Source organism: Eubalaena glacialis, chromosome 4 (genome assembly GCF_028564815.1).
Source record: "Eubalaena glacialis isolate mEubGla1 chromosome 4, mEubGla1.1.hap2.+ XY, whole genome shotgun sequence".
NCBI lineage: Eukaryota > Metazoa > Chordata > Mammalia > Artiodactyla > Balaenidae > Eubalaena > Eubalaena glacialis.
The window spans coordinates 108,984,976-109,057,064 of record NC_083719.1 but is presented as its reverse complement, the minus strand read 5'-3'; positions in this window follow the sequence as shown (position 1 = coordinate 109,057,064).

The following is a 72,089-nucleotide window of genomic DNA, read 5'->3' as shown; positions in this document are numbered from 1 at the left end:
CAGATTCATTCTTTCATCCAATAAATATTTACAAAGCAATCAAAATACTTACAAAGCATCGCTTCACAGAACATTCTCAAGGATAGATCATATGTTGGGCCATGAAACAAGCCTTAACAAATTTAAGAAGATAGAAATCATTTCACGTTTCTTTTTCACAACCACGAAGGTATGAAATGAGAAATCAATAACAGGAAGAAAGCTGAAAAATTCACCAATATGTGGAAATTAAACAACACACTCCTAAGCAACTGACGGACCAAAGAAGAAACCAAAAAGGAAATCAGAGAGTATCTTGAGACAAATGAAAGTAAAAATACAACATACCAAAACTTACGAAATGCAGCAAAAACGGTTCTAAGAGGAAAGTTTATAGTGGCAGATGCCTACATTAAGGGAAAAAAACCTCAAATAAATAAACAACCTAACTTTACACCTCAAGGAATTAGAAAAAGAACAAACTAAACCCAGTTAGGACAAGGAAGGAAAAACAAAGATCAGAGCAGAAATAAATAGAGATGAGAGAAACAATAGAAAAATACTAATGAAACTAATAGTTCTTTGAAAAGGTAAACAAAATTGACAAGCTTTTAGCTAGACTAACCAAGAAAAAAAGAGAGAGGTTTTAAATAAACAAAATTATAAATGAACGAGAGGACGTCACAACTGACACCGCAAAATACTGGGTTGGCCAAAAAGTTCATTCGGTTTTAAGAAAAAATAAAAGACATTTTTTTATTTTCACCAAGAATTTTATTGAACAATGTGTTCACTAATTGAACAAACTTTTTGGCCAACCCAATACAAAGGACTGTAAGAGGCCACTGTGAAAAATTATACATCAACAAATTGGGTAACCTGGAAGAAAGGGATAAATTCCTGGAAACATATAACCTGCCAAGACTGAATCATGAAGAAGCAGAAAGTCTGAACAGACCTATGAGTAAGGAGACTGAAGCAGTAATCAAAAGCCTCCTAACAAAGAAAAACACTATACCAGATGGTTTCACTGGTGATTCTACCAAACATTTAAAGAATTAATGCCAATCCTCTCAAACTCTTCCAAAAAACTGAAGAGGAAGGAACACTTCCAAACTCATTTTATAAGGACAGCATTACCCTTGATACCAAAGCCAGATACGGACACTACAAAAAAAGGAAACTATAGGCCAATATCCCTGATGAACATAGATCTAAAAATTCTTAACAAAATTCTAGCAAACTGGAATTTAACAGCACATTAAATGATCATACACGATCAAGTGGGATTCATCCCTGGGATGCAAGGATTGTTCAACATACACAAATCAATACATGTGATATACCACATTAATAGAATGAAGGATAAAAAATATGTGATTTTCTCAATAAATATAGACAAATCAATTGACAAAATTCAACATTATTCAATGATAAAAACTCTCAAAACATGGGTATAGAGGGAACATACCTCAACATAATAAAAACCATACATGACAAACTCACAGCTAACATCATACTCCATGATGAAAACCTGAAAGCTTTCCCTTTAAGATTTTGAACAAGACAAGGATGCCCACTCTCACCACTCTTGTTCAATATAGTATTGGAAGTCCTAGCCACAGCAAGTAGGCAAGAAAAATAAATAAAAGTCATATAAATAAGAAAAGAAGTAAAGTTGTCTCTGTAGATAACATGATCTTATATATAGAAAACTGCAAAGACTACAACAAAAAACTGTTAGAAGAACTGTTAGAATTCAGTAAAGTTGCAAGATACAGAAGAGGCATGCAAAAATCACTTGCATTTCTATACGCTAACAACAAAAGATCTAAAAGAGAAATAAGGAAATCAATCACATTTACAATAGTATGAAAAAGAATAAAATACTTAGGAATAAATTTAACCAAGGAGGTGAAAGACCTGCACTCTGCAAACTATTAGACACTGAGGAAAGAAACTGAAGAGGACACAAATAATGATACATGTTCATGATCATGAATCAGAAGAATTAATATTGTTAAAATGTCCAAACTACCCAAAGCCACCCATACATTCAATACAATTACCATCAAAATTCCTATGGCATTTTTCACAAAAATAGAAAAAAAATCCTAAAATTTGTGTGGAACCACAAAAGACCCCTAGTAGCCAAAGCAATATTGATAAAGAACAACAAAGCTGAAAAGAATCACACTGCCTGATTTCAAACTATTTTACAAAGTCACAGTAATCAAAACAGTATGGTACTGGCTTAAAAATGGACACACAGACCAATGGAACAGGATTTGAGAGCCCAGAAATCAACCTGTGCATATACAACCAACTAACATTTGACAGAGGAAAAGGAGAGCCAAGAATACTCAATGTGTAAAACATAGTCTCTTCAATAACTGGTGCTTGGAAAACCGTACATTCACATGCAAAAGAATGAAATTAGACCCCTGTTTTAAAACACTCGCAAAAAATTAACTCAAATTGGATTCTAGACTTAAATATAGGACACATGAAACTATAAAACTGCTAGAAGAAAACATGGGGAAAATCTCCCCGACAATTAGAAACAATTTCTTGGATATGAGACCAAAAACATAGGCAACAAAAGCAAAAATAAACAGTTGGGACTATATCAAATTGAAAGCTCTACAAAGAAAAAGAAACAGTTAACTAAATGAAGAGGCAATGTATGGAACAGAAGAAAATATTTGCAAACCATATAACAGGGAAAGAGTTAATAACCAAAATATACAAAGAACTCATAGAACTCAAAAACAAAAACACAAATTATCTGATTGAAAAGTGAACCTAGGATCTACATAGACAATTTTCCAAAGAAGACATACAGATGGCCAACAGGCACACAAAAAGATGCACTACATCACTGATCATCAGGGAGATACAAATCAATTCAGAAATAGGTCTGCATGAATAAGGATACAATGGGCTTTTAACAAAGGTGCAAACAGAATTAAATGGAAAAACTACAGTGCTTTCAACAAATGGTGCTGGAACAACTGAATATCCATATAGAAAAAAATTAAACCTCAACTTATACCTCACATCTTATTCAACAATTAACCCAAAATGGATCATGACCCCAAGTGTAAAATGTAAAACTATAAAACATTAAAAAGAAAATATAGAAGAAAAATTTCTTGATCTTGTGTTAAACAGTTGTTAGGTTTGACACCAAAAGTATGATTCATCTTTTTAAAAAAGAAACAAATTGGGTTTTATTAAAATTTAAAACTTTTTTCTCTGCAAAAAGAATACTAAGAGAATGAAAGAACAACCTAAAGATTGGGAGAAAATGTTCACAAATCATACATCTGACAGAGACTTGTCTGTAAAGTATATTAAAGTCTCTCAAATCTCAACAGTAAGAAAACCAACAACATAACATAAAATGGACAAAAAATTTAAACAGATACCTAGCCAAAGAAAATAGAAAATATATGGATGGCAAATAAGCACACAGAAAGATGCTCAACATCATTAGTAATTAGCAAAATACCAATTAAAACTGCAATGAGATATCACTATATACCTATTATAATATATGAAATTAAAAAGGAGTAGGTCGAGGAGGAGGAAAAGAAGGAGAAAGAAAGAAAAAAGGAAAATAAACTGACAATACCAAATACTGGCAAGAAAGCAGAGCAACTGGAAATCTCATACTTTACTGGTGGGAATGCAAAATGATACCATAACTCTGGAAAACAGATCGACAGAGTGAATTTTATTATATATAAATTTTAAAAGTATTTTAAAAGATAGAAACAGGATTGTAACTAGAGGAGGATGTGGGGACAAGTGAGTTTTTTTAAAGATGGGAGATAAAATGAGGGAGAAAGAGCAAAGAATTCTAGAGCAATTTCTTCAAGTAGGCAAGAAAAAAAAAAGGATCTTCACAAGACAGAGATGCTGACATTTGCTAGCATACGTCAGCAAATGCTGACATTTATGCTAGCATAAATGGTTTACCAGAGTAAACAGAGAAGGCAGAATAGATGGGGAAAGACACAAGTAGGTGAGTAGATGTAGTGGCTGGCTTAAACTCTCTGCTGATTGCTTCTATTTTTCTCAGTGAAATAAGAGACTAAGAATGATGCTGGAGAAGGATGTGTTATATGAAATTATCATCTAAGAGTGTGGGAGAGTGAATAGACTAGTGTGGGCAGACTATAGGTAGATTCAAGAAATACTGACTCAATAATGGTGCAAACATCTGGAAACTACTGTCATCCAGCAAAAAGATGTGGTTTTAGTCTTAAAAAGAGAACTTCTAAAATACAGTAGTATTAAGTGGGACAAAAACCTGTATTCATGATAATTAGTTCTAAATAAAGACGAGTTTCTGGTATTGGAAACTAAAGAAATAATCTTCCAAGATACTAAACATCTAGATATAGTCTTATGTAAATATTTAAAAAAACAGAAGTCACATAAACAGAAATATCAGCGACCGAAAGGTACCCCAATTGATTATTTATAACTGAAATGGAAACCAGTCAATCATACAACATAAAACATAGCACAGGTTTGCAAATAAAAATATATTAAAGACAAAGCACTTATTTGGAGGGATTTATTTAAAACAAGCCACATTAGATTCAAACTTCACTATGCCTATAATTCGGCTTTTTTATTTTAATTTTATTTATTTACTTATTTTTTAAATTAATTTTTATTGGAGTATAGTTGCTTTACAATGTTGTGTTAGCTTCTTGCTGTACAGCAAAGTGAATCAGTCATACATGTACATATATTCACTCTTGATTTCCTTCCCATTTAGGTCACCACAGAGCATTGAGTAGAGTTCCCTGTGCTATACAGTAGGTTCTCATTAGTTATCTATTTTATACATAGTAGTGTATATATGTCAGTCCAAATCTCCCAATTCATCCCACCACCCCCGCCTTCTCCCCTTGGTAACCGTAAGTTTGTTCTCTACATCTGTGAATTTTAGAGGTGAGAAAAACTTAAGAAGGATATGCAGAGCAATTAATACAAGTATACCTGGTATATGCGTCTAGAAATAATGTAAATTAAAAATTAACAGGAATATCCTAGACGTGGTAGAAAAAAGAATCATGCGTCATTATTATTCCAAGGACATTCCACTTGGAGTCCACAGAGAAAGAAAGAGAATTAACTGCCAGGCAGCATCTAGTCCCAAACAACCACCTTCAGAAGCAAACTGTTCTTACTGTATCCAGAAACCATCCCCAAAGATTTAGAGGAGAGATTTGAAAGGTATGTGAAATGAGGCTTGTCATATGGTTAGAGGAAGATAGCCAAAGTGTCTTAGGGAAGCGTCCAAATTTATCACTGCCAAATTGTCCTTGTAAGTTATAAAATCACATAAGGAAATCTGGCTTATCCACTTCCATAAGCATTACTATTAAATGAATAAATGATCTATGGAAGACATGCTCTGAAAGTCACATTAGAATAATTTAGAAAAATGACAAAAGAATGATTAGCCTGCCCAAGTTAGTTGTCTTTTTCTATCTACAGAAAAGTCAACTGATAAATATAAGAAAGAAAAACATACAATTCTCTAAAACACCCCCTCCCCCTCCCTGCTACTGGCTACCAGCAAAAGCATTTGCCTTCACTTTTGGACACGTAGCTAAAGGAGAGAAAACTATTAACTTTTAATATGTTATCACTACAGAATATTTTAGGATTTTATTATATAAAAATGAAATCATCAATGGTATCAAATAATCTGCCACTCGATTCCTTCTCAGTATTACTTTTTATGTAGTTTATTGTTCATTTTGCTTCTCAAAGTAATGAATATGGCCTTATACAATATGAGTTCCACTATACTCAACTTGGTAGGCAGTGTTGACCAACTGTTTTAAGCAAGAGGTGACATTGCTGTAATGCTCTAAGTAATATAAACTCCCATGTGCTGACTTATTTGGCACTGCACTATGCAACTAAAAGCCAAACATTTAATGGAAACAAACAAGGAGGAATGTCAGACAAGGACATAAAGTGATAAAGGAATTCCATGCTAAATAATAGAGAACATCCTGCAATTGTTTCTTCGGTTTTGCTGATGAATAAAACCAATGGTAAAGTTCTTATACTGAAAGATATGCTATTGAGAGTCCTTTATCTATGGTTGGGGGGAAGGGGAAGCAGTGAATTACCTCATTCTTAGCCTATAATTAAGAAAAACAACAGCTCTCTTTAAAATTATTTTTCCGTGATTTAAAGCCTTCTGTTTTAATTGATGTTCACTGGATATTGCCTCAGCAATTAACAGACAGTGCTTATCTATTTTATTCCTTATCTGACTTAAAATGCTTTACTGACAACTCAAAGCTTACCCACCCACCCCCCGCCCCCTCCCTCTGAAACCCCCCCCACCTCTCTCTCTCTCTCTCTCATGAGCACATGCACTAATACTCAGCTACCTAAAAGCATGGCTGAACATTCAGAGACTATTTATTAATTGAGCCAATCTGATTTAAAGGCCAGATTTTCATCTTTTTTGTTTTCACTTTGCATTTTTAAAACTTTATGGCAAAGAGGATCTTTGGGTAAGAGGGTAGTAGATGCTGCAAAAGCCTTTTCTCCTTCAGCATCTTGCTATGTTTCTTCACATGACAAATTTTTAACTGATATTGACTTATTCCTCCCAAAGCTCTGACTGAAAATGTTAATAGATTCACTGGGATAGATTGATGGCCAAGGAAGAATTTTTAACAGTCAACAACAGCTAAGGATTGCCTCCTAGGATGAGAGCATGGGTCCTATCCCCCACTAAGGACATAAAGCAAGGTCGGGAAGCAGATATCAATATGTGCTTTTAAAAGTGTAATTGATAAAAACATGGATAATTGATAAAAACAGCAGTCCCAAATTTAGAATTTAGGTTTCAATTCCAAACAGTCATTTACATTATTTGGACACACATTTTCCCCATAGAAACAATGTTATAGGTGGTGTTTCAGCTCATAAAATTCTTTTCAACATACATTCAAATAGTTCATCATTTTATTTAAACATATGATATTAACTAGGACAATTCAGTTACCAATAGCTAAAATGAACTTTCACAGGCACAGAAGGAAAATTTATCATAAGGAGAGAGGGATGTTTTATGCAATCCTAAGACATGGGAGTATAGCTGAGTTTTAGGAAGAATTAGAGTCACTTTGGCTTTCTCTCCAACTCTAGTCCCTACTTATCTTCGTGAATCTGCTGTATTCTTTTCTTTTTCTTTGCAGACAGCTTTTCTAACACTAAAACTGCTGCATGGAGCACAGACAATAGTGGGGCAAAATGGAAATCAGGCAGATCAGAGCTCTGGTCTTTAATCCTCTTGTTTTCAGAGAGGACAAAATTCACAAATGATAACAGATTCAGAGAAGGCAGGACTGAGAGAGGGTATGGAAACAGTAGGTGGAAGTAAGAAAATTTGTAAGTACTATAAATAGACAAGGGGAAAGGAAACTGGAGATGACAGAAATAATGGAGGTGATATTAGGGAAGGAAAGTACGGTACATAAGACTCTCCAAATTCATTCATGAACTTACCTAAATTTAGGTAGGCTAGACATGATTTACTAGGCAGAAGTATGCAGTGAGAAAATTCCTGGTTAGGATCCAAGAGTCCAGGTTTTTTGGGTGACCTATACCCTAGACACTTCACCATCTTTTGGGATTTGTTCCCTCACATGGAACTGTGCGAGAGGACTTCTAAAAAGCCTTTTAGTTCCTATTCATTCTTATTCTAAATAAAAATGACAGAACTAAAGATCATACTTTTGTTCTAGAAGTCAATCCAGTTACCATTACAGATGCTCTGAAGACTCAACAGAAATGAAGTTCACAACAAAAAAAAGCTCTGAACCTCATCAGGAAGTATACTGAGCCAAACAGAAAAAATTCTATCCTGATTAAAAACTCATAAAGAATTCACACCAGAAGTGCCATATAACTTTCTGGTTAATGAACCTCAAAACAAACATAATGAAGCTGGAGAAGGTCCAAATACACAAAACTAAAATGATAAAAGATGTCAGTTTGAATACAGACAAAAATAATTAAGATTCTTCCTTATAAAAGGATTAAGATTAAGAATCCATGGAGATAAATATCCTGACAACTTGGATAAGGTAAGTATGAATTTCTTCAATTTATCCCAAAGTATTAGAACTAGGTCCTCTCTTGAAACTTAAAAAGGCAATTTTAGGACAAATCTTTTATATAATAATGGCCCAACACGAAGAGTGTCTCCACTTAATCAGAAAATATAAATTCAGAAGAGTGTGGAATAAAAAGTCAATAAAGCAAAGAAACTGTGCTGGAGTTTTAGGAAAATTCTCTTAGAAATCACTTTTTAAAAAACAAAATTCTACTAAAGTAAGAAGAAAACAGTAGAATGGTTTCTCAACACCATGAAAACAAAGTATACCTTTTATAGTCTGAGTAAATAACACCTTTAAGAAAAGCTCTCTAATTTTTGAACTGTCATTAATTTTTAAACAATTGTTATATGACGTGTGGATATGGCAATGACAGGGCACAAGATGCCCTCGATGCTGCCACAGGCACCTAAATTACCAATGGCCAACAGAGCCAGAAAATTGGTAGAAGGACTATATAATTTTATAGGCTCATCAGTTACTCTGTCACGTCCCTCAGTAAACAAGGGAGTAACTTTCTGACTTAGAAGCCTAGCACTAGAGCCCACAAAATGTGCTTGTTAGAAATCAATATGATTGTAAAAAAAAAAAAAAGATGAATTCTTGAACTTCAGTTAAACATGAAGGATTGAATACACCTTGTTTCCATTGCTCTCTTGTGAAATTCATTAAAATGGTAGTGAAAAGATTTAAAGAGGTCCATAAGAATAAAGTGAACAGAAGAAGGAATGACAGTGATCCAATTCTGGAAGCTAGATGGAATATTAGAGAGCAAGAAAACCCCTGAATGGAGGAAATGAGAAGCTGGCTGTTTTGGACCTCAGAACCCAAGAGATACTCAGAAATTGAGAGGCATCATGCAATTGGATTTGATATAGAAGGACTGCCAAAAAATTTTGTAAAGAAGCTGTAAAATACACAGATTCTGTCCTCCACCCCCACAGATGGCTTGGAGAGGTTAAATCTATAGGATCCCAGGCAAATTGAAAAAACAGAAGGATTTAGTGAATGTCTATATACTGAACAATGAGATGCATGGGTCCCTTTTCCCTTTTGTCTTCAAGAACACCAGCAGACACTTTATATCTCCCAGACAACAGATAAAAGTGGTCATTTCTGAAGTAAGTGATCAGCATAATTTGGGGGAAAGGGGTGACCTACAATAACTGTAAAAATTGCATGTAACAGTCAAGCCAAGGAAGCCTTCAGTGAAGACCATCAATCAGCAGCCTATGTCTCTGCTGCAAACAAACACAAACTGACACACACAAATCCCAGTCAGCTTTCCAGCACCTCGCTCTTAAATGTAAATAGGTAGACAAGGAACATCAGACATTTCAGAAATGTCTACATGAAACAAAGACCAAAATTACTGGGAAGGCAACAATTGATTTCATAAAGAGAGCCAGATATTTTAATTATTTTCTTTGCAAAGGGAAGAGAAAAATACTATATTTATGAAAAAAGAATGGCAAATTTTTAAGGAACACTCAAAGATCAAGAAAAAGCCCTTGAAAATTAAGAATCAGATAGAAGAGATGACAAACTTAAGAAGAGTTAGAGGATATGGTTAGGGCCCTTGCCCTCCAGAAAGCAGGGCAAAGACAGAAACAGAAAACAGAAAGGGAAAAAGGAAACTCCAAGAATCAGCCCAGAATGTCCACAAGCCAAGAAACGGGAGTGCCAGAAAGAGAAAGCAGAGGAAACAGAGTGAAGAAAATTATCAAATAAATAATTTAGAAAATGTTCCATAATGAAAAGGTTAAGTTTCCTTATTACTAGTGCTCAATACAATAGGTAGAAGAAGACTCACACTAAGGCACAAGCATATCATCAGGAAATTTCTCTACACTGGGGACAAAAAGAATATACTACAAGCTTTCTAAGAGAAAAATAAATAAATAAAATGGGGCAAAACAGGATCAGGCATCAGAATGCCATTAAACTTGTGACTGGAAGCAAGAATACAATACAGAAACACCTTCAAAATGCTGACAGAAAATTATTTCCATCCTCAATGAACCCTTAGGTAAAAATAAGGATATTTTTTGATATATAGGGCATCAAAAATGTATCTTCCACGCATTATTTTTCAAGATGTTAGAGGAGGTATTCTACCAAAATTAGAGAATAAGCCACCATATGAGTTTCCTATTGGTGCTGTAACAAATTGCCACAAACTTAGTCGTTTAAAACAACACAAATTTATTATCTTACAGTTCTAGAAGTTGGAAGCCTTAAATTGAAAGTGTAGGCAGACTTGTGTTCCTTCTGGAGGCTCTAAGGGAAAATCTGTTTCCTTGCCATGTCCAGCTTCTAGAAGCCATCTGCATACTGTGGCTCATGGTCCCTTCCTCTATCTTCAAAGCCAGCAGCATAACATCTCCCTCTGACTCTGATAGGACTCTGCTGCTTCCCTCTTACATAGACTAAGGTAATTACACTGGACCCATCGGGATAATCCAGAATAACCTCCTCATCTCAAAGTTCTTAATTATGTCTATAAAGTTTCTTTTGCCATATCAAGTAGCGTACACAGGTTCTAGCAGTTTAGGATGTGCACACCTTTGAGGGGTCATTATTCATCCTACCATAATACCCAAGAAAAAGGAAGACATTAAATCCAAGAAACAGCTCCAATTAAGAAAATAGTAAAATGGAATCTCAGAATGATGAAAAATCAACCAGTTCAGATTAGAGCAAGTGGATGGAAAGCTTACAGAGAAATGTTTCCAAGAAGTTGAAACTGATAAACTACTTAATGGATTTGAACGTTTGAAAGGAGATTTATAGTTCTGAGGAAGAGTTTGCATATGAATTAATGATAGGTTGGTACAAAAACAAATCAAATTTTAAAATGAGTCAATCGTTAACACTTGGGAAGAGAAAAGGATATACAACAAAGGAAATGTAATCATTGTAAACCACACGGCCCATATGTGAAAATATTTACATCATTCATCATCATAGTGTGAACTCTGAACCATTAAATCTCACGATCTAATTTATAATAGATCTAGATTGATTAACAGATCTAAACTGATCTAATTAAAACTAATGATGTATCTATTTTTAAAAGAAAGTGGGAGAGAGGAGATATGGGAGGAGACAATAACGTAAATATATTTTCAAAAGAATAAATCAATACATAATATATAAAACTGAAAAATCAAGAAACAATGTATAAACTCATTATTTTAAAGTAATGGAGGCAAAAACCTAAGAAAATAACAAAGGTTGAAAGCAGTTATCTCTGAGATGTGGGAACCGTAGGTGGGGCAGGTGCAACAGAACACAGTTCTTTTTCCTTTTTTAAGCTCTTTTAGAACGATGAGACTTCTTAAACTTTGTATACAGATAACCTAATAAAAATGAAATTTAAAAAATGCCCTTTGTTGTATTAAATTGAATATATGTGACTTTGGATCTTTATCCTCAAAAAGAGAGAGAAAGAGAGAAAGAGAAGGATAAACTCCAGAGAGAAAAGAGACTTGGAAGCTGCTTTTCTCCATTTAACTGGGATAAAATAAGAGGATGTTTCACCACCGTTTGGTTTTGTTTTGGCTTTGAAGGATTTCATTTTGTTTACAAACCTTTTGGTACATTTGGAAACACTTATTTCTAATTCTTAATAATAATGAATAAAATACTAACTATTCGCTTCTCAGCTCCAATGTCACCTCCTCTGTAAGGTATTCCCATGCCATCCACTGATGTAGTATCACTCCAGAGGTACAGTAAAACCACCTTGCCTTATTTCCCTCATAGCTCTGACCATTGTCTGACACCTTCTTGTTTGCTACTTGGTTTACTTGTCTATTAACATTTGCCTCTTTTCTCTGAATGTAAAGTCCAATAGGGCAAGGCTGGTCTGCCATGTCCACTGATCTATCCCCAGCATCCATTAAGACTGCTGGCCCACAGTAGGACCCAATTAATATTTAATGAGATATTCATGTAATATTATGTGACTTAGTTCTTCCCTCATCTCCTCTCCCAATTATTTCTAAAACTATATCATTGGAAAATGTATTCATTTTAAACCTACCCCAGAGATCAAACCACATTTAATAGGTGGAGTTCAGGACTAGAAATTCTACTGCCTGGCTAGGATTCTGGTTCCTTCAGTTTTTAGCTATATAGACTAGAGGTTAACCTCCTTTCTAGGATTTGGATATCTCTACAGATGTAAAATGGTGTTATTTATAACAGCTATGTCACAGGATTTCTTGAGGATTATTTACTTCATTTTTGGTATAAGAGAAAAGATGGGTTATTCCTTCCTTCTCATCCTTAACAATCTGAGGAAGGCCAAGTTTACACAGAGTTGAGAAAATGGTTTGGCAAATGCTGAGCAATTTTAAGGTACAGAAATAGCCACAGCAGACCTTTAAAAATTTTTTTGAAGCTCAGGAAATATTTTTGCTAGTGATCCACATAATCTAGGTGTAATGTGGTTCAGGAAGAGTTTCTAATCAAGTGCATCTTAAACAAGCGCTCAGGTAAGACGCGGTCAACCTGACCTGAGAGTTTATGCAAAGTATAACACTGAAAAGGAAAAATCCAAAAATTAGGAAAGGAAAACAAAAGTGTCTAAAAAAAGGGAATTTGATATCAGAATAGAAATAGTGAACCTGAAAGATAATTAACACAAGACACGTAAACAAGAAATATCAGCAAATAATTGGTAACAGAGATTTACAAGAAAGCAATAATGACATTATTAATAATCTGATTGAGAAGATATCAGAAAGACTAAGGAAAACAAAAGGGCTAAGTTGTACTAAATAAAGCCATGATAAGTTGCAGCATGTCATGGTCCGGTGAAGAGTATATTATAAGGACAAGGAAAGGCTCACCTGGTTCTTAACTGTTGCCCCATGGCATGACTTGTTCTTGAGGGTAAAAGACAACAGGGGTAGCTCTGATTAAAAAATAAATGCCCTGGGGATTTCCACAACATCCCAAGGCAGAGGCAAAGGAATGCTTTGAACTAGGAAACAAATAACCAGAGCCAATGAATTTTCTCACAAGTAAAATATCTAATTTCCTGCAAATATCCCCAGAGTCTGAGGCAAGAGAGGAAAACATTTTTGCCCTTCCTATGATGCATCATCACAAATAACTAAATAATCCCCACTGGCAGAGCACAATCTACAGATGTATGTCTTAAGGAGACAACAAGAGTTGAGATATTTTCAGCAATTCAAGATACCACAGGCTCTGGGATTCCCCAAAGGTGATTGTTTAGTTGGGATAAAATTACTTTTCATTTGTTTGTAACCCACAGGCCAAACTACATGAAAAAAATACTGAGTCGCTTCTGTTTTGCCAGGAAAAATTACATTCATTCTGCCATCCATTGAGTGACTGCGACTTTGACACGATTTTAAGAGTTAGGCTCTTATTCAGTGCCTACCGGGGTTTGCTGCTATTAAAATAAGATTATTGGGCTTCCCTGGTGGCGCAGTGGTTAAGAATCCGCCTGCCAACGCAGGAGACATGGGTTGGAGCCCTGGTCCAGGAAGATCCCACATGCCACGGAGCAACTAAGCCCATGCGCCACAACTACTGAGCCTGCGCTCCAGAGCCCGTGAGCCACAACTACTGAAGCCCGTGCACCTAGAGCCCATACTCAACAAGAGAAGCCACTGCAATGAGAAGCCCACGCACCACAACGAAGAGTAGCCCCCGCTCACCGCAACTAGAGAAAGCCCGCGCACAGCAACGAAGACCCAACGCGCCAAAAATAAAATAAAAATAAATAAATAAATAAATAAAATAAGATTATTATGAACATTTTGTTAGAGTAGTTGTCTTCACAAATGAGTATGAAGCAGGAGGATGCAGGATGCTTTAGGGAGTTCAGTATTCACCCACAAAGTAAATACTTACAGAACATCTGCCTTTTACAGGGTGTTATGTAACATACTGGGGAATTAGTAGTAAATTAGAAAATACCTTTCCTTCATGGAAGATCCAATTCAGTGGGGAAAAGAAACAAGTAAACAGACAATTAGAGTTGGTAAGTGCTAAAGGGAAGTTACTGCCAGGTCTTAATGAGGTTTTTATTCATCTGACCTTTGCCTCAGAGGCCCAATGACTCCATCTAGGTCACACACCACTGAGCACACAGCATCCAAGGCAGGACAGCTCAGCAACTCAGCAACTCAGATGAGACTTATTAACACCAGTAGAGAAATAACTCAAATATATCTCTTACCGATACTGGCTCAAAAGTATCAGCACTGAATATTAAATAAATACATTATAATGGTATTTGAAATTAGTAAGACAGGACTCTCGGTTGGGTGCTTTTCCAACATGGACACAGAAAGGGACAGCCAATAATAAAGGGTGAGTACTGTACAGAAGTGAAGGCAATAGACTGACAGTAGCCTCTCTCTCCCATCACCTCCCCCAGCCTCCCTTTACCCAACGCCAACAATTTCTGCTTGTGTAATAGAGAATCAAAGGGAAATTTTCAACATAAGCAATCTTTCACATGCTGTGGCTCAACTCTCTCCTTGACACCTTGCTATTGTAAACATTGCAAAGTGTAGACTAGGTCAACTAGAAGTAAACTGTACTGTAATGTTGTGTTTTTTAAAATTTTTTAGTTTGGTTATTTATTATGTCCTTCTGTTTTATACAGTATTTGTGTTGTGCAGACATGTATGATAGCCAAATGTGATAAATTTTGAAGACAAGGTTTGAGATAGAAAGGGTTTCCAGGCCTATGTCAACTGAAAATTCTGATAAAATTAGTGATAAATAATGATTATCTTCTGAGTCATTTTGCTGTTCTACTACAATAAGAGACAGTCGAAAAATTTCTATCTTTATAATGAAAGCTATTTGTCCATGGGTTTTAAATGGGTCAAGTTACTCTTCCATTGCATGCGGTCTGGGGCAGAGCTTCCAATTGCTGCGGTAGCTCCAGAAAAATTGAAAAAAACAGTTAACCACGAATTACAGACATTTAATAAGATGCTGATTATTTTAAATGGCAATTGGAAATCCAAAACAGAGTAAAGCTTTCAGTAAAAAAGCTCAGGAAACAACTTATTTAGTGATAGAACTTATTTCCCTAAAAAGGAAAAGACATAGAATTGATGTGAACATAAGACTAATATATAAAATTATAGTAAAAATGTTAGGGCAAAGATGCAGTATGAGAGGCTGAAAAAGTTCTACTCTCAAACAGTACAAGTCAATGACTTATTGAAAACACACCACATGAGGCAAGAGGTGTTGTATAGTATATTAGAAAGCAACTGCTTCTTTCTCCAGGTTGATGAGTCAAATTATTTCATCAATAAATTCATGCTATATAGCATTTGTAAGATTTGTACATGATGGTGAAATTTAAGAAAATGTTGTCTGCTGCAAAAAGCTGCCCTGAGGGTGAAAATAATGTCCTGGAATTAGGCAGTGGTGTGGTTGCACAATCACATGAATATACTAAAAGTCACTGAATTTTACAATTTGAAATCGTGGATTTTATGGTGTGTTACTTATACCTCAATTTTTAAAAAAGCTGCCCCAAACAAGCAAAGGCCAAGATTAAATGATGAAAAAATTTCAGACCTAAAATATGTTTTCCTTTATCCTTCACCCTGTACTCCCAAAGAACTCTTTTTCTCTATTATGGTCCTTATCAAGGTTGTCCTGTGGTATAGTTAACTTGGTATTTCTCCAAGCAGATTTTAATTGTGCTCAAGGATGTTTATATCTAACACATATTTCTTCTGGCCGAGTATTAACCAGGAATATTAACTAGTTTCTATTTTTGCCTGGGTGGCTTTGTAATATTCTCACTGTACTTATTCAACCTTCAGGTAACAAGAATTTAGCCCAGCCCAATCTTTTTCCTGCTAAAAGCATGAGGTTATGAGATGTGCTTTTCTAACCAAGGTTAGCTCTTTGGCCAAAGATATCAGATACTTCACTCTGAATCACTGTGATGGTTAATTTTATGTGTTAACTTGATTGGGCCATGGTGGTCAAATATTTGGTTAAATATATTATAGGTATGTCTGTGAGAGTGTTTCTGGATGAGATTAACGTTTGAATTGGTAGACTGAATAAAGCAGATTGCCCTCCTCAGTGTGGGTGGGCCTCATTCAATCTGTTGAAAGCCTAAATAGAATAAAAGGGCTGAGTAAGAATTTTCTCTCTCTCTGCCAGAACACTGGCCTTCTCCTGCCTTTAGTCTCAGACTTAGACTAGAACTTATACTATATGATCTCCTCATTCTCAGGAGACTCAGACTAGAAGTAAACCATCATCTCTTCTGGGTCTCTAGCCTGTTGACTAGAGCTCTTGGGACTTCTCAGCCATCATAACTGCATGAGTTAATTCCTTATAATAAATCTCCTTGTTCCTATCTATCTATCTATCTATCTATCTATCTGATTGGTTCTGTTTCTCTGAGGAACCCTAACTAATACATTCATCCAGGGAGACTGAGTTGGTCTCTAGTATAGTGATATATGTGTAGATGAAGCCAACTGATGGCCATGAGGTGCAGGGGGTGAGTAAAGAACCTGGGTCAGGCCAGACCTTTGTTTTCCTCATCCTCTAGGTGTATCTAAATCAGGAGAATGCCCCCAAACTGATGCAACTCCAATAAACATTTTAGTTCTCCAAGCCACTCACCTTCCTAAGCATAAATGCCACCCCAGCTTGTTCCAGGGTTATCCAAATTAATGAGACATAACACTTGGGTACCCAGTGGATTCTGGTGGGTATTTCATATGTGAACAACCAAAAGTATGGTAACAATGGCTAAAGGTAAGCTTTTCTTTTAGAGAACGTATCTGTTTTCCTCCACACTCTTACAGCTTTCACCTCCCAATGGAAGGCTTCAGACCACCACCAAAGTTAAACAAAAAGGCAAGACATGCCTGCTCTGCCCTAAATATCCCAACATGTATATGGTTTTTCAAGAAAATTCCAATTTTGAGTCTCTTTTTTTTTTTTTGGCCGCACCGCGCAGCATGAGGAACTTCTCGGACCAGGGATCAAACCCGCCCCCTGAAGTGGAAGGGCAGAGTCTTAACCACTGGACCACCAGGGAAGTCCAGGAAAATTCCAGTTTTGAAAAAGAGATAATATAGCACAAAATATGAGATTACAGACTATCTCAGAGCGCTGAGAGAATGGCCTGTCAGCAGAAAGAACCCAAAATTTTGCTGGAGGGGAAAAATGAAATACTTGTCAGGTAAATGTGGCTTTCTCACTTCCAGAATCCTGCTGTAAACTCTGACACTTCCCTCTTCACACTAGCGAGGTGAAGTTTTTCTTGTGCTAGAGTAGGGTTTGGGGAGAACCACTAGGTGAGAAAGCCACAAACTTGCAGCTCTTACCCAATGCAATAACAGTCTTTCAAAAGTATTTTTTTTCTCAGTTTCTATCTGCTTTTGGACATTTATCAGTGCCTTCAACCAACTGTCTTTAATAATATTGCCCAGTTTTTTTAAAAAATTATTGTTTATGTAAGGAACTGCCCCAGGTGTTTTCACCACCATTACTGGAATTCCCACTTCTATTTAACTTTGTAATTCATTTAGAAGAATTCAGCTATTAAATGTGTCCCTTAATTCTCAACAATGACCACAGTATTACACAGTTATCTTCATGAGAAGCAGAAGTTAGCAGAAGAAGGAATGAGGAGGTGAGAGGGAAAACTTTCTCAAAAAGAGAGACTGAAGAATTCTTACACAGTGATGTCATCCTCACCAATAATATATAACTGTGTCAAAGTAGTCTGAGAAGCTAGAGAATTAACTAATAAGGTTTCTAAACCTTTGTCAACCTCTATACCCTTCATTTCTGCTGCAGTTTTAAAATAATAATTTCTCTTCCTCCCATGAGACAAAGTTACTCTTAGGCAGAACTTGAGGTTTCTAAAGGTCATGTCTTAATCTCTGTAGGAAGTGTTTTTGCCACTTGAAAAAGCTTCTCAGAATATGCTGTCTGAGCTGCCCCACTGAAGTGGCTTGCTCTCCATCCTCAACCTAGTTGATAATGATAGAGGAATTGTTCTCAGACCATTTCATCCAATTAGATTCAATGATGAAAACAAAAGGAGAAGAGAGAGAAAAGACTGTGGGTCTTATATTCAGGCTGCCTGTGTTCAAAATTGGTAACATGTCTTTTTTGCTGAATGATTTTATACAAATCACTAAAATTCCCTAAGCCTCAGCTTCTCCTTTTATGAACTAGAGAAAAAAACAGTACCTATCTCCAAGAATTCTGCTGAGGTTTAAATGAAATAAGCTACCTAAAGCACTCAGTACATTGTCTCATGGCACAAAGTAATTACTCAATAGTCATTAGCTATAATATTAAGGAAAGGGAATAAATAAAGGGAAAGTTACCAATATTCATCTCTGTTTCAGCAAGGCAGAAAATCTGAAAAGACTAGAAAAAAGCTTGCTGATTTGGAGCTACTGAGAGAGGGACAAAAGGAGAGAAGCCATGTGGTTCATTTATATAATTGCCTGCAGTCACTCACTGCTACCTAGCACTGCTGGATCTCTTCTGCTCTGATCACCAAGAACACCCATAATATCTTCACAGTCCCACTAGGGGTTCAGCATGTAGTTTGAGAAACAATGACCTAGAAAATAAAATCAAAGGCATAGCAGCTTCAGTACTGGAAGCAATTCTCAAAGTCTGAAGTTCTACTTTTTGCCAATATCATCTTTTTCATATTAACACTGACAAAACCTTGGCATACTAATCTTCTTATCAGGGCATTTCTTGGATGCTTTCCTGTTATGCCAATATAATATAACATGTCAGTGTTTCCATACACTACTACACCTTGACTGAAGCATTTTAAGAAACTGAACATATTTTTTGGCTTGCAAATATTTTAAGGGTATTTTCATAGCTCCCGTTAAAAAGTTTTAACAAAAAAAGTCTGCAGCTAAAAGTTCACAGTCATAGAAAGAATAAAATAATAAACAAATGGCATATTCCATTTAAAAAATTAATTCACATTGTCAGAGTCCTATCTCCAATCTTTGATTCCTGCGTATCAATTCAAAGGAAGAATATTTCCTAAAATAAATTCCAACTGCTCTCTTTCTCCAAGTAAGTTTACCACTACTCAATGCCTGGAGATTTTGCAGAGTATGAACCAAACCAGAGACAAAAGATTATTTCTAGGACATTGAATGCCCCATGATAAAATTGTTAACCTAACTCTAATTTCTCAGAAGTTCAAAAATATAGAGAGATCTGTCATTTTAGTTTGGCATTATCCCAAATCACACTAAAAGAGCAAAACCTTCAGAAAACACAAACTAATACCAAGAACCAAACATTACATTTGAATGAAAAAGGGGATGTACAACCTGTATAATATTGCCTGTGTCATATTACAAAAGTTCCTAGCAAGACTGGAATTTCTGTGTTATATATACATTCTCCCAATTCCATTAAATAATTCTATGTCTGTTAAAAACCTCAAATATTTTCATATAAAATCAAATAGAGAATGCACATAAAGCTACAGACATTTCAAATTTATTATTTAACATTTGTATTATATGTTCTATGTATTAGGCCATGTTCTAAGTGTTCTTAAAATATTAACTCAATATTCTGAACAATTCTATGGGGTAGATATAATTTTTATCATTCCCATTTAGAGATGAAGAAACAGACACAAAGATAAAGATGAGGTATGAAGAGGTTAATTAAAATTAATTCCAAATAAAAAACCTAGTTCAATAGAAGAGTTATGCAGTAGAAATATGAACATCACTCTCACTCCCAACCCTTCTACTACCAACTGCAGCCTTAAGTAGCTGCTTAATATTTTAAATTCTTCTGAAGGACAATGTGTCTATGTGATGAATGTCCTCGAGATAAAACCAGATTTCTTCATGTGTTTATTTTCAACCCCAAGGAAGCAAATTCCCTAGTAAGTATAAAATTTAAAGCCAATTATCCTTTAAATGTTGCTTTGGTACAATTCAGCCTCTTATTCCACACAGCAGACCATGGCTTCAATTCTCCTCTGCTTTCACTCACCACCAGTAAATATCTTGTCTCTCATTATTCCATAAAATATGAGAAGTTCTTTCATGACTTCAGAGGAAGAAATAAATCACATATTTAAACATAAAATATATTTAAATTAAAATGAACTTCTTGTTAAAAGCTGTAATATAGAATTGCATGGGTTTTTTTCTCAGTTCATACCTAAGGCAGATGTCCCTTTACCTTAATGAAAACTTATCGAAGAGTATGCCCTTGAAAAATAAGGAAATTACATTCTATAGCTTAAAAGGCAAACTTGGAATTGTCTCTAACATTGACACACATGTCACGTTATGTCCATATTCACAAAAAGCTGCTGAATCTAGTCCTTTGAAGGCACGGATCAGGTCTGCTTTCCCACCACTGTGGCCATGACTGCATACCCAGAGCATATCACAGTGAAAAAGACACATTCATGAGTAAATCAACAAACTACACATTTACACCTCCAAAGTTTAAGCAGTTTTGGTATAGCCTATATATTCAGTATGGAGTCCTTAACATGATTAAACTGAGAGGGGGAATATACAGACATAGTTGACAAACAGACAGACAGACAGACATAGTTACAGACATAGTTACAAACGTGAGGAAATGTTCCTGCACACAAAAGCCAAGACTGGTGGTGGAAGTAGATTTTTGCTGAAGTGGTGGTGAATGTTCTTCTCTCAGTGGATTCCTACACCTCCATATTCCATTGAATGACAAGGACCCAGAGGGTGTATCTCTTCCTCTGATTTAACCAGTCTGCTTTTCATAAAAACAGCTTCTAATCTCCACCTAACAAACAGAGAAGCCACACATAAAAACAAAACAAAAGACCTCAAATAGAAAAAAAGAAACTTGAAAAAGAAGAACTAAGTTGAAAGTCTCACACTTCCTGATTTCAAAATATATTAGAAAACTACAGTATTCAAAATATGTACTACTGGCATAAAGACACATACAGACTGATGGAAAAGAATAGAGATTCCCAGAAGTAAATTCTCATGAATAAGGTCAAATAATCTTCAAAAAGCGTGCCAACACTATTAAATGGGGAAGGACAGTCTTTTAGATGTAAGACCTGAAACTATAAAACTTCTAGAAGAGAAGAAGGGGAATTCATGATGTTGGATTTGACAATGATTTCTTGTACATGATTCCCAGAGCAGAGGCAACAAAAAGAAAAGGAAAAATAACAGAAATGAAGAATTCCTTCGATAGGTTTATTAGTAGACTGTACATGGTTGAGCAAGAAGATATATCAGAATCCTCAAAAACTGAAAGGAAAGAGAATAAAAACTGAAAAAAAAAAAAAACCTCTAGAAAATCCAAGGACTGTAGGACAACTACAGAAGGTATAACATACATGTAATGGGAATGCCAGAAGGAAAGAAAGAGAGAAAGGAACAGAAGAAATATTTGAAACAATAATGACAGAATTTCCCCCAAATTGATTTCAGAAACCAACCCACAGATCTCAGGAAGTTCAAAGAACACCAAGGAGGATAAATGCCGAAAACAACTACAGCTCAGCATGTCATTTTCTAATTATATAAAATCAAAGATAAAGAAAAAGAAACCAGAGTAAAAAACACCTTGCCTATAGAGAAACAAAGGTAAGAATTACATTTGACTTCTCAGAAACCATTCAAGTAAGAAGACAGTGAAGTGAAATACTTGAAGTGTTGAGAGAAAAAAAATTATCAACCTAGAGTTTTATACTTTGTAAAATTATCCTTCAAAATGAAGGAAAGACTTTCTTAGAAAAAAAAAAAAAATTGAGAGAATTTGTTGTCAGGAGACCTGCCTTACAAGAAATATTAAAAGAAGATTTTTAGAGATAAGGAAAATAATAAAGGTCAGAAACTCGGATCTACACAGAGTTAAGGAAGAGCATCAAAGAAAAAATACGTGAAAGTAAAATAAAACCTTTCTTTCTTATTATTAATTGATATAACAGATAACAGTTTGTTCAAAATAATAATACCAACAACGTATTAAATTATTTATGCTTATGTATATGTCTTATATATATACATATATATGCTTATATATACAAATATAAGTTAAATTAATGACAACAGTGACACAAGGGACAGGAGGTAGGACTTAGGGTTATTTCGTTATTTGAAAGTACTCACACTACTCATGAAGTGGTACAGTGTAATTTTAAAGTGGACTTAAATGGCTGTAAATGTATATGCAAACTCTAGAGCAACCACTTAAAAAAGCAAAAAAATTAGTACGACTAATATGCTAAGAAAGGAGAGAAAATGGAATCACAGAATGCTCAATTAAAACCACAAAAAGCAGAAAAAGAGTGGAAGACAAAAATAGGAACAAAGAACCAGGGCAAGAAAAAGAAAACAATAACAAATATGGTAGCTGTTAATCCAGCGCTATCAATAATCACTTTGAATATCAATGGTCTAAATTCACCAATTAAAAAACACAGATTTTCATAGTGGATCAAAAAATAAGACTCAACTATATGTTATAAACGAGAAACCCACTTTAAACATAAAGACCTATATAGATTCAAAGTAAATTGATAGAGAAAAATATCATGCTAACACTAGTTAAAGAAAGCAGACGTATAGCTATATCAGTTTCAGATACAGCTGACTTCAAAGCAAAGAAAGTTATCATGGATAAAGAAGGGAATTACATAATGATAAAGGAGTCAAAGTGGTCAATTCTCCAAGAAGACAAACAGACCAAAACACTAGCACCTCAAATAAAACAGCACATTAAAAGGATCACACACCACAACCAATTGAAATTTATCACTGTAATGCAAAGGTAGTTTAATATACAAAAATCAATTAATGTAATATATCATATCAACAGAATAAAGATTAAAAATCATGATTATCTAAAGAGATGGAGATAGGATGTTTGGCAAAATTAAAAAAAACTTTTATGATAAAAACTCTCATCAAACTAGGAATAGAAAGAAAATACCTCAACACAATAAAAGCCAAATATGAAAAGCCCACAGCTAAAATCATATTCATTGGTTAAAAAACTGAAAGTTTTTCCTCTAAAATCAGGAACAAGTCAAGGATCCCTACTCTTGCCACTTCTATTTAACATAGTAGTGAAAGTCCTAACTAGAACAATTAGACAAGAAAAATAAATAAAAGTCATTCAAATTAGAAATGAAGAAGTAAATTATTCCAGTTTGCAAATGACATGATTTTTTATGTAGAAAACCCCAAGGACTCCATAAAAACCTTTTGAACTAGTAAACAAATTCAGTAAAGTTGCAGAATACAATATCAACATACAAAAATTAGTTGTGTTTCTACACACTGCAACAAACTAACTACAGCTAACTAACAACAAACTACTTGAAAAGGAAATTTTTTAAAAATCCCATTTACAATAGCATCAAACGGAATAAAAACCTTAGGAATAAGCTTAACTAAGGAGGTGAAAGATTTATATACTGAAACATAGAAAACACTGATGAGAGAAATTACACAAGACACAGGAAAATGGAAAGATATCCTCTGTTTACGGTTGGAAGAATTAATGTTATTAAAATGTCCATACTACCCAAAGTAATCTACACATTCAGTATAATTCCTATGACAATCCCAAAGAGTTTTTTTTTTTTACATAAATAGAAAAAACAATTCTATAATTCATATGGAACCACAGAAGACCATGAATAGCCAAACCTATCTCGAAAAACAAGAACAAAGCTGCAGGTATCACACTTTCTGATTTGAAAATATATTATGAAGCTACAGTAATCAAAACAGCATGGTACTGGCATAAAAACAGAAACATAGACCAATGGGATAGAATAGAGATCCTAGATATAAATATATAAATATACGATCAATTGATCTTTCACAAGAGTGGAAAGAATACATGAAAGGGAAAGGATAACTTCTTCAACAAATGGTGCTGGGAAAGCTGGATATCCACATGTAAAAAAATTAAATCGGAGACATTTTATATCAGACACAAAAATCAACACAAAGTGGATTAAAGACTTAATAAGACCTGAAACTGTAAAACTCCTAGAGGCAAACATAGCAGAAAGCATAGAGGAAAAGCTTCATGACATTGGCCTTGGAAATACTTTCACAGATATGACACCAAAAGCACAGGTAATGAAACCAAAAATAAATAAGCGTGACTACATCAAACTAAAAAGCTTCTGCACAGCAAAGGAAACAATCAGCAAAGTGAAAAGTCAACCTACAGCATGGGAAAAAATATCTGCAAACATATCTGATAAGAGGTTAATCTCCAAAATATATAAGAAATTCTTACAACTCATAGCAAAAAAAAAAAACCAACAACAACAACAAACAAAAACAAAACAAAACAAAAAAACTAATAGTGCAACTTTAAAATGTGCTAAGGCTATTTTCAATAGCCAAGACATCGAAGCAACCTAAATGTCCATCGATAGAGGAATGGATAAAGATGTGGTATTTATATACAATGGAATACTAGGCATAAAAAAAGAATGAAAAAATGCCATATGCAGCAACATGGACAGACCTTGAGATTATCATAGTAGATGAAGTAAGTCAGACACGGAAAAACAAATATCACATGATATCACTTATATGTGGAATCTAAAACAATGATACAAATGAACTTATTTACAAAACAGAAATAGTCTCACAAACATAGAAAACAAACTTTGGTTACCAAAGGGGAAAGGGGGTGGGGAGGGATAAATTAGGAGTTTGGGATTAGCAGATACAAACTATTACATATAAAATAGATAAACAACAAGGTCCTACTATATAGCACAGGGAACTATATTCAATACCTTGTAATAAACCATAATGGAAAAGAATATAAAAAAGAATATATATATCATACACATACACACACACACACACCCACACACATATATGTGTATAACTGAATCACTTTGTTGTAGACCAGAAACTAACACACATTGTAAATCAACTGTACTTCAATAAAAAAAAAAAATGTGCTAAGGACTTGAATGGACATTTCTCCAAAGACACACAAATGGCCAAAAAGTATATGAAAAGGTGCTCAACATGGAGGCTAAAAAGTGCCCTACTTAATAACCAAGAGATCACTGAAGAAATCAAAGAAGAAATTAAAAAATACAAAGAAACAAATGACAATGAAAACACGAAGACCCAAAACCTATGGGATGCAGCAAAAGCAGTTCTAAGAGGTAAGTTTGTAGCAATTCAATCTCACCTCAAGAAACAAGAAAAATCTCAAATAAACAATCTAACCTTACATTTAAAGCAACTAGAGAAAGAAGAACAAGAAAACACATAGTCAGCAGAAGGAAAGAAATAAAGATCAGATCAGAAATAAATGAAATAGAAATAAAGAAAACAATAGCAAAGATCAATAAAACTAAGAGTTGGTTCTTTGAGAAGATAAACAAAATTGATAAACCTTGAGCCAGACTCATCAAGAAAAAAAGGGAGAGGACACCAATCGATAAAACTAGAAATGAAAAAGGAGAAATCACAACTGACACTGCAGAAATACAAAGGATTATAAGAAACTACTACAAACAACGATATGCCAATAAAATGGACAACCATGAAGAAATGGACAAATTCCTGGAAAGGTACAATTTTCCAAGACTGAACCAGGAAGAACTCGAAAATATAAACAGACATATCACAAGTAATGAAATTGAATCTGTAATTAAAAATCTTCCAACAAACAAAAGTCCAGGATCAGATGGCTTCACAGGTGAATTCTATCAACGTTCAGAGAAGAGCTAACACCTATCCTTCTCAAACTCTTCCAAAAAATTGCAGAGGGAGGAACACACCCAAATTCATTCTACAAAGCTACCATCACCCTGATACCAAAAAAAGACAAAGATATCACAAAAAAAATTACAGACGAATATCACTGATGAACAGAGATGCAAAAATCCTCAACAAAATACTAGCAAACAGAATCCAACAACACATTAAGAGGATCATACACCATGATCAAGTGGGATTCATCCCAGGAATGCAAGGATTCTTCAATATACGCAAATCAATCAATGTGATACACCATATTAACAAATTAAGGAATAAAAACCATATGATCATCTCAATAGATGCAGAAAAATCTTTTGACAAAATTCAACAACCCATTTATGATTAAAAAACTCACCAGAAAATGGGCATAGAGGGAACTTACTCAACATAATAAAGGCCATATATGACAAACCCACAACAAGAAACATAGTCAATGGTGAAAAACTGAAAGTATTTTTACTCAGGAACAAGACAAGCATGTCCACTCTCACCACTCTTATTCAACATAGTTTTGGAAGTCATAGCCACGGCAACGAGAGAAGAAAAAGAAATAAAAGGAATCCAAATTGGAAAGGAAGAAGTAAAACTGTCACTGTTTGCAGATGACATGATACTATACATAGAAAATCCTAAAGATGCCACCAGAAAACTACTAGAACTAATCAATGAATTTTGTAAGATTGCAGGATACAAAATTAATGCACATAAATCTCTGGCATTCCTATACACCAACAATGAAAAATCAGAAAGAGAAATGAAAGAAACACTCCCATTCACCATCGAAACAAAAAGAATAAATTACCTAGGAATAAACCTGCCTAAGGAGGCGGAAGACTTGTACTCAGAAAACTATAAAACTCCGATGAAAGAAATCAAAGATGACATAAACAGATGGAGAAATACACCATGTTCTTGGATTGGAAGAATCAGTACTGTGAAAATGACTATACTATCCAAATCAATCTACAGATTCAATGCAATCCCTATCAAACTACCAATGGCATTCTTCACAGAATTAGAACAAAATATTTTACAATTCATATGGAAACACAAAAGACGTCTAATAGCCTTGAGAAAGAAAAACAGAGCTGGAGGAATCAGGCTCCCCAACTTCAAATTATACTACAAAGCCACAGTAATCAAGACAGTATGGTACTGGCACAAAAACAGAAATACAGATCAATGGTACAGGATAGAAAGCCCAGAGATAGACCCACGCACATACGGTCACCTAATTTACGACAAAGGAGGCAAGAACATACAATGGAGAAAAGACAGCCTCTTCAATAAGTGGTGCTGGGAAAACCGGACAGTTACATGTAAAAGAATGAAATTAGAACACTGCCTAACACCGTACACAAAAATAAACTCCAAATGGATTAAAGATCTAAATGTAAGACCAGACACTATAAAACTCTTAGAGGAAAACCTAGGAAAAACTCTTTGACATAAACCACAGCAAGATCTTTTTTGACCCACCTCCTAGAATAATGAAACTAAAAACCAAAATAAACAAATGGGACTTAATGAAACTTAGAAGCTTTTGCACAGCAAAGGAAACCATAAACAAGATGAAAAGACAACCCTCAGAATGGAGAAAATATTTGCAAATGAAGCAACTGACAAAGGATTAATCTCCAAAATATACAAACAGCTCATGGAGCTCAATATCAAAAAAACAAACAACCCAATTAAAAACTGGGCAGAAGACCTAAATAGACATTTCACCAAAGAAGACATACAAATGGCCAAGAGGCACATGAAAAGATGCTCAACATCACTAATTATTAGAGAAATGCAAATCAAAACTACAGTCAGGTATCACGTCACACCAGTCAGAATGGCCATCATCAAAAAATCTACAAACAATAAATGCTGGAGGGGGTGTGGAAAAAAGGCCACCTTTTTTGCACTGTTGGTGGGACTGTAAATTGATACAGCCACTATGGAGAACAGTATGGAGGTTCCTTAAAAAACTAAAAATAGTACTACCATATGACCTAGCAATCCCACTACTGGGCATATACCCTGAGAAAGTCATAATTCAAAAGGACACATGTATCCCAATATTCATTGCAGCACTATTTAATAGTAATAGCCAGGACATGGAAACAACCTAAATATCCAATGATGGATGAATGGATAAAGAAGTTGTGGTACATATATACAATGGAATATTACTCAGCCATCAAAAGGAACGAAATTGGGTCATTTGTAGAGATGTGGATGGACCCAGAGTCTGTCATACAGAGTGAAGTAAGCCAGAAAGATAAAAACAAATTCCGTATATTAACGCATATATGTGGACTCTAGAAAAATGGTACAGATGAACCTATTTGCAGGGCAGGAATAGAGATGTAGACGTAGAGAACAGATATGTGGACACAGCAGGGGAAGGGGAGGGTGGGATGAATTGGGAGATTAGGCTTGACATAAATACACTACCATGTGTAAAATAGATAGCTAGTGGGAACCTGCTCTATAGCACAGGGAGCTCAGCTCAGTGCTCTGTGACAACCTAGATGGGTGGGATGGAGGGGGAGGGTGGGAGGGAGGTCCAAGAGGGAGGGGATATAGGTCTATATATAGCTGATTCACTTCACTGTACAGAAGAAACTAACACAACATTGTAAAGCAATTTTACTCCAATAAAAAAACAAAATAAAAAAGAATACATATATTATATATATATATATACACACACACACACATATATATATGTATAACTGAATCACTTTGTTGTACACCAGAAACTAACACAACATGTAACTCAACTACACTTCAATCAAAAAAAATGTGCTAAGGACTTGAATGGATATTTCTTCACAGACACACAAATGGCCAACAAGTATATGAAAAGGTGCTCAGTATCACTAATCATCAAGGAAATGCAAATCAAAATAAGCTATTACCTCATACCTGTCAGGATGGCTATTATAAAAAAACAAAGACAACAAGTGGTGATAAGAATGTGCAGAAACAGAAAACCTTGCACTGTTGGTGGAAATGCAAAATGGTGCAGCTGCAATGGAAAACAGTAATGGAGGCTCCCCCCAAAATTAAAAATAGGATGATCATATGATTCTGCAATTCCAATTACAGGAATATATCCAAAGAATTGAAATCAGTATCTTGAGGAGATATTAGCACTCCCATGTTCATTGCAGCACTATTCACAATAGAAAAAATGTGGAAACAACCTAAATGTCCGTTGATGAATGGATAATGAAAGTGTGGTATATACATACAATGGAGTACTATTCTGCTTTTAAAAGGAAGGAAATTTTGAAATATGCGATAACATGGTTGCACCTTGAGGACATTATACGAAATGAAATAAGACAGACAAAGAAAGACAACTACTACATGATTCCTTTTAGATGAGATATCTAAATTAATCAAATTCATAAAATTAAAGACTGAAATGGTGGTTACCAGGTGCTGGGGGGAGGGGGAAGTGGGGAGTTATTGGTCAACAGGCATAAAGTCACAGTTAATGAAGATGAATAAACTCCAGAGATTTGCTATTCAACATTGTACCTACAGTCAACAATAATGTATTACATACTTAAAATTTGTTAAGTGGATACAGCTCATGTTAAGTGTTCTTACCACAATAAAATTTTTCAAAAGTGAGAGAGAGAGAATTTATCACAAGGATTGGATAATCCTCATCAAGCCTGAACCATCCACACTGCCTGCTCCCAGAATTTGTAACTTAGAATATGTAAACATAAATGCATTTTTAAACCTTGGGCATAGAGGGTTATACTAATACTCTTCTATTCATGGCTTATTATCACAGCGATCTATGTAAGAATTCTCTCTTACGTTAACATATTTATTTCTTTTCTTCTGTCCTTGCCACCACAGACGTCCTTTCTCATGTATTTAATATGTATAAACACATGGGTTCTTATAAAATGTATGTTGTTTTATGAGTATTTCTAACATTCCCAAGTGGTATTATATTATTGCCATTAACTCTTACTTTTTTCATTTAGCATTCAAGTTTCATGATTCATTCAAATTGCCATGAACATATTTAGTTGATTCCTTCTAAGTACAACACTAGACTCCATGATGTGCATTATTCACATTTGACCTCCCCATCCACAGAAACAGACACTCAAATCATCTCAGGCTTCTAGCTATCACAAACAACATAGTGATTGACATCCTCACAGGTTTCTGGAATAAGGATGACCAAACAACCTGCCAATATTTATTCTTGTTTTTAAAAGAGTTAAATCACTCAAGCAAAATTACTGCGGTATAGAAGAGATGTGCACTTAATATCACCAGGTACCATCCAATGCCTCTCCAGGATGGCTGGCTTCACACTTCCAATGGCAGTATATAGGGTTCCTGCATCCATCCATATAGACTCTCCATCACTTAGCAGTATTCAGCGTTCTAGAATTTTAGTTCTAGAATTTTAGTTTTGTTACAGATACATTCTCAATATCTCTTTCTCTGTCTCTTTGGGTTGCATTATAGGAGAACACTAAGCTTAATATATTCACTGTTTTTATGGTAAGAGGAAGCAACACTGCTCTTTGTCTAGGGAGAGATATTACTTCATCCCTCAAGGTTACTTGTTGCCAACATAACCCTGAGAAATGACCTGGGTAAAGAAGAGGGTCTCGCACTCTGGCATCTCCAGCAAGAACACTCAGGGCCCATGGTGATTGCGTCTCCCAACAAGCACATTTCCCCACGTTGCGTAAATTCAGTAAATTACAGCTAGTATGAACTCGGACTACAAGTTTAGCTGTGCAGGAGGAAATAACACATTTACATTCCTCTTTGCATCGACTTAATTCCATTCTAACCCCCATCCCATTGGAATAGCAGGAAATATAATCTTGGCCATGCTTGGGTGAAAAACACAAATATAATATTCAATAAATTACCTTTCCCAAACTGTTGTTGCTGTTATTGTTATTACTACTACTACTACTACTACTACTACTACTACTACTACTATGATTAGTCTGCTTTTCCAAATGGTTTGATTTTATTTTAGTACTTTTTCTATTGATAAAAGTCCAACATATTATATGCCAATACTCTTTCCTTCCCAATGTCTCCATACTGTCTCTCTCTAATCCAGCACATACTCACTCACATACTACTTGGAGAATGCTTAAGATTGACTAGTATTTAAAGGGTTATTGAGGAATTTCCCTGCTAATTCTGTTAGCCAGAATTTAATCACAAAACTAAAGGATAACTCTTACAAAACTCTTCAACATTATTCTCTGTACAGATGGTGAACAATCTCTCCAAAAACTATGAATCTTGTGGAAACTGTGTAAAGAGTATTTACTGTTGTCAAACATAAAGCCAAGGATAAAAAATGAATGTTAGGAGAGCAATATTAATGATGCAGTTGTCTAAAAAATAGGGACACGTTTGTAATACATACAAAGCATTTCTTTCAATGCTATATCTAAGATAAATTGCTGAGCTGTTCCAGGATGTACTACTCAGCAGCCACTCTTACTCTTCATTCCTCACAGAAGGAATGGGCAGATATTATTAACCTTGTTTATAAATGAGGTAACTAAATCTCAAAGTGACTTTTTCAAGGATATTATCTTCCAAGGAAACTTTGTTGTGTTCTTGCCCCTTATATCAGTCAGTGTATGTGCTATAATACATCAAAATCGGTATGCTATTCTGAGGGGCTACAAAAAGACAGCTCTAGAATTTGGTATTCATTTTTTAATAAAATGTCAGAAGTTGGAACCACTGTTAAATTTCACCCATTCATTCTAGCTGGTTGAAAAGTCATGCATGCCACTCCTGAGATTCAGGCTCTCAAGAAAGTCCAAGAACAAATTTTAATGGCTTCTAACGATCTTCAGATGAGGCAGGTAAGGCTGAAAACCTTTAAAATAACCCAATTTCTTCTTCTAGTGGAAATATCTTAATTCTCCAAATGTTGAACTATAAATGTAATTGTTTTCCAAACTTTCTGCTCTTGAATAAAATATCAATAGTTGTAAATGCAGAGCTGGTGTAGTGAAAAGCAGCTATTACTCTTCCCCTTAACAGAACATACACTAATAGAAATCTTTTAACTACTACAGAAATTTTCCAATTGGAATGTACAAGTTCAATTTTGAGTATTTGAAGCAAAGTTGTTAAAACTTAGTCCAAGTTTCTCCCCTAAAATTTTGCTTTTTAATGTCTTTTCAGGTCTACAGATTGCTATACAGGAAAAGCCAAAAGAGGATGCAAATCTCATTTTTACCTCTGTAATTGTTATGCAAACGATGGGTCTTGGTTTTCTCTTGTGTAATTATTAATTTTTTTTTGCTCAAATCCTCACCTGACACCAGGGAAACACTCTCTCCTATAAAGTCTGTTATATCACATCAGCACACAAATTAGTTTGTCAACAGAACCTTTAATGATACTGCTTTGACTATATATTTTCATGGTCATATCCTCTTGAGGATCCCAGAGGTTTAAAAAAATATCTTAGTCCTATCCTCTCTAGCATAATATGACCAATAAAGTTGGTGCCTTTCTTGGTCAGCCTCTCCCAGGGGACATCAAGGAATCATTCTTATACCATTGCCCTCCTCTGATATAATCTGTATTCTCTGCTAAAAGGAATGTGACATCCTTGTCTTTGCCTCATCTGCAAGAGTTCTCTAGCTCTCTCAGACATTCTGGATGTTACTAGAAAGCAATCAGCGAGGTTTCTGTTGAATCTCCCAGTGCCAGATCTTGCTACAGAATGTGACACCCTAAGTTGTCTCAGCTTCTACCTAGATATCACTTTCAAACTTCTCTTTAGGACAAAAGCTCTCCATACCTAAGGCACACAACATTGTTGCCAAGGGTCAGAAAGTCTTCCGACTGTGGCTCTCTCTTCTCCAAAGGCCTCTTTGCCCCCTATGAAAGGGAGTCACTGAAAAATAAAATATGTGCAGTAAAAACTCAGTGGGTGAGCTCAACAACAGAACGGACAGGACAGAGAAAAAAGAGATTACCCAATCTGAAAAACAGAAAATAGACTGAAGAAATAAAAAGGGACTTGTGGGACAACAACAAAAGATCTATATTCCTGTCATAAGAATCCTAAAAGAAGAGGAGAAAGAGAGTGGGGCTAAAAAAGTGCTGAAAGAAATAACATCTGAAAAATACTAAGAATTGCTAAGAAAGAAAAAAAAAAGACATAAACCTACAGATTTAAGAATCTGGATGAACCCAAGCAGGATAAACCTAAAGAAATCCCAACACAGTCACACTTCTGAAAACTAAAGACAAAGAAAAAAATCTTGACAGTAACAACAGAGAAATAACACCTAGACTATACAGAAAAACAATTCAAAACACAGCAGATTTCTCATCAGAAACCATGGAGGACAGAAGAAAGTGGTACAACATTTTTCAAGAGATGAAAGAAAAGATTCTGTCAACCCAGAATACTATACTCAGCAAAATTATACTTTAAGAACGAAGGGGAAATCAAGACATCCTCAGATGAATTAAACTAAAAGAATTTGATAAACAACAAGGTCCTACTGTATAGCACAGGGAACTATATTCAATATCCTGTGATAAACCATAATGGAAAGAATATTAAAAAGAATGTATACATGTATAACTGAGTCACTTTGCTGTACAGCAGTAATTAACACAGCATTGTAATTCAACTATACTTCAATAAAAAATAAATTAAAAAAAGAATCTAAAAAAAGAATTTGTTGCAAGCACATCTACTCTAAAGCAATGACTAAATAAATTGAAAACAGAAATGAACAATAAAATTGAAAAGAGAAAAATAGAAAAAGAATCAATAAAACAAAAATCCAGCCTTTAAAAAAAAAGATTGTTGACAAAGATAAAAGGAGAAAATAAACAAATTACCAATATCAGAATGAAACCAGGCCATATCAGTACACACTCTGCAGATTTCAAAAAGATAAGGGTATAATACAAACAACTCTACACAAATACATTCAACAACTTAAATGAAATGGACTAATAACTCAAAAAACAATAATTACTACAACACATTTAATATGAAATAGATAATTAGAAAAGCCCTATAGATATTAAGAAAATTGAATTCATAATTTTTAAACTCCCAAAAAAGAAAGTTCCAGGTCCAGATGGTTTCACCAAAGAATTCTACCATATATTTAAAGTAAATTTAACGTCAGTTATACATGATCTCTTCCAGAAAGCTCAAGAGGAGGAATACTTCCCAAAGCATTTTGTGAGGCTGGTATTATCTTGATCCCCAAACCAGGAAAAGTACAAAAAAGGAAAACTACAAACCAATATCCCCCATATTATTTAGACACAAAATGTCTTAATAAATATTAGAAAATAGAATTCAGCAATACATAAAAGGAACTGTATACCATGACAAAGTGGGTTTATTCTAGGGATGAAAGTCTGGTTCACTATTCAAAAATCATTCAGTGTAATCCACCATATTAACAAGCTAAAAAGGAAAAACACTTAATCATATCAATTGATGCAGAAAAAAAAATTTGACAAAATTCAACTCTTATTCATGATTTAAAAACCCCAGAAAAATAGAAAAGAGGAAAACTTCTTCAACCTAATAACAAGCATCTACAAAAAGCCTATAGCTAACATTATACTTAATGGTGAAAGATGGAATGTTTCTTTCTATGAGAACAAGGCAAGGATGTCTGACTTCCCCACTCTTATTCAACATCAAGCTGGAAGTTCTAACCAGTACAGCAAGGCAAGAAATGGGAATAAAAGGCATACAGATCATAAAGGAAAAAATACAACTCTCCGTATTTTCAGATGACATGATTGCAAAAAAAATCCCAAGATAACCACAAACAACTTGTAGACCTACAGTTGCACGTTGAACAACATGGGGGTTAGGGGTACCAACACCCATGCAGTTGAAAATGTGTGTATAAATTTAGAGTCACTCCTCCTTATGTGCAGCTCCACATTCTTGGATTTAACAAACCACAGATCATACAGTAGTATAGTACGTATTTTTTAAATTAATTTTTATTGGAATATAGTACATATATATTTTTTGTTTCCAAAGAGGAACTTTATCTATTTATTTTTAACATCTTTATTGGAGTATAACTGCTTTACAATGGTGTGTTAATTTCTGCTGTATAAAAAAGTGAATCAGCTATACATATACATATATCCCCATATCTCCTCCCTCTTGCATCTCCCTCCCACCGTCCCTATCCCACCCCTCTAGTTGGACACAAAGCACCGAGCTTATCTCCCTGTGCTATGTGGCTGCTTCCCATTAGCTATCTGTTTTACAATTGATAGTGTACATATGTCCATGCCACTCTCTCATTTCGACCCAGCTTACCCTTCCCCCTACCCGTGTCCTCAAGTCCATTCTCTATGTCTGTGTCTTTATTCCTGTCCTGCCCCTAGGTTCCTCAGGACATTTTTTTTTTTTTAAGATTCCATATGTATGTGTTAGCATACAGTACCTGTTTTTCTCTTTCTGACTTACTTCACTCTGTATGATAGTCTCTAGGTCCATCCACCTCATTACAAATAACTCAATTTCGTTTCTTTTTATGGCTGAGTAATATTCCATTGTATATATGTGCCACATCTTCTTTATCCATTCATCTGTTGATGGACACTTAGGCTGCTTCCATGTCCTGGCAATTGTAAATAGAGCTGCAATGAACATTGTGGTACATGACTCTATTTGAATTATGGTTTTCACAGGGTATATGCCCAGTAGTGGGACTGCTAGGTGATATGGAAGTTCTATTTTTAGCTTTTTAAGGAACATCCATACTGCCCTCTATAGTGGCTTTATCAATTTACATTCCCACCAACAGACCAAGAGGGTCCCCTTTTCTCCACACCCTCTCCAGCATTTATTGTTTGTACATTTTTTGATGATGGCCATTCTGACTGGTGGGAGGTGATACCTCATTGTAGTTTTGATTTGTGTTTCTCTAATGATTAGTGATGTTGAGCATTCTTTCATGTGTTTGTTGGCAATCTGTATATCTTCTTTGGAGAAATGTCTATTTAGGTCTTCTGCCCATTTTTGGATTGGGTTGTTTGTTTTTTTGATATTGAGCTGCATGAGCTGCTTGTATATTTTGGAGACTAATCCTTTGTCAGTTGCTTCATTTGCAAATATTTTCTCCCATTCTGAAGGTGGTCTTTTTACCTTGCTTACAGTTTCCTTTGCTGTGCAAAAGTTTTAAGTTTCATTATGTCCCATTTGTTTATTTTTGTTTTTATTTCCATTACTCTAGGAGGTGGGTCAAAAAGGATTTTGCTATGATTTATGTCATACAGTGATCTGCCTATGTTTTCCTCTAAGAGTTTTACAGTGTCTGGCCTTACATTTAGGTCTTTAATCCATTTTGAGTTTATTTTTGTGTGTTAGGAAGTGATCTAATTTCATTATTTTACATGTAGCTGTCCAGTTTCCCCAGCACCACTTATTAAAGATGCTGTCTTTTCTCCATTGTATATTTTTACCTCCTTTATCAAAGATAAGGTGACCATATGTACTAGGGTTTATCTCTGGGCTTTCTATCCTGTTCCATTGATCTATATTTCTGTTTTTGTGCCAGTACCATACTGTCTTGATTACTGTAGCTTTGTAGTGTAGTCTGAAGTCCGGGAGCCTGATTCCTCCAGCTCCGTTTTTCTTTCTCAAGATTGCTTTGGCTATTCGGGGTCTTTTGTGTTTCCATAAAAATTGTGAAATTTTTTATTCTAGTTCTGTGAAAAATGCCATTGGTAGTTTGATAGGGATTGCATTGAATCTGTAGATTGCTTTGGGTAGTATAGTCATTTTCACAATGTTGATTCTTCCAATCCAAGAACATGGTATATTTCTCCATCTGTTTGTATCCTCTTTAATTTCTTTCATCAATGTCTTACAGTTTTCTGCATACAGATCTTTTGTTTCCTTAGGTAGGTTTATTCCTAGGTATTTTATTCTTTTTGTTGCAATGGTAGATGGGACTGTTTCCTTAATTTATCTTTCAGATTTTTTGTCGTTAGTGTATAGGAATGCAAGAGATTTCTGTACATTAAATTTTTATCCTGCTACTTTATCAAATTCATTGATTAGCTCTGGTAGTATTCTGGAAGCATCTTTAGGATTCTCTATGTATAGTATCATATCATCTGCAAACAGTGACAGTTTTACTTCTTTTCCAATTTGGATTCCTTTTATTTCTTTTTCTTCTCTGATTGCTGTGCTTAAAATTTCCAAAACTATGTTGAATAATATTGGTGAGAGTGGGCAACCTTGCCCTGTTCCTGATGTTGGTGAAAATGGTTTCAGTTTCACCACTGAGAACGATTTTGGCTGTGGGAGTGTCATATATGGCCCTTATTATGTTGAAGTATGTTCCCTCTATGCCCACTTTCTGAAGGGTTTTTATCATTAATGGGTTTTGAATTTTGTCAAAAGCTTTTCCTGCATCTACTGAGATGATCATATGGTTTTTCTCCTTCAATTTGTTAATAGGGTTTATCAAATTGATTGATTTGCGTATACTGAAGAATCCTTGCATTCCTGGGATAAACCCCACTTGATGATGGTGTATTATCCTCTAATGTGCTACTGGATTCTGTTTGCTAGTATTTTGTTGAGGATTTTTGCATCTATGTTCATCAGTGATATTGGCCTGTAGTTTTCTTTTTTTGTGATATCTTCGTCTGGTTTTGGTATCAGGGTGATGGTGGCCTCGTAGAATGCATTTGGGAGTGTTTCTCCCTCTGCTATATTTTGCAAGAGTTTGAGAAGGATAGGTGTTAGCTCTTCTCTAAATGTTTGATAGAATTCGCCTGTGAAGCCATCTGGTCCTGGGCTTTTGTTTGTTGGAAGATTTTTAATCACAGTTTCAATTTCAGGGCTTGTGATTGGTCTGTTTATGTTTCCTATTTCTTCCTGGTTCAGTCTCGGAAGGTTGTGCTTTTCTAAAAATTTTTCCATTTCTTCCGGGCTTTCTATTTTATTGACATATCGTTGCTTGTAGTAATCTCTCATGAGTCTTTGCATTTCTGCAGTGTCAGTTGTTACTTCTCCTTTTTCATTTCTAATTATATTGATTTGAGTCTTCTCCCTTTTTTTCTTCATGAGTCTGGCTAATGGTTTATCAATTTTGTTTATCTTCTCAAAGAACCAGATTTTAGTTTTACTGATCTTTGCTATTCTTTCCTTCATTTCTTTTTCATTTATTTCTGATCTGATCTTTATGATTTCTTTCCTACTGCTACCTTTGGGGGTGTTTTGTTCTTCTTTCGCTAATTGCTTTAGGTGTAAGGTTAGGTTGTTTGAGATGTTTCTTGTTTCTTGAGGTAGGAAGACATCCCCTATAAATTTCCCTCTTAGAACTGCTTGTGCTGCATCCCATAGGTTTTGGGTCATCGTGTTTTCATTGTCATTTGTTTGTAGGTATTTTTTGATTTCCTCTTTGATTTCTTCAGTGATCTCTTGGTTATTTAGCAGTGTATTGTTCAGACCCTATGTGTTTGTATTTTTTACAGATTTTTTCCTGTAATTGATATCTAGTGTGATAGTGTTGTGGTCAGAAGAGATACTTGATACAATTTGAATATTCTTAAACTTACCAAGGCTTGCTTTGTGACCCATGATATGATCTATCCTGGAGAATTTCCCATAAGCACTTGAGAAGAAAGTGTATTCTGTTGTTTTTGGATGGAATGTCCTATAAATATTACGTCCATCTTGTTTAATGTATCATATAAAGCTTGTGTTTCCTTATTTATTTTCATTTTGGATGATATGTCCATTGGTGAAAGTGGGGTGTTAATGTCTCCTACTATTATTGTGTTACTGTTGATTTCCCCTTTTATGGCTGTTAGCATTTGCCTTATGCATTGAGGTGCACCTATAATGGGTGCATAAATGTTTACAATTGTTATATCTTCTTCTTGGATTGATCCCTTGATCATTATGTAGTGTCCACCTCTGTCTCTTGTAATAGTCTTTATTTTAAAGTCTATTTAGTCTGATATGAGAATTGCTACTCCAGCTGTCTTGTGATTTCCATTTGCATGGAATATCTTTTTCCATCCCTTCACTTTCAGTCTGTATGTGTCCCTAGGTATGAAGTGGGTCTCTTGTAGACAGCATATATAGGTCTTATTTTTGTATCCATTCAGCCAGTCTATGTCTTTTGGTTGGTGCATTTAATCCATTTACATTTAAGGTAATTATTGATATGTATGTTCCTATTACCATTTTCTTAATTGATTTGGGTTTGTTATTGTAGGTCTTTTCCTTCTCTTGTGTTTCCTGCCTAGAGAAGTTCCTTTAGCATTTGTTGTAAAGCTGGTTGGATGGTCCTGAATTCTCTTAGCCTTTGCTTGTGTGTAAAGGTTTTAATTTCTCCGTCAAATCTGAATGAGATCCTTGCTGAGTAGAGTAATCTTGGTTGTAGGTTTTTCCCTTTCATCACTTTAAATATGTCCTGCCACTCCCTTCTGGCTTGCAGAGTTTCTGCTGAAAGAGCAGCTGTTACCCTTATGGGGATTCCCTTGTATGTTATTTGTTGTTTTTCCCTTGTTGCTTTTAATATTTTTTCTTTGTATTTAATTTTTGATAGTTTGATTAATATGTGTCTTGGCATGTTTCTCCTTGGATTTATCCTGTATGGGACTCTCTGTGCTTCCTGGACTTGATTAACTATTTCCTTTCCCATATTAGGGAAGTTTTCAACTATAATCTCTTCAAATATTTTCTCAGTCCCTTTGTTTTTCTCTTCTTCTTCTGGGACCCCTATAATTCGAATGTTGGTGCATTTGATGTTGTCCCGGAAGTCTCTGAGACTGTCCTCAATTCTTTTCATTCTTTTTTCTTTATTCTGCTCTGTGGTACTTATTTCCATTGTTTTATCTTCCAGGTCACTTATCCGTTCTTCTGCCTTAGTTATTCTGCTAATGATTCCTTCTAGAGAATTTTTAGTTTCATTTATTGTGTTGTTCATCATTGTTCATTTGCTCTTTAGTTCTACGTCCTTGTTAAACGTTTCTTGTATTTTCTCCATTGTATTTCCAGGATTTTGGATCATCTTTACTATCATTACTCTGAATATCTTTTCAGGTAGACTGCCTATTTCCTCTTCATTTGTTTGGTCTGATGGGTTTTTACCTTGCTCCTTCATCAGCTATAACCTTCCCTCTTAGAACTGCTTTTGCTGCATTCTATAGGTTTTGGATCGTCGTGTTCTCATTATCATTTTTCTCTAGGTAGTTTTTGATTTCCTCTTTGATTTCTTCAGTGATCTCTTGGTTAGTTAGTAACGTATTGTTTAGCCTCCATGTTTGTGTTTTTTAGATTTTTTTTTGCTGTAATTGATTTCTAATCTCATAGCATTGTGGTTAGAAAAGATGCTTGATATGATTTCAATTTTCTTAAATTTTCTGAGGCTTGATTTGTGACCCAAGATGTGATCTATCCTGGAGAATGTTCCATGTGCACTTGAGAAGAAAGTGTATTCTGCCACTTTTGGGTCGAACGTTCTATAAATATCAATTAGATCTATCTGGTATATTGTGTCATTTAAAGCTTGTGTTTCCTTATTTATTTTCTTTCTGGATGATCTGTCCATTGGTGTAAGTGGGGTGTTAAAGTCCCCCATTATTATTTTGTTACTGTCAACTTCTCCTTTCATGGTTGTTGGCATTTGCTTTATGTATTGAGGTGCTCCTATGTTGGGTGCATAAACATTTGTAATTGTTATATCTTCTTCTTGGATTGATCCTTTGATCATTATGTAGTGTTCCTCTTATCTCTTTTAATAGTCTTTATTTTAAAGTCTGATACAAGTATTGCTACTCCAACTTTCTTTTGATTTCCATTTGTATGGAATATCTTTTTCCATCCCTTCACTTTCAGTCTGTATGTGTCCCTAGGTCTGAAGTGGGTCTCTTGTAGACAGCATATATATGGGTCTTGTTTTTGTATCCATTCAGCCAGTCTGTGCCTTTTGGTTGGCACATTTAATCCATTTACATTCAAAGTTATTATCGATATGTACGTTCCTATTACCATTTTCTTAATTGTTTTGGGTTTATTTTTGTGGGTCTTTTCTTCGCTTGTGTTTCTCGCTTAGGGAAGTTTCTTTAGCATTTGTTGTAAAGCTGGTTTGGTGGTGCTGAATTTTCTTAGCCTTTGTTTGTCTGAGAAGCTTTTGACTTCTTAGTCGAATCTGAATGAGATCCTTGCTGGGCAGAGTAATCTTGATTGTAGTCTTTTCTCTTTCATCACTTTAATTATATCCTGCCACTCCCTTCTGGTCTGCAGAGTTTCCACTGAAAAATCAGCTGATAACCTTATCGGGATTCCTTTGTATGTTATTTTTTGTTTTTCCCTTGCTGCTTTTAATATTTTTTCTTTGAATTTAATTGTTTTTAGTTTAATATGTGTCTTGGTGTGTTTTTCCTAGGGTTTATCCTGTATGCTTCGTGGACTTGGGTGACTATTTCTTTTCCCATATTAGGGAAGTTTTCAACTATAATCTCTTCAAATATTTTTTCAGACCCTTTCTTTTTCTCTTCTTCTTCTGGGACCCATATGATTCGAATGTTGGTGCATTTAGTGTTGTCCCAGAGGTCTCTGAGATTGTCTTCTTCTCATTCTTTTTTCTTTATTCTGCTCCTCAGCAGTTCTCTCCACCATTTTGTCTTCTGGCTCACTTATTCATTCTTCTGCCTCAGTTATTCTGTTACTGATTCCTTCTAGTGTATTTTTCATTTCAGTTATTATTCACCTCTGTTTGTTCACCTCTGTTTGTTCTTCAGTTCTTCTAGATCTTTTTTAAACATTTCTTGTATTTTCTCAATCCATGCCTCCATTCTATTTCTGAGATTCTGGATCATCTTTACTATCATTACTCTGAATTCTTTTTCAGGTAGATTTCCCATTTCCTGTTCATTTATTTGGTCTTGTAGGTTTTTACCTTGTGCCTTCATCTGAGACATATTTTTTGCCGTCTTTTTTTTTTTTTTTTTTAATGAGTGGGATTGTGTTCCTGTCTTACTGTTTGTTTGGCCTGAGGCTTCCAACACTGGGGTTTGTAGGTTATTGAGTACAGCTGGGTCTTGGTGCTGAGATGAGGAACTCCCTGAGACCTCACGCCAATGAATATTCCCTAGAGTCTGAGGTTCTCTGTTAGTCCAGTGGTTCGGACTCGGTGCTCCCACTGCAGGAGATCTGGCCCAACCCTGGGCTCATGAACCAAGATCCCGCAAGCCGCCTGGGGCGGCCAAAAAAAAAAAAATGACAAAGTAAGAAATAAAATTAGACTAGGTAACTAACAGGTATGTTAGGAAGAATATAAAAATAAAAATACAGATGAATCAACAACCAGATGGTACAACAGTACCACCATAGTAAAAAAGAGGAGGAGGGAAAAAAAAAAAGGCAGGGGGAAGGCCTTGGTTGTGGAGGGTGGGGCCTAAGCAAGGACGAGGTTTAGGTGGTGGGCAGGGCCAATGCCCAGGACCCACAGGGCTGGAAAAGGCCCTAGTGGCTGTGGGAGGTGGGGCTTATGCTCAAGGAACAGAAGGGGTCCAGGCGTGCCCCCCACCCCTGGCCTCAGAGGGCAGGGGACCTCACCTGGGAGCCCAGCAGGCTTCCTGGGCTCAGGCAGGTGGGGCAAACGCCCTCCTCTCCTCTCCTCTCCTGCTCCTCCGGTCTAGGAGGGTCCCTCCTGCCTGTCTCTCCTGATCTCCCTGGCCTCCCTCCTACACCCCCAAGGACCCACGTGGCCTGGAGGGGGCTTTGGAGGGCAGGGGATCAGCCTGGGAGCTCAGCAGGCTCCCCGTGCCCTAGTGGGTGGGGCAATTGCCCTCCACTCCTCTCCTGCTCCTCCCAGAGGACCTCTCCAGCTACCTCTCCTGTTCTCCCCTTGGCCTCCTTCCTATGCTCCCAAGGACCCATGAGACCTGGAGGGGGCTTTGGAGGGCAGGGGATCAGCCTGGGAGCTCAGCAGGCTCCCCGGGCCCAAGTGGGCAGGGAAATCACCCTCCGCTCCTCTCCTGCTCCTCCCAGAGGGCCCCTCCCACCTGCCTCTCCTGATCTCCCCGACCTCCCTCCTATGCCCCCAGGACCCATGTGGCCTGGATGGGACTTTGGAGGGTAGGTACCAGCCTGGGAGCTCAGCAGGCTCCTTGGCCCAAGTGGGCCAGGTGATCGCCCTCCGCTCCTCTCCTGCCATTGCCGGAGAGTCCCTCCCGCCTGCCTCTCCTGATCTCCCCGGTCTCAGGGGTGCCGATCTTGTCTGGCCTCCACTTCTCTTCCCCCCTCAGTCCCCCTATGTCCTACTGGTTCACTCTGGGGTTCCTACCACCTCCTCGGGGGTCAGAGTTCCCCACCAGCTGCCGGCAGGCACCCTAGTTGTGGAGACGCTAACTCCATGCTTTCCCACACCACCATGTTGACTCCATCTACCAATGCATTTTTAAAGAGAAAATTCAAGTGTGTGCAGTTTAGTCATGGTTTCCTCAGTTTACTACCAGGTCACATGTATATCACTTAGAATTGGTTGGATGGAAGATAAAGCTTAGCTATTTAAAAGTTAGAAAACTACCTTATGAACCTATCTCTTAAAATCTCCTTCCTATTTTGGGATCAATTAAGAAATCTCCAGAAAGCAGTTTAAGAAGAGCCATGTACAGAGCTGGTACAGGAAGATACTATGAATTTATTCCTTAACAATTAGTTTGAGTGATGTTTCTACTTCAGGGTTCTCATAGACACTATAATGATTCTTTTCTCTATTTTCCCATTATATGTTTTAATTGTTTTTCTGACTATACTAGGAATTGTTTTTCTGATTATACTTTTCTGATTATTCTATGTTATAAATAGATAATTTGGAAATTACAAAAAATAAAAATAATTTAGATGTTAATATAATTAAAACTGTTAATTAAAGGAAACTAAATGTAATTAATATAACATAGACCATCATCCTTTAACACAGAAATAGTATGAAATTTTTGTTCATTAAAGATCCTTGTTTAAAACTCCCTGCTTTGTAGCTATAGCATTTTTCTTATTAATGACAAGTGTATTCTTCGTATTTTTCTAGATATAATCCCAGGTGAACAGGAGAAGCTGGCAGGGCAGCAAAGAAGCCCAGTCCCATGGAAAACATGTTACCCAACATGAAACTAGTTAGAGATGGGAGGTTACAACATCAAAAGGAAAATTCCAGGTTTCCTTCCCAGTGTGTGAACTCATCCCAGCTAAACTGGAAAGATGTACTTTCTCCAAATGGTTTTGGATTTCTTCATTCTTTCTCTAGTAAGAAGACTTGAATTGAATCCCATGGGCATGTCTTCCATAATCCCTTGGTCCATATACAGTCTTTCATATTTATGGAGGAACATTGGGTACTCTGATTTTGTTATAGTAAAATCCTTTAAATTTGAGATGATGCCTTATGTGACTCTCCAAAATTTGATAAGAAATTTGATATTAAGGAAAGTTATAGAAAAAGTCAAGAGGAAGTTAAAGGATTACCTTTAAATACTGTGATACTTTAAGGAATGAATTTTCTGGGATTACAGTTTCCTTTGGATGATGAGATTCAGTGTTAAAAAACAAAACCAGTAAATCAAGTGAAGCTGAGTTGTCCAAATACGTGATTGTGGCAGTTTCTTTTTGCTTTGGCTCAACCAAAAGTAAATTGGGAATAGCATTGGAAAAGAAAATAAAGTTGAAATATTTGTTTTCTTGATACCACCCTTCCTCTATTCTCTGTAGGATTCCCACTATCATCATATTCTCCTCACTCTTTCTACCACAGTGAGTAGAGACAGAATCTGATAAGCCCCCTTATGCTTATTCATTTATATACTGGTTATATTTCAGTGTGATTTTTTTCCCCACTTTATATATTAAATTAATGTGGAATCCACATATTAAGTCTTTTAACCCTACTTGTAGAATGAACTTTTTTTTGGATCTAATAATAGGTTTTAATTGGCAGATAGGGAGTTATTTGAGAGAGTTAAGGGATAGCAATTCTAAAATCATGTATGGCCTGCTCATATGTGTTCTCCTAAAGATAAAAATAATCTGTTTTTTCAGGGTGGCTCCATTTTCTGCATGACTGAGGTGCCTAATCTTGGGCTATGGTGCTAGAAGGCTGTTTTGGGGAATTGCCAGTGGCAGAAGAAGCATGACCTTCTACCATGGGCTTCTGTAAAGACTTGGGTCTCCCAACATTGTGGTGCCTCCCTCAGGATGCCTCATCCCTCCAGACCTCCAGGCTCTAGAGATCCCCAAAGCCAGGCATGTGGAAGGTTCCTAATAACTCTTCTGTACCTCCTCCTGCTTCAGACACTCTCAGATATCTATCTGATATGTTCCCAGGTATTTGTGTTTAAAGACATTTATTTTAATCCCCTGTCCCCATGCCTAAGTCTATCTATCTAATTGAAAGTATTCCTATGAATCCAGGGTAGGTATTCCTACAGCTCTCGGGTTGTAATGCATCTCTCTTCTGTTTTCTGTTGTTAAATAGGCAATGGGGTGTGGTGTTTAAGGTTACAGACTTTGGAGTCAGTCAGGCCAGGCTTACAGTAAACATCCAATAAATGGTAGCAAACTGTGTAGTGCTTTTACGATATTTAACTTACACTGTGCCTTGGATATGTAGAGAAAATGTACTTTATTTACTGTGTCAGTAAACAATCTGATCATTTCTCTTAAGTCACTATCTTCTTGCCAGTGAGGACAAAATCCCAATCTAAAACTAGTCCAAGCTTAGTCTGATCATTTAGAAAGATGCTTTAGATAGCAGTGTTCCAACTCTTTTAGATAAAAACTCCTGGATTCTCCGAGAATTCTCTTCATCACCCCTACAGGATGGTTTCAAAGAGGTAGAGAAGAATCTGAGTCTTGGTTATGATGCCCTCAGCATTCTCAGGTTTTCTGGATGAGGGTCCACCTGGATGTGTTTGTCTTGCTGGACAATCATCACTCGGTCCTGATCTGGGCTCTCAGGTTTTAGTCAGGGCCTGGTAGTCATTACCCTTCAGCCTCAGTCTCAATTCCCGTTGGGGCCACAGGCAATTCTGAGGTCTGGCTGAAACTTTCACTGGCCCCAAAGTGGCTTGCCCTGTTACCTTCCTTGCACCTCACCCCAATACAAAAACACTCTGGTAAGTGCTTCAGCCAGACCCTCAGCTGCTTCTACGGCACATGGGAAACAAGTGTGATGGGAAGTCTCCTACCTCAGCCTGCCCTCTCTGTTCTGCTAAGTTCATGTGGCTGTGCCCCAGGTTGGGACAAAAGTAGCCTGTGATAGGACATTTTGTTTCCACGGCCCTAAAATTGGTGTGTGTGTGTGTGTGTGTGTGTGTGTGTAAGAGTTAAAAACTTCCCTACCCTTTGAGTCACCCTCACTTACCTAACACACGTTTCCCTCTCTGTACCAAAAATCTAGATTATGGGAATTTGAGGCATAAGTTTATGTTTTGTTCTTCTTTCTCCCTTTGTTTTTTCTTACCGTAACCAAAAAAGTGGTCTTTTCCCCTTTCTCTTCTTTGCTTGCCTACCATATATTCTTTTGAAGTATCAAGGCAAGAAATCAAGGATTTTAAAACAATTCTTTCACAATAAACTAGCTTATCTTCAAAACACTGTTTTTGAATATTGGAAGCCAACTTATAAATCTAGCTTTCACTTTGTATTCTTTCTCTAATAGATTCTAACCTCCATCCAGATGGATGGATGCCTCTTGTGATCATGGGCTCCTAAAGACAAAAGAAAAAGCACATTGATAATTTAAAAAATACTTCTCCCTTTGCAGCTATGATCCTGACCTTCAGGACATACTACTTTATTACTATTGTGGGCTTCCTTTTCAGTAGATGATATAGAACACCTTCATCTTTAAGCAGTAAAACAATGTAGAAACAGTTAAGAGTTGTTTTTCGAAAAAGCTTTTGGTTAGAGAATTGGAGGCTAGATAAATATTCTTTAGGTTACCCTTAGTCTAAAATGCTGTTTCTGTGATTTCAAGAAACAGGAATTCTGTATCTCACTTCTCTCCAATCAACTCAACTGTATAAAACTATGCTCCATTTTCAATTTCTTTCATTCCTGTTCCCACACAATCTATTTCCCACACAGCAGCCAAAATGACCCTTCTAAAATGTAAATCAGATGTCTACTCTGCTTAGAACTCTCAAATGGCTTACCACCTCACTTATGATAAAGCCAAACATTTACCATGGCTCACAGAGCTCTGCAGGTGTTCTGGTGCAGAAGTTCTTGTGCACGCCCACCTCTCTGATTTCATTTCCACCCACTGTCTCTCAGTCCCTGAGCACCAGCCTCAATGGTCTCCTTGTTGGTTTCCCCAGGATGTCAAACAAACAAAAAATTCCTTTTTTTTTTTGGTTATGACACATGCACAGAAATGTAGGTTACTTCATGAGTCAGTACACACAAACATGTATACTCAGTGAAGGGCATAGCTTATGAAAAACTACATTTACTTTATGCAATGAACTTTGATACCTTCTTTTTAAATCGATTTAATTCTAGACTATACTTTGTTTAAAAATGTTGCTCTTGATGCACTAAGTTTATCACATCATCCATAGTTTGGGTAGCACCTCACATTTCAAAAACAGTCTTAAGATTAAGACTTCCCAGACAACTCTAAAAGAGCAGTTTATTTTAGTCTCTATTTTCCTACTCTGTTTGATTTTTTCCCACAGTACTTATCAGTTTAACATTATATTATGCATATGCTTATTTGCTTAATTTTTATTCTTTACCTGCCCTACCCTAGCATTAACCAGGAAATAAGCTCCATGTATGCAGGGGCTTTGAATATTTCGTTCAATGACGTGTCCACAGTGCCTAAAACAGTGCTTGTTTTATAAAAGGTGTAAAATAAATGTTTGTTTGTGAAATAATGAACCATATATAACTCATACAATAGTCAAGAGCTTGCAATCTGGAGCCAAAGTGCCTGTGTTCAAATCAAGACTCTGCAACTTTCCAGGTGTGTCATCTTGGGCAAGTTACATAACTTTCCGTACTTCAGCTTACCCATTATAGGGATAACAACAAGCCATTACTCATATGTTATTGTGCAGTTATGAACATTAAATTAATTTCTGTAAAACACCTAGAACAGTGCCTGGCATATAGTAAGTGGTAAATAAATATTTGCTATTATTATTGTTATTATTTATAAAATGAGATTAAGACACAAAGTTATAGATCTGGAAGTCATTTTAGAGATGCCACTATTAATCATCTTAATTAATTAATAATACCAATATTTAAGTGACTAACGTGCAAAAATATTGTGAAGTGTTTTAACAATAAAAGATGCACCTGATACAGACATACATAATAATTAACATAAATAATATGCAAAGTGATACGAAAGTAAAAATTTATAAGCCCTTTTAGTATCTTTCATCAAAAGAACACAGGGTTAAAACAAAGTTGTTCAAAAAAGAGAGGCCCCATAGCCTCTCAGTAGGTCCTTGTAGGGAAATAAAATTGCTCTTGCTTTCTCAGTGTTCTGAGAAAACTCTAGCCCTCTGAGACTCTTTACATACCATGAGAATTAGAACTGTAGCCATTCATGTAGTAAATTGCTCTGACTCAAAAGGATAATAAAACTCTTATGTTGACAAGAAAAACCTTGACAAGAGATTCCTATGTTAAACCCCCAACATACCAGGAAGACTGAGACTACTATCTTCTAGGTGTTTTCATTTCAAGAAGAAATGAGGCCCAGGAACTTGGCGACAGTCTCTGGCTTCTAGAAAGATATTATTTACATACCAAAGGGTTGGAGTAAAAAGGAGACCCTTTCAGGAAATGAGTGGACATCTATCTCCTACCACTTTATAAGAAGAGAAAATTAATTTTTTTCTCCTTCCTCACTTATGGATGAGTCTATCCTCTTGTGTAAGACAACTGACTTGGCTCTCATCTTGTTACTCTAGGGGGAGGGACTAGGGCAACAGGAGAATGAATCATTTATTACTTACTGTGAGGTATTTAATAAGAAATCTATCTGTGATTCAGAATACCTCATGTATGTATGTATTCATGTATGTATTTGGGATAAAATGAATACATATGAATATTAAACATTCTAAAGTACCCAAATATTTTTTTTCTGATGAATAAAGGAGGCGGATCTCCCTTTAAAGTAAATTTATATTTTATTTTCTCTAACGAAACAAATAATTGTTGTAAACATCCAAGAACTCACTTTTCCAATTACCAGGAGTTTTAACCATAGTGGTTAAAACCAAAGACAATGGCATTAGACCTGGGTTGAGTTACTCAATGGGCCTCTGTATCCTCCTCTGTAATATGAGAACATTAATAGTTCACAACTAATAAAGTTATTGGAGGATTATATCAGATACCCAGCTATGTAAGTGAGCCTGGAAGCATATCCTCCAGACTTTGACTGAGAGCTTTATTCCAACCAAAAGAGAGAACCTGAGCCAGAACCACCCAGCTAGATGGCTCCCAGATCTCTGATCATCAGAAACTATAAGAGGTAATAAACTGTTTTAAGCCGCTAAAATTTGGTGTAACTTGTTACACAGTATTAAATAAATAATACAGATACTATACATAAAATCATTTTCATAATATTTGGCATATATTCCAATAAATGCTGGCCAATAGGAGCAGCAGCAGCACCTAGAGGGAGGTGATGTGATTACCTAGCAGGGAACTCATGAATGCAAAGACTGGAGCTGTTTGTATTTCAAAACAATGTAATTCTAACAACTACATAAGAGCCAAAGATAACCTTCATAGCATGATAATAATTCAACCTCTATAAGCACAGAGATTTTGCAGATGCAATCCCTTACTCCAAAGGCAATGAAAGTTCACAAACTCTCACCTGGCTCTCCCAAAGAATCCCTTCTCTCAAGCGGGATAACTTTGACCCACTCATGGAACACCAAAACAGAGAGAGAGGGAGTCCTTTCTGAGGGGAAAAGAAGAGCATTTCTCAGACGAAAGAGTAAAAACTGAGTTGCTTTCTTCTGTGACAGTGATAAAAAACAATAAGGTATTACATAAGGACACAGATATATGACATATACCAAATTTGCAGAGGAGAATTCATGTTCCAGTGTCATGATTTAATAAGTTCAAATTGCCTTTTATGCGATAATAAGTTTATATTTTCATCTGTCTATAGAGTAATAAGTGGTAGGTGATGGTGGGGCAGGGCGGCAGAGGACAGAGACCAAACTGCAATTTGAAAATGATAATGCACAGGCCCATGGTATTTCTTTATAGAACTATATAGCAAAGTCAAAAGGAATACCTATCAATCATTATCTGGCTAGAACACCAGGTTAGTAAAAGTGACTAGGACAGATGAGCAATGTTTGAATATATGTCACCTTATTTCACAGTGGACCCTACCCGTGTGAAAGATCATCAGGGTCAAGGAAGTCTGCTGTTTAATAAGGAATGTTTCCATGCCTGGCAGTAGGATCATGAGTAATAACCATTGTTTCTCTCTTTACTAATTTTAGAAATCATTTAATCCACCATGGTTATATCCAATAGCCCAAAACAATATTCAACAAATCATAGACTTGAACTGTCTAAAATATTACAATGCCTGACATTTATTCATTTTTTTCAAGGAATATTTGTGATATATCTTTCTTAGGCTGGTAATCAAGGTCTTTTGAAAACTGGTCCTAATCTTACTTTCTTACTATCATACCACCTTATACATCTAGGTTAATGGAAATGATGCCCTCAATCACCCTGCACTACCTGAATTCATATCAGTTCTTCAAGTTTAAAGACTACCAATATTTCAAGAATGCCACATTCCACCTCTGAATTGCCACAGCATTTTCTTTGAAACCAGCAGACAATAAGATTGCTATGTAGAAAATCCATTAGAATTGACCAAAAAAAGCTACTGGAACTAATGAGTGATTTGGTAAAGGTTCAGGATACAAGATCAATATTTTAAAAAGGCAATTGTATTTAGATATTTTTAACAATAAACAATCAGAAATTGAAATGAAAAGATAATATCACTTACAATACATCAAAAGTATGAAATCCTGTGGAATAAAACTGACAAAAGATGTTTAAGACTTATACACTAAAAAGTACCAAACATTGATATATCATATCCTGGGTTCGGAAAACTCAATATTGCTAAATATAAATTCTTTCCAAATTTATTCAGAAATTTAATTTATTCCCAATAAAAATCTCAGCACGACATTTTAAAGAATTTGACAAGCTAATTCTAATATTTATATAGAAATTCAAAGGCCATACAATTAGTCAAAACAGTTTTCAAAAAACAAAGATGGAAGACTAACTTTATCTGATTTCAAGACATTTGGTAATCTAGGCAGTATGGTATTTGTGTCAAGATAGAAAATATCAATATATCAATGGATCTAAAGAGAATCTCCAGAAATAGACCCCCACATAGATGGACAATTGATTTTCTTAAAACGTACAAATGAAATCCAATAGAGAAAGGGTAGCCTTTTAATACATGGTGCTGAATCTGTTGGCTATCTATATGCAACTTCAACCGATACCTTGAACACTATACAAAAATCTACTCAATATTGGATCACAGATCTAAATGTAAAACCTAGAATAAAACAGCAGAGAATCTTTGTGACCTGGTTCTGGCAAAGATTTCTTAAGTAAGACATCAAAAACATGATCCATAAAAGAAAAAATTGACAAATGGAACCTCACCAAAATTAGAAACATTTGCTTTTTGAAACAAACTGTTAAGGGAATGAAAATACAAGGCAAAGACTAAGGAGGAAATATTTTCAAGTCATATATCTGATAAAGGATTCTATCTAGAATAAATAAAGAATTCACAAAACTCAATAAAGAGAAAACCCACTAAAGACAATTTTAAAATTTGAAATATAATCATGCTATCAGAGAGCATATATGTCATCATAAAAATTACACACACAAATGGCAAAGTGAAATGAAAATCTTTGACAGAGAAGGGAATGGCAAGCACATAGGGATTGAGTTTACAAGCACAGTATTCATTAGTAGGATATAAGTAATTAGTTTAAAGTGAAGCAAAGAAAACATAGTTGAAATATTAAAAATCCATTAAGCTACAAGAATACTTTAGCAAAATAAGACTGTCAAGAGAGAGGCTATGAAATCTGTAATCTCCAGAGTTATTCCAAGCAAAGAGGTGACACCTGTCTACTAGGGGAAATAATTAAAAAGTAATGATATCAGTGCTGCCCATCCACCGTGTAAGATGAGGCTATTGAGAAAACTTACATGCCTCAAATGATTCTATATTTATTCACAAGTGTCATCTCTCTTCCACTTTAGAGGATCTCAGGTCTCATTGGTTGAGCCATGTCAAATCAAATTAGCTCTTGACGGATGGATGCCTGTGACGCTGCTTGTGTTTCTATAGATGGGGGAGAAGTGACTCAGCAGGAAGTATTAGTGTCTGAGTACAGAAAGAGCTGAGTGAGTTGTTCTGCTTTTCCAAAGTGAAATCTATTGAGCAAGAGGTTTTTATCTCTCTTTTTTTTACCCCCTCTACTTTTCAACTACTAACAATGTTATCTGTGACTGAGGAAGACTGAATGCCATTTTACTGGTGTCCATTTTAAATGAAATTCTCACCTGACTTTATGACTCATATTAAAATATAAAAATGGATTAGTAATTTTCAAATTCTTTTCACCCCAGCAGTAAATGTTTCTGTACAAAAAAGACAATCCCATGGTAGTGAAAACAAACATCACCACCCCTGTATTCAAAACAAGTACTATGTGAGTTGAGTGACCCACCACTGAATGTGCCAAAAAATTTTCTTTTTAAGTTTACTTACTATTTAAACTGCTTTAAAGTGAGTGCTTAAACAGTATCTCAGATCTAGCTGGTGATGACTTTGGGGCCCAAGCCTAAATTTCCTAATATTCTAAAGGCCTGGGGTTTTAGATAGTACTTACACAGCATGTCAACACTTTGGGGTAGTCACACAGAGGAATAATAAAAAGAGTTGGAATTCCAAGAGTTGGACACAAAATAAGGGGTTTACAAAATGAGAAAGACAAAGCTGTTAAAGAATGTATGGAAGGGAATGTTGAATGCTTTACAAAGTGTGACAACCTAAAGTATAAGCAATTCAACTATATTTAGTCCTTTCCATGATATTTACTCATAATCTAGTATAAGTTCAGTGTAAGATTTTTGGGGGCAAAGCTAGATTGTCATACATAAAGTGAAGAAATTCTCTTTCTGGAGGAATAAGTGAGAAATCTTGTGAACTAAACTTTGTGAAGTAAGAGAACACATCTTATTTTTATATAATTAGTGGTACTGATGAAAAGTCAACCCAAGGCAAATAGTAGAAAAGATCTTATATGGGGGCTTCCCACAAGTGAAGTCACCGGGACATCGGTGAAGAAAGTGCTGGTGTACTCTGAAATTGATGATGACGATATGACCGAAAGAGTGCTAACTCAGATTCTTATACAATCATAAGATTTGGAAAATGGTATCTGCACTGCTTACCTCACAAAACGTGAGCAGAGATTACCTCCGCCATTGTTCTATGGGAAATTGGTTTTCCTTTTTCCTTTCAGATTATGGCAAATATTCCACATATCTGTAAAACTGACATTTTAAAAGTCTTGGGTACTGGCAATCAGTAAACACCATTAGCTTCTAATATGCAAATCCATGCATGTGTGGTAAGTCTATGTTTGCACTGGCATGGCTACTGCTTTCAAAACCTTGTTCAGAACTCTTAACTATTTTCTATAGGGAATGGCCCAACTTAATCCTGTACATAGATTTGTGTATGTCTGTATATGCATTGTAGGGACCTGTGACACAATTTCCTAATAATGGACTGCAAGCTAACACACTCAGTAGTGCACACCAGCTCAGAATTCATGTGTACCTCATTCAGTGACATAACCAATGAAGATGGCTACAGAGAAAAGGCATTATTGGAAGTAAATGATAATTTGAACCTTCATTTCTACAGATTTTCTTCTCTCCGTGGTCTTAATAGACATCTAGACTTTTTTTTGGAAAAGATGGGGCACTCTGTCTGCTTAACAAATACCCCAAAATTTTGTCTTAAGGGTTATTAGTGTGACACCTGCCATATGCACTAAATTCCTTTGGAATTGGATATATTACTGAGTAGCAATAGCTGGCTATCCTCTGTAAACTACAGAAATCTACAGATACTGCCTCAGTCTACTGAAGGGGAAGGTCAGCCCTTCTGTACAGACAGACACACACATATGTACACATACACATACATACAACACAAACACATACACATAGGTATATGCACACACACAAACACACATACACATATACCCACACACTCCTCTGTGGTTTAAACTGACCATGGGTTAAAATGCATAGGGAAATGAACTCCAAACCTGTTAGTTTCATGGACAACACCGGGAGTCAGAAGTAAGTTTATCCTTTTTCTAGGGTGCTGAGTTAAGTCAGGCCTAAAATTGGAAGAAAAAATAAGCAATAGTCAGCAGACTGCCCATCTGAGAAGAAATAAGTAGGGGGACATGATAGTCTGATGTAAAGTTATGGAACACAGTCTTCATTTTCTACAGCTTATTCTGAGCCAATTAGTAGCTCTAAAAATAAGTCACAGAATTATGATGTTTTCTTTTATAATGTGAGGAGCCTGATATACAAAATAATTTGATGCATTTTTAAGAGTGAAAATTTTACTAGGCAGTGTTTTTTTTATTATAAATTAGTATTTTTAAAATAAAAATTCACTACTCATCTGGAGACAATTACTACTCATTGGAAAAACATTTTCTATTCTAATAATTTTGAAATTGTATCTGCAAGTGGCATCAGAGTCATATACAGGGTTCCATGTCAACACCTGTACAGTGAGTTTATCAAACCTATTACCAAAAAAAGGAAGGAACATGAAATGTGGTTAAAGAAGAATCGGTATTCTGAACTCTCATGCCTCAAATCATCTTTAGTCCCCTGCAGACACTTTTAATCAGCAAAGGACATTAGTAAGATTGTTGACTGAAACCTCTAAGCAGTAAAGCCAAAAATAAATGACTAAAGGTCTGGCTTGCATTCTCATCATTGCTTGTGCTACCATTTATCACACCTATGTGGGGACCTAGTAGTTCATCTTCTCTTAATGGTGTCTATAAATATAAAGATGTTAATAATAGACTCTTAGGGAGCATGGGATGTTTATGAGGTAATATAAACTGTTTGCAAAAACATCTACATTTGTTATTTCAATTGCACATTTTTTCCTCCAGAGTGACTTTATCCCTCTTGGAAGATATCCATGCCTCTATGTTCATTTACACTAACAGACACAAAATGGGGTGAAGCCAGGTTACAAAAGTTGTCATTAGACTGCTGTCTTCAGGTTATCTACATTATTGTGCTCAGTGGAAGAGCTAAGTAGAATCTCATTTGCCTTTCCAAGTCTGTTGCTCATCTCTGAGACCTAGAAAACTTCTTGAAGATGGACTCATTAGCACTTATGTCAACATCCAGGAGAAATTTCTGCCAGAAACAAAGTAAAAGTTACTTGACACAGTTTTAGACAGGGTGAACTTCCACATCATAATAAGGTATTGCCTAGACTCCTAAAAATTTAAAGTTGGCCTTTAACAAATATCTAAGTGTATTTTTGCAAATATCTACCACTTATTTTGACCAAGACTTTATAGAAAAACAATAGAATTCTTGATATGGAATTTTCTCCTGGACATTGATTTTCACAAGCCTTAATAGATGTTGACAAAATTTCTGTGAACTCATATTGACAATGGCATATCAGCAAATATCAAGAAATAAGAAAATTCACTGACTTTTGGAACTTAATCTTGAAAGAGAAAAGGCTCATAAAATTTTAGAATTGAAATGTCCTTAGAGACTCCCGAACCCAACTTCTTTTTTAGTGTGTGTAGATGATGAAACTGTGGACTTCACAGCCTGAGTACCCTAGTGGGCAGAACCCAGCTGCATGACCTCCAATCCAACACATGACTTCTACAGTTCACTGACTCCTGGAAAGGAGCCAAGTGGTATCTGAATCCAAAAACTGATAGACACTGGTTCTTAAACTTTGGTCCCCAGACCAAGCATCAGCAGCACCTGGGAATTTGTTAAAAATGAAAATTCACAGGTCCTATTCCTGAGCTACTGAATCAGAAATTCTGGGGTTGGGACCCAGTGATTAGTGTTTTAACAAGCCCTTCAGTTCATTCTGAGGCACACTGAAGCTTGAGAACCACTGTGATAGAAGATTGTTACTTCAAGAAAAGATATTTTAATTTTTCCTATTCATATTTACAAAGATTAAAAAAAGGACTAATTGAAATTGAAAAATATTCTGATTATATTACTTAAATATTTATAACTATGTTGACTAGATTTTTTTGCATAAAGCCATATAAGACTATTGCTTAAAAGATATGCTATCTTAATTCACAAGTATTTGCGAAAATAATGCCCTAAAGGGAACATAAAATTTAATATACCACAGTTATGTAATAAAACATCAGTCTTTTAAAAATGCCTATTTTCTGATGAAGATTCACTCCTCAAGTGAATGCTGTGGTTTATTTTGCTTAAGTTGTACTTCCTTGGTATTTTTTGTTTTCCTAAGAAGTCTGTGTTCTGTGACATTCTAGCTTAACCAACCTGACAAAGGCACAATAACCAACCATAATATGTCATTTTCTGTCAACTAAAAGAACATATATATAAAAACTCCAGATGTCTAAAATATTAAGTAACCTTAATTTCACTGTATTCATTGTGCTAAAGGATGAAATATATCATAAAACAGTACAGTGTAAAAATTTCTAAGATTTATCCATATGCTGCATATAGTTAATTCATTTTTTCTGTTGCAAAATATTTCATTGTGTGAATATACTATCATTTATTTATCAATTCTCCTATTGATAGGCATTTGGGTTTTTTCCTAGGTTTTTGCTCTTACAAACTATGTTGCCCTGAACTTTCTTCTCCATGTCTCATGGAACATACATGTGCGAGTTTCTTTTGGGTATATACATAAAAGCAGAATTGCTAAGTCAGAGAATATGTGAATATTGAATTTTACAAGAAAAGACTAAACTTGCTTTCCAAAAACTTTTAACAATTTATATTCTAATAGTAATTTAAATGAAAGACTGTTAATCCACATCTTCCCCAAACCTTATTACTGTTCATACTTCTCAATACTGTTTTAATGAGTGCAAAATGGTATCACATTGTGGCTGCTATTTGCATTTCCCCAACTGCTAGTGACATTGCACACCTTTTTCTGTCTTTATTATACATGTGTTTCTTCTGTGAAATGGCTGCCTATGTATTTTGTCCATTTTAAAAAGACTTTTTGTGTAGGAATTTTATATTCCTTTTTTTCCCAAATAGGATTTTATTAATTTTTTCATTGGCAGTGACCTATCACACTTAAAAATTTCCACTGGACTCAAACTTTTATTTCTTAAGAAAGAAAATACTGCAAATTCTCATTCAGGATTTTTTTTGTTTTTCTATTGTCAAAATTTTAGTTCTATAATGGAATGTGCTTTTTGTTCACCTACTACAAAAGCTTTTGCTACATATTCATATAGACTTACCACTAGTAAATCTAATAAAACCAGAAGATGAAAGTAACTTTGGCTGACTTGTTTTAATGTTCCTGAGCTTTGACTTCTTCATATGTAAAATGCAGATCAGTAAAGATAAAAATGAGGTACTGTAATATGGTGTAACAGGGTTATTAGCACATTAAGGGAGCAGTAAAGGATGATTATTATTTTATTATGAATAAAACTAAATTTCCAATAGAGCAATACCTACAACAACATATTTGCCACATAGGTTTAAAAATTATTCACTGTCATTCCCTCATTTAGCCAGAGGGAACTAAAGCTAGCCTGTTAGGCTGCCTGAGAGCACTGAATATGTGAAGTGGAAATCAACTATATTCTGTCCAGTTTAACTCTGTCATTTAACAGATGCAAAAACAGAGGCCCAGGGAGTTTTGAAACTTGCCACAGGTAGACAAATACTTTAGGGCTGAGCCAAGTCTTGGAGCAGGGTTCTTCTCACCAATATGAATCTCTTTCACGTATGTGGCCCATCTCAGTTCACAGAGCACTTCCTCGGCTCCATGACCTTGTTTATTCTATCATTCAGCTTATAGATATGACTTTTTTCCTTTTTGTTTTTGGAAGACAGTCTTGGGAGATTCTTTTGCATTCTTAAACTCCACTGTTTTGACAGCTGTTATTAAATGAAACTTAAATTAAAAAAAATATATATATATATATATACAAGTACACATATATATATACAGATCTTCCTTGGCTTACCATGGGTTACATCCCAATGAACCCATTATAACCTGAAAACATCATGTTGAAAATAAACTTAATACACATAAGCTACTGCACATCATAGCTTAGCCGAGGTTACCTTAAATGTGCTTAGAACACCTAAATTAGCCTACTGTTGGGCAAAATCATCTAACACAAAGCCTATTTCATAATAAAGTGTTGAATATCTCAGGTAATCTATTAAATATTGAACTGAACATGGAAAACAGAATGTTGTGTGGGTACAGAATGGTTGTAAGTATATCCGTTTTTTACCCTTGTGATCACGTGGCTGACTGGGAGTTTCAGCTCGTTGGTGCTGCCCCATACCACATATCACTAGCCCAGGAAAGAGCAAAATTCCAAAATCAAAGCACAGTTTCTAATAAATGTGTATTTCTTTCACACCATCATAAAGTCGAAATATTTTAAGTCGAACCATTGTAAGTTGGGGACTACCTGTACGTGTGTGTATATAAACATGCATATATGGAAGAAGCCTCACCATGTGTCCTGTATCACCCACCACTGGCCACACCTTGGCAGTCACAAAGAGCAAATGGGGGATGGATTTCAGTTTGAAAATTTCGAGTTGCCTTTGATATTAATAAAGGGCTCAGAAGTGATTATGTTTTCAAAAAGGCATGATACCATTCATGTTACCTTTTAATGAGTCTCATTTTGAAAAAGACGATGAGGTTGGTCAGCCAGCCTTCACGTAATTTTTGCAGTAAGGCCTTTGATGAATGAAGAGTGCTTAAACATGTAATGTTTGCTTGCAAGGTCTTCAAGAGACAATCAAAAGACAATCACTTTGCTAATATGTTAAGCATCTCCTCTGCCAGTCTTTCATAGGTGCTCTCTTCTAGAATGCCTTGGTCACCCCAAGTTTCCGTTTCCTCAAATATATCAAATGGACACACTTTTTGACATTCAGGATATAGTTGAGGCAGTGGAAGTCAAACAGGCTTGGTCCAGCATGCAGAGCCAGGTGTTCTCCAGTGGCTTGGGAGCCCCCGTCCAGACTTGGGCCAGGCTTGGGAGCACCTCCCAGAAGGCCAATCGTTGTGCATGCCTGAGTGTCTTCTACGTTCATTTCTGATACTAATCCTTCGTTGATTATATTTGCTGAATACATCTTATTATAGTATGAAGTTTCTTTTTACACACTATTTATGGTATTTTTTCATAAACAGAATATTTTAACTTTAATATGGTTAAATTGATTACATTTTCTTTTAGAATTTTTGCTTTTTAGTGTCCTGCTTAAAATATTATTCTCTACCTCGAACTCAGAAAGATACTCAACTATATATTCTAACAATTTTTAAAATTTTTTTCTTTTTTACTTTAAATTTCATATTCCATCTGGATTTGATTTTGTGCATCATGTGAGTTTGGGATCCAATTTCCCCTTTCCAAGTAGAAAACCATTTTTTCAACCTTTGTTAATCGGATACTTCCTCCATTCCCCACTGATCACTCATGCCAACTCTGTCAAATGTCAACTTACTATATCTTCATAATAAGTCCTGATATGTATTAGGGTAAATTTCTCCTCTTTCTGTCCCATCCTCTTGTTCTTTTTCTTTTTTTAATATCTTTATTGGAGTATAATTGCTTTACAATGCTGTTTTAGTTTCTGCTGTACAACAAAGTGAATCAGCGGTATGTATACATATATCCCCATATTCCCTCCCTCTTGAGCCTCCCTCCCACCCTCCCTATCCCACCCCTCTAGGTCATCACAAAGCATTGAGCTGATCTCCCTGTGCTACATACTCTTGTTCTTGTTCTTGTCTTCCCTCCGCCTCTGCCTCCTCCTCTTACTTCATCAGGAGTATTTTTTCTAGTACTGGCTCTTTAACTTTTCCATATAAGTGTTAAAATTGTCTTCCCAAGTACAAGGGGAAAACAGAGCTCATAAGTTTTTTACTGGAATTACTTTGACTCTATAGATCAAATTAGGAAAAACTGTTATCTTTACAAGTCTCCCCATCCATGAACATATCTCTCCATTTATTTAGCACTTTTAGTCTCTTTCTGGGAAATTTTATAATTTTATGCATACAGGTCTTACACACAGTTGTTAAATTTAATCCTAGGTATTTTGTGACTTTGTTGCCATTACAAATGATGCTTTTAAAAGTTACATTTTTGAATTGTTGCTGATATATAGAAATGTAATATCTACTCAGACTGCTAAAATGTAGTACTTTTCTACATATTATTACTGATATTTAATGTAGACAATTACATCATCTGCAAATGATGAGAATTTTATATTCTTCTTCTGAATTCTAACACTTTGATATTTTAAACTGTCTTACTGCACTTGATAAGACCATGAGAAAAATAATATGTAGGTATGGCAATAGTGGGATCCTCATCTTGTTAGTAATCTTTTAAACCATTATTAAGCTTTTATTTTGAACAAATTCAAGCATAAAATTTGAAGAATGTAATAAAATCCTCTGTGTAAGTATAATTTTCAATCTTAAATATTTTTTTGCCAAACCATTTGAGAATAAGTTGCAGACACTATGACTTCTCACTCTTAAATACTTTGGCTTGATACTCCTAAGAACCAGGATATTCTCTTAAATAACCAAAATAAATTAATCAAATTGAGGCAATTCAATAGTACTGATATAATACTATTACCTAATACATACTCAAAATTTCCCCATTGTTACTGTACTGTCCTTTATAAAAATTTTTCTTGATTTAAGATCCAGTACAAGGTCACACATATAATGTGGTTTTCATCTCTTTAGTCTTCTAAAATCTAGGATACTACCTCTACCTTTCTTTGTCTTTTACAATATTGACATTTTTAAGGTTTATAGGATAAAGTTTCTATTTTGTTTTACAATGTCCTCCAATTTGTGTTATCTGATAGTTTCCTTATGTTTTTATTTAGTTTATGCAGTTTTGAAAGAAATTCTACATAAGCAGTATTGTGGCTTTCACAGTGCATCTTATTAGCAGGCATGTGATGTCAATCATTGTTGGGTATGTTAACTTGTATCTCTTATAAGGTATTATCAGCCAGATTTTTCTATTACAAAAATATCTTTCCCCTTAATAGTTTATAAGTGAATTTTGGGAGATATTTTGAGACTTTTAAGTATACTGTTGCCCCAAAGACTTTTACCTAATTATTTAACAGCCACTGACGATCCTTGCCTGAATCAGTTACTACAATGATTGTTGCAAAATGGTGATGTTTAAAAACTCTATCGTTTGTTTTACATAGTAATGTAAAGTAGAGCTTTTCCTTTTATCACTGTACTTTATGTATTTATTTATTTGCTTACATTTTAGTATCAGTATATACATACAGTTTTAGTCAACTGTTCATCTTCTTATTGTTGAGTTTTAAGAGGGTTTTTTTTGTTGTTGCATACTTTGGATAACAGTCTTTTACCAGATACGTCTTTTGAAAATATTTTCTCCCAGTCTGTGGCTTGTCTTCTCATTCCCTTGACATTGCCTATTAGAGAGCAGAAGTTTTTAACTTTAATGAAGTCCAATTTATCAATTACTTCTTTCATAGACTGCACTTTAGGTTCTGTATATAAAAAGTCAATGCCATATCCAAGGTCATCAAAATTTTCTCCTATGTTATCTTCTAGGAGTTTTATAGTTTTGCATTTTACATTTAGGTCTGTAAACCATTTTGAGTTAATTTTGGTGAAGGATATAAAGTCTGCATCTAGATTTTTTTTGTGCTGTGGATGTCCAGTTGTTCCATCACTATTTGTTGAAAATACTATCTTTGCTCCACTGTATTGCCTTTGCTCCTCTGTCAAAATTCAGTTGACTATTTTTATGTGGGTCTATTTCTGCGTTCTCTATTCTGTTCCATTGATCTTTTTGTCTTTTTTTTTTTAAAATCAATACCACATTGTCTTGACTATTGTAGCTTTACAGTATGTCTTAAAGTTGGGTAGTGTCAGCCCTCCAACTTTGTTCTTCTTCAATATTGTGTTGGTTATTCCTGGTCTTTTCCTCTCCATATAAACTTCAGAATCAGTTTGTCAATATTCACAAAATAAGTTGCTGGGATTTTACAGAGATTGTATTGAATCTATATGTCAAGTAGGGAGAAACTGACATCTTGACAATGAGTCTTCCTATCCATGAACATGGAATATCTCTTCACTTATTTAGTTCTTCTTTCATGTTATTCATCAGTTTTATAGTTTTCCTCTTTTGTATATTTTGTTAGATTTACACCTAAATACTTCATTTTGGGGGGATGCTAACGTAAATAGTACTGTGTTTTCAATTTCAGATTCCACTTGTTTGTTGCTGGTATATAAGAAAGCAAATGACTTTTGTATATTAACTGTGTATCCTACAACATTGCTTATTAGATCCAGGAGTTTTGCTGTTAATTCTTTTGCACACACATATATGTCAGACACATATATACATAATGAACCAACAAAAAATTACCAGGCTTAGTTTAAGATGTGGTTATATTATGCTTTTGATATATAGGATCATTTGTTTCTATTTGTATATATTTTTTTCTATTTTTTCCTCATATCTGTTGATATAATTATACTTTAAAAAACATAAACCATTAACACAGCTCCAAAGATATTTAAGAAGATATACTCAGGGCTTCCCTGGTGGCACAGTGGTTGAGAATCTGCCTGCCAATGCAGGGGACACGGGTTCGAGCCCTGGTCTGGGAAGATCCCACATGCTGCGGAGCAACTAGGCCTGTGAGCCACAACTACTGAGCCTGCGCATCTGGAGCCTGTGCCCCACAACAAGAGAGGCCGCGATAGTGAAAGGCCCGTGCACCGCGATGAAGAGTGGCCCCCGCTTGCCGCAATTAGAGAAAGCCCTCGCACGAAACGAAGACCCAACACAGCCATAAATAAATAAATAAATAAAATTGAGTTGTAAAAAAAAAGAAGATATACTCAAAAAGATATATATCGCTTTCCCTCACTCTCTGTTTCCCTTCACTCTCTGTAATTGAATTATTTTTATTAATTTCTAATTTATCTTTCCTATATAGCTATTTATTAAAATAAATTGAACACTACCTAGCATGATATACACAAATTCCAAATAGATCAGACTTAATGTAAAAAGCAAAATCATACCAGTATGAATAATAAATATAGCTGAATTATTATAACCTGGATGTAGGAAATCTCCGTAACTATGATTCTAAATCCAGATTCAGTAAAGCAAAAGTTAAATCTAACACCATAAAAATTAAAAACTTTGCATGACAAGAAAAAATATGACAGAAATATTGAAAGACAAATGACAAATTTGGAAAAACATTTATTTATATAAATATTATCTCTACTATATGAAGAACTGCTAAAAATCAAGAGAAAAGGATGAAAATCCAATAGAATAAAGGACCACAAAAAAGAGTCCCAACCAAAAATCCATTTTAAAAAATAAGTAAGAATATGCAGACAATCCACAAAAAATAAAAATAGTCTCTAAACTTATGAAGTGATTTTTCAATTAAAATCATTACAATAGTTTACAATTCTAACAATAGAAATGAAATTTAAAACACCAAGATACCATTTTTCACCTGTCTGATGGAAAAAAATTTAGAGTTTGACAGCAAATCCTGTTGGCAAATCTGTGGGGAAAAAAGTATTTTCACACATTTCTGGTGGGAATGTAAAATGTTTCAACTGCTATGGAGAGGAAATCAGCAAAATCTTTAAAAAATCTAAATGTACCTTTATTTTTTTATCTTAGTTTTAGGGATTTATCTTTAAGTTACACTTTTAAGTTACACCTCCAAAAATATGAAAATACATACGCAAAAGACCTGCATTGTAGTATTACTTGCAATTGCAAGATATTAGATAGAAATAACCTGAATGCCCACATATAGGAATGAATTATGGTACATTTATAAAATAAGGTACTATAAAGCTTTAAAAAAGAATGAGAAAGCTCTGTCAACTAATATTGGGTGATTTTCAAGACATATTGTTCACTGAGAAAAACAAAAGAAGCCAGAAATGTACAAAATTGTTTAATTCATTTCTCCCTTTAAAAGGAATGTTTCTAACATTGCCCCATTTAGGATAATGTTTATTGTAATAGTTTCTAAAGAACCTAATTTCTATGCCTAACTTGTTAAACATTTCTATCAGAGTAAAGAATCTAATTTCTATGCCTAATTTGTTAAACATTTCTATCATGAATGGGGGTTGAATTTTATCAGTTATTTTTCTATGTTTGTTAGAATTATTTTTCTGGTATTGTTCTCATTCTCATACACGGTTGCATTTGAATTGCTATTATTTTGCTTTCAATTTTTGATTCCATTCTCTTTAATAAAATTTGTTAAAATTCTCCCTTCTCATATTTTGATATGGAGGCACTTTTATCTCCATTTCTTTCTAGTAATTCTTTCCCCAATCTCTAGTTTCCTTACATGCATGCACTGATTAATACTCAGCTCAATACTCTAGGGGAAACTTTTCAGATATCAAGAGTCTCTTTCCATTCACTCAAAGGGGGTCTGTTTTCTTTGTCTCTCTTTTCTGGACAACTTTTAGATTGGTTGAATCATGTTCTTTATCATTCCTTCTTTGTGCCTCTGTTTGGAAATGTGTTCTGTTCCTATACTTTTAGTGAATATCCTAGAAATTGAAACATGCATATATTTACTTGCCAATTTCTAAATCGATCAAATGTCAAAATATTCAAGTTAATAATTGATTGTATCCGAATCTCAGGCAGTGGGACAAAGAAACATGTATTTTGACAAGTTCCCTGGATGATTTTTATACATGATAAAATTGAGAACCAGATTAGGAAACAATTATACTAGAAAAATAGCTTAAATTAGGCTAAGACAATTAAGCTTAAATTCTATTTATCTGTTTCTTGATAGTAAAAATGGAAGCAGACATTACTGAATTTCTCATTATTTAGCAGAATAAAATACACCAAATGATAGAGGCATGTCTCATGTTAGCAATGAATTTGAAGCATAATTTTTCTCTGTCAGATTTTAAATACACTTTCATATAAATTTTTAATAAGGACATTGATCAATATAATGTACTGTGTCATCAGGAGCTATTCTACACAAGATAAAGAAATATTTCTCATATCATCTATTGTTTAAAGTCAAACCCATTACTTTTAAATCACATTTCTGTAAAGATTTTTTTTTTGCACAGATAAATGGTTCTTGCATGTGCCTTTTTGAACTCGTGCAAGAGAAGAAGACGGAAGAACTCATGCTTATCATGCTATTAATATAAGCAACAATTTTAGCATTTACTTTGTCCTAAACACTACAATGCTTTGAGCCTACAAAAACAGCTAAGATATGGCTTGTGTCCTCAAGGAATTACAATCTAGAGAGGGAGGCAGAGCAGCACAAAAAATAGTATACTATGCTGTGATAAATGTTTAATTAAACATATTCCATAGGCATCTCAGGAGAACAAATGACCGACTTTACATGCTTCAGTGGAGAAGACTTAAATATAGAGGATGATACTCCTTGCCTCTTGAAGGATGTTTGCATAGAGTAGAGAAATGTTTTTGGCTATTCACCTCCCATTTCCCCATTTTCTAGTAAGAGAAACCCTTTATTCCTTATGACAACTGCTTCTCTTTCACCTTGTTAGACTGACAATCACTGAGTCTGTGTCTCCATCAAAAATGTTATCATGAAAGCACAGCTTTAATGAGAGTACCCTACTCCCACAGGTTCAGTCCAGAAGTGGGCATGACCCAGGTAAGGACAATGAAAGTTTTTTTCAGGAAGTATTTGGGATGCCTGGAAGGGTAAAGGTGGCTAGCTCTCTTTCTGAGAGCTTGAGTCCTAAAAAGACATTGTTTCCATGGAGCTGTCCATTGCTATCTTTGTTGCCATTTGGAGAGAGCCTGCTTGAGTACAACAGAGAAATTTTCTGGACCCAAATTCCTAGGTTCAAATCTTACAAAGATGAGAAGAAAGACTATGCTAGAAAAAAAGGAACGTTATGTATGAAACTACATGTCAAAAGAATTTGAGAATTTTCTTTTACCTGAGAATAGTTTTCAGAGATCAAATTGGAAATTTTGAAAGGAAAGTTTTGCTATGGCATAACTGTAAACTTTATCTTGCTTGTAAAGGGAAACAATCTGGATGAACTAATGGTGATCATATCTTTTAGATTATCTCTGCTAAGATGAGTTGTCTCAAGGAGATTTTATATGAACTACATAAAGACAATTTAATGATGAGATCTTTACCAACTGGTGAACTATAAACATTCTACACTATTAACTGCTTAATATATTTTAAGTAAAAGGTGTGTAGAAAGTAAAGACAAATTTCTAAAATATTAAAATGGAAAAGGCTAACTTTTCTTACTGAGCTGAAAGGGCACTTCTTCATATGGATAGGCTGCAGAAACACTTACAGACAAGGTCAAGACTTTTCTCAAAGTTCCTATATCCCCAACATGGGTTATATTGAATGTCCAGAATCCTATACTACAAACTATAAAGTGTTCATGGCAGAAAAAATTCAAGAACAGATATTACTATTTCTACCACAAAAGAGATTTTCTATGTCTCTGATAAACGGTTCAGTTTTTGAGCAGGACTCTATCTTGACAGGCCAAGCAAGATGACAGGGCCAGAAAAGTCATCCTCCGATAACTTGGAGAAATTTATGGAAGGGAGTTGTTTAGTATTATCCATCTGGAAGTTAAAGGACTAAAGCCACAAGCAATGGCTTGAGGTGGGCATAAATGATATATGAGCACTTCTAATGACTATTAGATATGTATGGCACGAACCACTTTAACATAGGATACAAAGCTTACGCTCTGTTCACTAATGCAGAACAACATGAGAAAGTTTACCTAAAAAGTTGTATCAGATATTTACATGGAAACTAAAAGAATTATTTGAGATGTATTTATGTCAGGTTATGATATGCAATATAAAGATAGGTTTAATATAACAGAGTGAATATATTTGATTGTTAATTGGTAAAAAAAAACTCCTTGTTTTTCAAACTCAGGTATGATTCTTACTGTTATTTAAACTCTCTTTTCTCATCTCTAAAATGGATATATTTAAACTTACCTCAGAGTTTTATTTAAAGCTTACAAAGAGAGGAGACCTTCAAGATAGCGGAGGAGTAAAACGTGGAGATCAACTTCCTCCCCACAAATACATCAAAAATACATCTACATGTGGAACAACTCCTACAGAACACCTACTGAACCCTGGCAGAAGACCACAGACTTCCAAAGAGGCAAGAAAATCCTCACGTACCTGGGCAGGGCAAAAGAAAAAAAAAAAAAAGAGAGACAAAAGAATAGAGATGGGACCTGCCCCTCTGGGAAGGAGCTGTGAAGGAGGAAAAGTTTCCACACACTAAGGAAGCCCCCTCACTGGCAGGGACGGGGGGTGAGCTTTGGAGCCACAGAGGAGAGCCAGCAACAGGGGTGCAGAGGCCAAAGCAGAGGGATCCCTGCACAGAAGATCGGTGCCGACCAGCACTCACCAGACTTAAGACGCTTGTCTGCTCACTCGCTGGGGCAGGTAGGGGCTGAGAGCTGAGGCTCGGGCTTCGGAGGTCAGACCCCAGGGAGGGGACTGGGGTTGGCTGCATGAAGACAGCCTGAAGGGGGCTGCTGTGCCACAGCTAGCCAGAAGGGAGTACAGGAGAAAGTCTGGACCTGCCAGAGAGGCAAGAGACTATTGTCTTGGGGTACGTGAAGATGGGGGCTTCCTGCTCAGTGTACCCACAGATGACAGAGCACAACCTAAGTGAGCTCCAGAGACAGGCACAAGCCATGTCTACCATCTCAGACCCCAGAGGTGAGCACAGACCGCTACCACTGCCACCGCTGCCACCAAGTATCCTGTGTGCAAGCGTACGTCACTATTCACACCTTCCTGGGAGCCTGTGCAGCACGCCACTGCCAGGGTCCCATGATCCAGGGCCAAATTCCCGGAGAGAACACACACCGTGCCTCAGGCTGTTGCAACATCATGCCAGCCTCTCCCACCGCAGGCACACCCCACATTCTAATTGTGACTACTGTATCCCTCCCTCTCCCTGGCCTGAGTGAGCAAGAGAGCCCTAACAAGCTGATGCTTTAACCCCCTCCTGTCTGGGCAGGGAACAGACGCCTGAGGGCAGCCTACATGCAGAGGTGGGGTCAAAACCAAAGCTGAACCCCAGGAGCTGTGTGAACAAAGAAGAGAAAGGGAAATCTCTCTGTGTAGCCTTAGGAGCAGCAGACTAAACCCCCACAATCAGCTTGATAAACCCAGCACCTGTGGAATACCTGAATAGAAAACGAGTGTTCCCAAAATTGAGGCAGTGGACTTCGGGGGCAACTGTGCACTTGGAGTTTGCTTTCTGCATTTGATTTGTTTTTCATTTTATGTTTATCTTAGTTTAGTTTTCAGTGATCGTTTTTATTTGTGGGTTTGTTTATTGGTTTGGTTGCTCTTTTCCTTATTTTTTTTTTCTTTTTCTGAGTGTTTGTGTGTATGTTCCTTTGTGTGATTTTGTCTCTTTAGTTTTGCTTTTACCATTTGTTTTGGGGTTCTGTCTTTTCATTTTTTTTTTCTTCTTCTTTCTTTTCTTCTGAGCTGTGCAGCTGGCAGGGTCTTGGTGCTCCTCCTGGATGGCGGGCCAGAGCCTCCAAGGTGAGAGAGCCGAGTCCAGGATGTTGGATCACCAGAGACCTCCTGGCTCCATGTAATATTAATTGGCAGGAGCTCTCCCAGAAATCTCCATCTCAACACTAATACCCAGCTGCACCCAATGGCTAGCAATCTCCATTGCTGGATGCCCCATGCCAAACAACTAACAAGACAGGAACAAAACCCCACCATTAGCAGAGAGGCTGCCTAAAATCATACTAAGTTCACAGACACCATAAAACACACCACTGAAGGCAACCCTGCCCACCAGAGGGACAATATCCAGCTGCACCCACCAGAACACAGGCACCAGTCCCCTCCATCAGGAAGCCTACACAAGCCACTGAACCAACTACACCCACTGGGGGCAAACACCAGAAATAAGAGGAATTAGTAACCTGCAGCCTGTGAAAAGGAGACCCCAAACACAATAAGTTGAACAAAATGAGAAGACAGAGAAATATGCAGAAAATGAAGGAGCAAGGTAAAAACCCACCAAACCAAACAAATGAAGAAATAGGCCATCTACCTGAAAAAGAATTCAGAGTAATGATAAGTAAAGATGATACAAAATCTCAGAAATAGAATGGAGAAAATACAAGGAATGTTTAACAAGGATGTAGAGGAACTAAAGAGCAAACAAACAATAATGAACAACACAATAAAGGAAATTAAAAATACTCTAGAAGGAATCAATTACAGAATAACTCAGGCAGAAGAACGGATAAGTGACCTGGAAGATAAAATAGTGGAAATAACTGCTGCAGAGCAGAATAAAGAAAAAACAATGAAAAGAATTGAGGACAATCTCAGAGACCTCGGGGACAACATTAAACACAGCAACATTCAAATTATAGGGGTAGCAGAAGTAGAAAAGAGAAACAAAGGGTCTGAGAAAATACTTGAAGGGATTATAGTTGAAAACTTCCCAAATATGGGAAAGGAAATAGGCAATCAAGTCCAGGAAGCACAGAGAGTCCCACAGAGGATAAATTGAAGGAGACACATGCCAAGACACATATTAATCAAACTATCAAAAATTAAATACAAAGAAAAAATATTAAAAGCAGCAAGGGAAAAACAACAAATAACATACAAGGAAATCCCCATAAGTTTAACAGCTGATCTTTCAGCAGAAACTCTGCAAGCCAGAAGGGAGTGGCAGGATACATTTAAATTGATGAAAGGGAAAAACCTACAACCAAGATGACTCTACCCAGGAAGCATCTCATTCAGATTCAATGGAGAAATTAAAACCTTTACAGGCAAGCAAAAGCTAAGAGAATTCAGCACCACCAAACCAGCTTTACAACAAATGCTAAAGGAACATCTCTAGGTGGGAAACACAAGGAAGGAAAAGACCTACAAAAACAAACCCAAAACAATTAAGAAAATGGTAATAGGAACATACATATCGATATTAACCTTGAACGTAAATGGATAAAATGCTCCAATCAAAAGACACAGACTGGCTGAATGGATAAAAGAAAAAGACCCATATATATGCTCTCTACAAGAGACCCACTTCAGCCCTAGGGAAACATACAGACTGAAAGTGAGGGGATGGAAAAAGATATTCATGCAAATGGAAAATAAAAGAAAGCTGGAGTAGCAATACTCATATCAGACAAAATAGACTTTAACATAAAGACTATTACAAGAGACAAAGAAGGACACTACATAATGATCAAGGGATCAATCCAAGAAGAAGATATAACAATTATAAATATTCACGCACCCAACATAGGAGCACCTCAGTACATAAGGTAAATGCTAACAGCCATAAAAGAGGAAATTGACAGTAACATGATAATAGTAGGGGACTTTACCACCCCACTTTCACCAATGGACAGATCATCCAAAATGAAAATAAGGAAAAACAGGCTTTAAATGACACATTAAACAAAACGGACTTAATTGATATTTATAGGACATTCAATCCAAAAACAACAGAATACACTTTCTTCTCAAGTGCTCATGGAACATTCTCCAGGATAGATCATATCTTGGGTCACAAATTAAGCCTCAGTAAATTTAAGAAAACTGAAATTCTATCAAGTATCTTTTCCGACCACAACACTAAGAGACTAGATATCAATTACAAGAAAAAATCTGTAAAAAATACAAACACATGGAGGCTAAACAATACACTACTAAATAACCAAGTGATTATTGAAGAAATCAAAAGGAAATCCAAAACTACCTAGAAGCAAATGACAATGAAAACACAACAACTCAAAACTTATGGGATGCAGCAAAAGATGTTCTAAGAGGTAAGTTTATAGCAATACAATCCTACCTCAAGAAACAAGAAAAATCTCAAATAAACAACTTAACCTTACACATAAAGCAATTAGAGAATGAAGGACAAAAAACCCCCAAAGTTAGCAGAAGGAAAGAAATCATAAAGATCAGATCAGAAATAAAAGAAAAAGAAATGAAGGAAACAAGAGCAAAGATCAATAAAACTAAAAGCTGGTTCTTTGAGAAGATAAACGAAATTGATAAACCACTAGCCAGACTCATTAAGGAAAAAAGAAGACTGAAATCACAGAATTAGAAATTTAGAAATACAAGCATCATGAGAGATTACTACAGGCAACTATATGCCAATAAAATGGACAACCTGGAAGAAATACACAAATTCTTAGAAAAGTACAACCTTCCAAGACTGAACCAGGAAAAAACAGAAAATATGAACACATCAATCACAAGCACTGAAATTGAAAATGTGATTAAAAATCTTCCACCAAACAAAAGTCCAGGACCATATGACTTCACAGGTGAATTCTATCAAACATTTAGAGAAGAACTAACACTTATCCTTCTCAAACTCTTCCAAAATATAGCAGAGGAAGGAACACTCCCAAACTCATTCTATGAGGCCACCATCACCCTGATACCATAACCAGAGAAAGGTGTCACAAAAAAAGAAAACTACAGGCCAATATCACTGATGAATATAGATGCAAAAATCCTCAAC